Source organism: Gossypium arboreum, chromosome 10 (genome assembly GCF_025698485.1).
Source record: "Gossypium arboreum isolate Shixiya-1 chromosome 10, ASM2569848v2, whole genome shotgun sequence".
Classification (NCBI taxonomy): domain Eukaryota; kingdom Viridiplantae; phylum Streptophyta; class Magnoliopsida; order Malvales; family Malvaceae; genus Gossypium; species Gossypium arboreum.
Genome location: NC_069079.1, coordinates 113389673 through 113461761, shown reverse-complemented (window position 1 = coordinate 113461761; position 72089 = coordinate 113389673). Strand labels below are relative to the sequence as shown.

General features: G+C 32.6%; 2 protein-coding genes and 2 pseudogenes across 2 annotated transcripts; 2 read left to right on the top strand and 2 right to left on the bottom strand.

Moving 5' to 3' along the window:
• The first annotated feature begins 17264 nt into the window (after positions 1–17264).
• On the top strand, positions 17265–20062 carry LOC108488254 (protein argonaute 4A-like; annotated as a pseudogene).
• Positions 20063–35633: 15571 nt separating this feature from the next.
• On the top strand, positions 35634–37125 carry LOC108487503 (expansin-A8-like). Its single transcript, XM_053020140.1, has 3 exons — positions 35634–35967; positions 36169–36481; positions 36572–37125. The coding sequence occupies exons 1-3, from the start codon at positions 35823–35825 to the stop codon at positions 36873–36875; spliced, it is 762 nt and encodes a 253-aa protein (XP_052876100.1). The 5' UTR covers positions 35634–35822; the 3' UTR covers positions 36876–37125.
• On the bottom strand, positions 37104–40086 carry LOC108487502 (probable LRR receptor-like serine/threonine-protein kinase At4g31250). The gene is made up of 3 exons (XM_017791858.2): positions 39229–40086; positions 38098–38667; positions 37104–38018 (listed from the first exon to the last, which is right to left on the bottom strand). The coding sequence occupies exons 1-3, from the start codon at positions 39899–39901 to the stop codon at positions 37342–37344; spliced, it is 1920 nt and encodes a 639-aa protein (XP_017647347.1). The 5' UTR covers positions 39902–40086; the 3' UTR covers positions 37104–37341.
• A 20090-nt stretch (positions 40087–60176) lies between these two features.
• LOC108488253 (probable methyltransferase TCM_000331) lies at positions 60177–61513 on the bottom strand (annotated as a pseudogene).
• Between the last annotated feature and the right edge of the window lie 10576 nt (positions 61514–72089).

Here is a 72089-nt window from a genome sequence, read left to right as displayed (position 1 = left end):
AGAAAAAAAAGGGAAAATAAATATTTTTTAGTAAGTACCGCCTAACACTTAGGTGGCATGGGCAAAATTTTTTAAAAATTTGATTTTTTTTGTGCGATCAGCATGCCAAGTGGAATTGGTGTCGAGGAAAAAAAATTTAAAGGGTGCCACCGGTGTGTCAAGCGGCACCGGAATGTTAAAAAATTATTTTTTTAGGGGTTTCCAGTGTGTCAGGCGACACCAATATATTTAAAAAAAAAGATACCTGAAATAAGAAAAAAAAACTGAACAAAAATTATAGGTTGTTAGGGGTGAAAGCTCATGACGTCGTTTGGTGATATGAACAGTGAGATGGTGTGTTTAACCGCAGGGAACATCCTATCTTTGATTGACGATGTGAAATGAAGATCGAAGAAAGCGTAGTTCGAAATTTTGGTCATTGTTTTAGAATATTTGAAGCCAACTACTAGTAGATCTGAATCATAGAACTCAACGATGAGGAGGAAACCTCTTCTTTGGTGTCAAAATCGTCACAAAAGGCCACCACAAAAAGAGGCATCAATGGTTATTATTGAATACCATAATCAGGGTTTTCAATTGAGAAGAACAAGGAAAAGAAAAGAAACAAAATAAAAAACAAAAAAGAGAATGTGAAAAGAAGAAAGAAAAAAGAATAATAAAAAAAGAAAGTTATGTGAATTTTAATGGGAATTAGATGGGAATTGGAACAAAAAAATAGAAGTATTTGATTTCCATAACTCAAGATTTAAATTTAAAGGAAAAAATTTATTTGATGGGAATTTTAATAGAAATTAAGGGTCCGTTTGTTTACATGTAAAAGGTTTTACGGAAAATATTTTTTGCATTTTCCTGTGTTTGTTTCACAGAAATTAGTTTGGTCAACGGAAAATGACTTACAGGTCAAGGTAAAATAAGCCCCTTTTCTTGTAAGTCAAGGTAAAATAAGCCCCTTTTCTTGTAAAATGATTTACCCTTTTGAAAAGCGTAAGTTATTTTCTAGAAAAGAGCTCATCTATAGATAATTTTATTTTTATATAAAATTAACTTAAATCAAGCTTAATATTATTATATTAATAATAAATTTTATTTTATTTTTAAAAATATTTAAAATATTATATTTTTCAATATTATTAAACATACATATTTAATTATTTATATTTAGTCATATAATAAATTATTAATATAATAAATATAATTTATTATTTTAATAAATTATTTAAATATTTCAATTTTATTTTAATAATAAATTTTAAAAATAATAATTTTAAATAATATTATTCACATATTATTGAAAATATTCAATATTAATATTTATTACAATTATAAATATATTAATAATAAATATTTTGTAGTATAAATGTTAAAATATGTTATAAGTCTATGTATAGTTCACAGATTTTTAATTTAGTCTTTGTACTTTTATTTTCAAGAATTTAGTCCCTATACTTTTCAAATTTGAAAATTAAGTCCAATTGTTGACATCGTTAATTTTTTGTCAATTTTGTTTATGTCACATTTTTAAATAAAAAATACCCACTTAGTAGTCATGTAATTAAAATGACGTTATAATAAATCTGAATTTAACATAATATTTTTAATATATGTAAATACAATGTAAATATAAAATTATAGATAAAAATAAATTCAATTAAATAATAAAAAATAAGAAAATCACAAATGTATGTTTGTTTAATTGAAAACAACTTTTATGAAATATTTTTAATAAATCTACCAAACAACAGAAAATATTTTACACAAATTCATCTAAACACCAGAAAATATTTGTTTTTTCTAGAAAAATAAATCATTTTCCGAAATTATTTTCCGGAAGACATTTTCAATGAAACAAACAGAGCCTAAATGAGAATTTTAAAGTTGGTGACAATTTTAAAAAATAAAACTATTTAAATGAAAAAATATTTAATGGAAAATTAAATAAGAATTTTAAAGTTGGTGACAATTTTAAAAAAATTAAAGGAAAAAATATATAATGAGAATTTTAATGAAAATTAACTTTTAACAACTAACTTCCACTATATTTATTTTAAAGTTGGTGACAACTTTTAAATAAATATTTAATGGGAATTAAATGGGATTTATAAAGTTTCTGATAATTTTTAAAAATATATTTAAAGAAAAAATATTTGATGAGAATTAACTGAAAATTTTAAAATTTGATAACAACTTTTTCAAAAATTATTTAAAAGGAAAAGATATTTAATGGGAATCTTTTTTTTTTTTTTACTTTAAAAAGCCCACAGGTTGAAAATTGGAAAACTATATAATACTATTATATGCAATCAATGATTTCTCATAAATCTATCAAATATTAATTTAAAATATTAAATTTCCTTTCGTATCTCTATTTTTCATATTTGTTACTTTTTCATTTTCGACTTTTTCTCTTCTGTCCATCTATATTTCTCTCATTTCTTTTTTTTTTTTTCACTCTCACTCCATCTAAGATTATTTGTGTTTAGTTGTCATTTCTTAAGTTTTTCAATCCATTCATGGTGGCATTGTCAAGTCAAGAAGATAAGAACCACTTTTATTTCTATTTTTTTTTCAATTTTTTATCTATTTCAACGGTTTCTTTTTAGCTTTTTTTTTTCTATATCACCTTTATTTTTTTTTTCTAAAAATTTTCACCGATGTCGCCTAACACATTAGCAACACCAAAAAATAATTATTTTTTTAAAAAATTATCGAACTCGCTTGACACACTGGCAACACCTATTAAAATTTTTTTCTTTTTTTTCCACGGTGAATACTCATATTTTTCATGGGTATTTCAAAAAATTCATATTGGTGTCGCTTGACACAGTGACAGCACCTAAATTTTTTTTTAAAAGCCGATGATTAGGTCATCATTGGGGGTGGTGCCGTCGATGTGTCAGGCGACACCAATAGTCACTATAGAGGTCATATCATTTACATATATAATTTTTACCCTAGGTCATTTTTGTAATTAATGAATTAAATTGGGTTGTTTTGAAAAAAAATTCTTATTTATTTAATGAATTTGAAATAAAATTATAATTATATACTCGGTCGAATTTGAAAAAAAAAGTTGATTTTAAAAAATATTTAGGGTTTTGGACTAATTTCTAAGATATTTAGGGAAATAGGTCGATGTTGGAGAAAAAAATGAAAACGCGTCTTACAAGGCGCACTTTCTGACTTTTTGATACATCAGCTCATTTGGTTAGATGGTTAAATGTTAGTGATTTTATCTTTAAGTCTCAAGTTCAATTCCACTCCTACTCACATTTGTATTTTTATTTCATTTGTTTCAAACTTTACCTTTATTTTTAATTATTGTTTCTAACATATAAGCTCATTTGGTTAGATGGTTAATTAATAGTGATTTTATCCTTAAGTTTCAGGTTCTGTAACGCCCTGAAACTTGGAATGTCTGTTGTTAAATTTTGTCAATATTTAAATCTCTATATCAATGGTTAAGTGTCCTGTTTATGTGCTTGAGATTTGGAGTTTAAGTCGCACTTTTAGAAAATTTTGTTATTTCCTTTTATTCAACCTGCATATCTGAGCTTTCAACTTAAGAGTATTTATGGGTAAATTTATATCAAGAATAAACTTGCTGGTTCAATGGTTAAGTTGCTGTGTATCCTTGGGTTTTGTGTTTGAGTCTATGTGAAAGCGAAGCGAGGGGTATATTTTTACTACTCTGTACAAAAAAAATTAGTTGCTTTCCTTCTTTATTAATTAAATTTCCTAAATTTTCCTGTTTTTTATGTCTGTTTCTTTTTCCCTCTTTTCTTCTTCTTTATATTTTTCTTCTTATTTTCTTTTTGTTTCCTATCATATTCTTCCCCTATTTTTACTTCTTGTTTTGGACACTCTGTGGGTGTGCTTCGTTACTCTTTTCAACAGTAAGGCTGATCATATAAGTCTTAGTGTGAAATTATGTTAATTGTTGTCTTTCATTGTTTTTTGTCAAGAATTAGTTTTCTACTTGTTTGGCTCGATTTCTATGTTTAAGCGTTGATTTGGTTGTCTTTTTAGGCAAGAATTCTAAAGGTAACGTTCCTTCAACACGTTAAATCTGTATATTGCTATTTTGTACGAGGTGAGTGAGAAATGGCTCCAGATTTGTGCTTCTTCGTCGAAGTTTTTGAAATAACTCTATTTTGTTCGACTGTTTGAGCTTTCGGTTGAGAATTAACTATTGAATTGGTCTTTGGTTGTGCGTTATTAGGTTCCGAAGTCTTTCCTTGCTTCCACGTCGAAACTACTTTAGGTGTGTACTGAAAACTTGATTTTTTACGATTTTTAAACGTTGGAAAACATGGTTGTCGACGCTACACAGCTGTGTGACAGGCCGTGTAACTCACTGTTTGTGATTTAGAGTGGCACGGGCATGTGTCCAAGCCATGTAACTCACTGTTTTTGATTTAAGGTCACACATGCTAGAGATACGGGCATGTGTCCAAGTCGTGTAAAAGTTGTCTTGAGATTAGAGTCACACGGGCGTGCGCTTAGCCGTGTGTCAGACCGTGTAACTTACTGTTTTGAGCCACACAACCGTGTGTCAAGTTCTGTGACAGACCGTGTATGACATTAATAAAAGAGTCATTAATAAAAAAGATGACTTAAAAATTTAAGAAAAAAAACTTGAAAATAATATATTTATTAATTAAAAATAAAAAAAAAGCTTGAAACAACATTAAATAAAAAAATATAAATATGTTTTGTAACCCCCTAAACTCGACCTAGACTCTATGGTTTGAAACTCGAAGATCACATTGGCCATGTTGATGGTGCAAAAAAACATTTAGCTATTTTCTTTTGACAATCGTCATCTTTTAAAACCGGCATTATGATTTGCTTGAGAAATACTAAAGTAATATCTTTAAATTTCTTTAAAAAGAAATTATCAAAAATTGATTAGTTTGAAAGGTTTAAGATTTGAACCTTTGAAGAAAACATCGTACCTTGAAATGTCGCAGCAGAAAAATGACCAAATCATACTTGTTGATTTAAAAATCGTAATTTAATACATTACATAATTTACTGAATAAGTGAATAAATAGATGTAAGTTTTCTAAAAACGTATTCTTGAGTTTGAAATGATAATATTAGATTGATTTTGTCATTAAGTTAAAAATATAGTTTTTCTTAGCAAATTGATAAATCATTTTAAATAATAGTTTAAAAAAAGCCAACTCATGCAAAAACATTCAAAAATCCAAAATCCAAATAAGTGTTTCATGCCACAGTTCTCAATAATAAATAAACAGTCCCAAATTACTAAACTATAAAGTGTAAAAGTTTATACTTAAAATGTATTATAGTGCACTTCCGTAAGCTGAGCCCATGTCCTAACCTCGATTTGTAATGACCCAAATTTTACGGTTATCGGGAAAGTAAATTTTCGGTCTCCATTTCTAAAAAAATAGATTTATAAATATTTATTAAAAATATTTACGAAGTCAATTGAGTGGTTAATTAGACTTTAATTAAGTAAATTTAACTTAATTAAGAGTAATTAGTGGAAAGGATTAAATTAAATTAAGTGTGAAAGTTTAATTATAGAATAAAAAAAGTGAAGGGACTAAATAGGAAATAAGCCAAAAGGGGTGACAAATGTATGGTTAAAATAAGTTAAATGTGTACAAATATAAATGGTACACATGTATTATACGTGTGTATTTACTTATTATATAAGTAAAATAATAATAATTAAAGTATATTATATTAATATTATTTTATATTAATTAATTAAATAAATAAAAATTATGACAAGTGTAAGGTGATAAATTAATACATGTGTATTAATAAATATATACATGTATAAATAATAAATATTATAATAGTTTAATAATAAAATAAAGAAATAAATGAAATAAAAGAAATGAAAAAGAAAAACAAAGCAAACGAAACAGAGAAGAACAGGGGAGAAAGAAAGGAAAGAAAGGAAAGAAAGAAAGAAAGGGAGAAAAGGGAAAATCAAAGTTTTGAAGCTTTAAACTTTAATAGGTATGCCAATTTAGCCCTTTTTACTTAATTTTGATGTTTTAAAAGCTTTAGAACAAAGTTTTGATGAAATTAAGTTGATATTTTAAAAGTTATTAGATTTATAAATATTGTTCATGTTGAGTAAAATGATGAATTAAGGGCTAAATTGATAGAAATTCAAGTTAGAAATGAAATAAGGATTGAATTGTAAAGTGATTCATAAGTTTTATGCTTTAAGGACTAAATTGAAAGAATTTAGAAATTATGGTTTTATGATGAAAAATAGATAATTATGTCTAAGTTTGGTTAAAATTGAGTAGAAATAAAGTATGAATTAAGATAGAAAAGTAAGTGAATTTAGTTAGGATTAAATTGAAATTAAAAGTAGAAAATCAACATTTTGCACTAAGACTATTTTGGACAGCAGCAGTAGTCTAAGTTTGAAAAATCACCAAAAATTGTAGAAATTGAATTATAGGATGAATAAAATATAGAATTAAATTTTATTGAGTCTAGTTTCTTATAAAAGAAACGGTTTAAGCAATTGAATTGTAAATTATGAGATATAATGAATTTTGAGAGACAAGGTCAGAATGAATTCGGGTTCCCCTGTTCTGACTTTGGAAAATCACCAAAAATTGGAGAAATATAATTAGAGGGTTAAAGTTATATGTTTAGAATCCTTAATGAGTCTATTTTTAGGATAAATCAATGGGAATATTATCCGAGTTCTGTACTATGAGATAATTAATTTTTAGTGAAGAAGGGTCGAAACTGTCAGACAGCATAATAGGGGTGAATTTAAAGAATAAACTGTACTTAATGGCTAAACCAAAAATTCTGAAAATTTTACGATAAGAAGATTTGTGAGTCTAGTTTTAGGAAAAATTAACAGATCTTAATTTAAAATTCTGTAACTCAAGATATAAATTAGTAATGTATTAATGATTATGAATTGTATTAATTTCGTAGTCAATGTGGTACCGAAAATCTCGGCTAAGAAAGGACAAGACAAAGTCAACGGGAGTTAGCTCGAAAATTACGATTTGTATTTCTATAACCCGAACTTAATATTTAATTATTGAAATTATTATTTATTATGTATGGTAGGTGCATTGATTAAATTATTTGAAATAAAATGAATATTGATTGAAATTGAAGGGTGAATTTGAATTGAATTGAATTGAATTGAATGGAATGGAATTATGATTAATTGAAATGTGTATTGGTTGGATATTGAAATATAAGAAATTGTGATTGAATTGAAAGCGAATTTGAAATAGAAAAATAATTTGAATACCCTATTAACTAGTCGGACTGAGTCGGATATAGTTGGCATGCCATAGGATTTGGAAGCGTTAGAATCGAGTGTCATCCTGGTGTGTTTGGTTGGAATCCGTATATCCGCCAAAGTCCGAGTTTTGTTAATAGGGGTAAATATGAATATTAAGTAAAATTGGAATAAGAATTAAATTTCCTATTAACTTGTCGGGCTAGTCGGATATAATTGACATGCCATAGGATTGGAAGAGTACGGGATTTATCGACTTTACCGATCGGGCACTTTATGTGCCGTATTTTAGGCACTTATGTGCTAGTTATCGTTATTACTATCTCTATCACACCGATTCGGCACTTTGTGTGTCGAATATTGTTACTGTTACCGTTACCGATTTGGCACTGTGTATGTCGAATATTGTTACTATTACCGCTACCGATTCGGCACTTTGTGTGTCGAATATTGTTACTGTTACCGTTACCGATTCAGCACTTTGTGTGTTGAATACTGTTACTTTTACTGTTACTATTCCGGATTTGTTCCGATGAGGTACTCGTAATTTGTCTCGCTCTTTATCTTTATTCTTGTTCTGTTCGCTTTGGTCGATGAGGCACTATGCGCCATACTGGTATGTTGGTTGGATCCGTGTATCCGTCTAAGTCCGAGTCATGTTAATAGGGGTAAATAAAGGTATAAAATAACCGATTATTCTTGAATAATTGATTTATTCTTGGATAATTGATCATTCTTGGATATTAGATTGTTCTTGAATAATGAATATTCTTGAATAATTGATTATTCTTGAATAACGATTGTCATTGAATGAATGACGCTCTTGAATAACTTAATAGTTCTTGAATATCGATTTTCTTGAATAATTGATCATTCTTGGATAACCGATTAATTGATCGATATTGAATAACGGTTATTATTGAATAATTGATTGTTCTTGAATAATCGATTCTTGAATAAATAATTATTCGAGTGTTAATGAACATTCTTGATTGATTAATTGCTATTGAAAAATAATAAATGATTTGAAATTTAAAGTAGACCAAAACATTGGTTGGAAAGTGAATGTTTGAATTCTCATTGAGTTTGAATAGTTCAATATATATAAATTAATATGTTTTATAATTGTTTAAGTGTTCAGATTATAGAAATACCACGAGTGTATACTCAGTGTCGGTTTGTTTACGTCGCGAAGTTAAGTTAAGGCTAGACTGTTGAATCAACATTCTAGGCCGATCCCGAACTCAATGAGGTAAAGTATGTTGAGTATTGATAATGGCATGTACCTAGGATGTTTAATGAGAGTCATTTAAGTTGTAAAAGTATTGATGAAATAAGTAAATTATGGTTGGCAACGGTATATAGTATGAATTTTGAAATATAAAAAAAAAATTCGTATTGATTCTAAATTAGTTCCAAATTGAATTTACTGTCCATATTGGACCACGAGGGCCTATTAAAGGGACAACATCTTAAAACTAGGATGAGTGTGAATATTTATTTTAATTAATGACTGAAATTGGACTGTACTGACTAGTAATGTCTCGTATCCCTGTTCCAGTGACGGTATAGGGTTAGGGGACGTTACACGATTATTATCTGAAAAGTTAAGAAATGAAGGGGCTGAGCTTTTAAAGCTCAATGTAAATCTTACTTATACTGTAAGAGTGAATAAATCACATAATTTAGAAAGATAACATAAAGTACACAAACATCCAATTTCACATATATCGATATGCATGACAATGTAAATACAAAATTTTTCAGAAATCAATGCATAGTTTTCAGAAAACGTTCCTACTCATCTCTACTACACACTATAAAAAAGTTCTCCCATAACTTGTTCATCGAATAACACACCAATATTGTGGACAAGCCACCAGATAATGAAGACAAGCTGCCAAATATAGATAATTGTGGACAAGCCACCAAAATTGTAGAAATACTACCAAATAATATGGTTAAACCACCAGAATATACAGATTATTAAACTGCCAGAATCTTCCACCTTTCAACATAATCACAACCCCATGCATGTGATATGTCATACAAAAAACATATTTTTCAGTAGGCATGCTTTACATTCAAATCAGACTTTTATTATGGATCAGTACAGTGGGAATGCTTAACATGTGAATTAGATTATCATCAACAAAAACAATGACACGATTATTTTCATGCTTATCAAATAATGCCACATAGTCACAATACATGAGTGTCAGGAAATAAGCATGATATTTCATTTAATAGTAAAACATACAATTACATTCATAACAACACAGATTTGATAGTTCAGAATCATTTACTTGAAATCCTCCATTTTAACAGATTTATCAATCCTTTTGAATACATAGTGTATTTGCATATTTTCATTTTTCAGAATTCTTATAAGAGTATTTAACATTAATATATATTTTAATTAACAAACAATCTTACAATTTTTATACTAGATTGAACCTACAACTTGATTAATATTTTCTGACAACCCCGATTTCATTTCCAAACTCCAAGGAATGAGATTCGATCTTGAATCTTTAGATTTGATAAAATAAATACCATATCATAATAATGATAAATTCTGTAACACCCCCAACCTTAAACTGTCGCCGGAACAGAGTTACGGAGTATTACCAGACAAATTGAACAACTTACGAATAATTCATAATTAATTAACAAACTTAATATAATTTAATCATAAAGTCCCTTTAATGGACCCTCGAGGCCCAAAAATACATAATAGGGGTGAATCGGGATTGTTCGATGCTCTGGAATTTTTATTTTATTTTATTTTTTATTTGTGAACTCAATATAACCCCTTTATAAATATCTAACATTCCCTGCAAGTTTCAAACCGAGACCAATCCAAAACCAATATTTCAACCAATGCAATTTCATATTTAATCGTATTTAAATCATACTTATAACATTAATTTGATAATTTTATGAACAATCATATTACCATTAAAAAATAACTTATAATTTCATTCATTCCATTCTAAATTTAGCACCAATTATACCATGTATATCATGTAAATTTTCATACCATTTCATTAAATCTAAATTCAAACATTATATACCATTCTCTACAACCAAAATTACTTGACCTATATACATGAACTATACTACACCTAAGTACATGCCACTTTCACCAAAAGAAAGATTACATCACCAATTTTGTGCTAAAGTCGTGATTGCTTTGGATGTTGAATCGGTACCTTGACTTCTACTGATCTGCGTACGGAAACAACCGTACGCTAAGTATGCCTATTCTCAGTGGTATTATCATAATTCAAACTATATAGTTTTAATAAATTTTATCATCAACTTGTAATATAGTAAATCATAAGAACAAATTCTACATTCAACTTAATAGCTTATTTATAAAAATTTATCAACAATTATCAAATATCAACACTTTGCACTTTGATCAATTCATGAACTTTAGGTTCATGCTTTCAAATCTCATATCTCAAATTCAATTCACATATCAATTCATATTTTCTCTTTCTCATACTTTCAATTATTCAATCGATCTAATTCATTCGATTTTCTCATTTCATTTATTCAATTGATTTCAATATCAATAATTCGTTATTTTAGCAAATTCATGAACCTTAAGTTCATGCTTCAAATCTCACATTTCAATTTAATTCACAATTTAACTCATAATTTCTTTCTCATATTTTTAATAGTACAATCAATCAAATTTATTTAATTTTCTCATTTCAGTTATTCACCCTATTAACAAACCCGGACCTTAGTGGATACATAGATTCCAACCAAACATACCAGTATAGCACATTGTGCCTAAAAAGGTACTCAGTACCTGATCAATATATCAGAAGCAGTATACGACACATAAAGTGCCTAGAACGACACACAAGGTGCCTAAAACAACACATAAAGTGCCTGATCGGCAATGCTGATAAATTTTTGTACTCTTCCAATCCTATGGCATACCAAGTATATCCGACTCAGCCCAACTAGTTAATAGGGTATTCAAATCATTTTTCTATTTCAAATTCACTTTCAATTACAATTCACATATTCACACATATTCATAATTTAATTCACTTTTATTCAATTCATACTTTTAATTCATTTTCCAATCAAATTCAAATCACTAATTACTTTTCAATCAATATACATTTCAAATACTCACATATTTTCTTCATTCAATTCAATTTGATTCAATTCAAATCACTCTTAGTTTTCAATCAATATACTTTCAAATATTCACATAATTCATAATTCAATTACTTCATTCAAACCACTTTTAATTTTCAATTTGTTCACATTCAATTTCAATAGCCATAAACATTTTTGAATCAATTTCATTCAAATCAATATTATCATTTCGATTGCTTACCTAATTTTACTTACCATGCATTTTAATTAAAATATAACAATTAATAATAAATAGATTTGAATTATAATAATACAAACTGTGATTTGCTCAATTACTCCTCGATAACCTTTTGTTTTCCTTTCGATGCCGATAAATCGAGTTCTTTGGTAGCTACGAAAATTAAAATCATTTATACTATTAACACATCACTAATTTATATTGAATAATTGAATTTCTATTCAATTTCTACCTTATTTTCAATTTGATCCTAAGTAAGTTCACTTACTTTTCTAACTCAATTCATACTTTATTTCTACTCAATTTCTTATCATATTCAACATAAATATCCAATGTTCATGATAAAACCCAAATTTCAAATTTATTTCAATTTAGTCCTTCAAACACAAAACTTATAGCTTACTTTACAAATTAATCCTTTAATCAATTCTAAATAGGAATTCTATCAATTTAATCCCTAATTCAATCATTTGTTCAACATGAACTATACTCAAAAACCTAATAACTTTCAAAATCTCAACTTAGTTTCTACAAAACTTTGTTCTAAAACTTCTAAAACATCAAAATTAAAAAAAAATGACTTAATTGACTTACCTATTAAAGCTTAAAGCTCCCAAACCCTAGTTTTTCCTCCCTTTTTTTTTTCCTTTCCCCTTTTCTTCCTTTCTTTCCCGTTTGCTATTCTATTCTTCTTTTCTATCTTTGTTTCTTATTTCTTTTATGCTTTATTATTTTATTAACATAATATAATATTAATATCATATATTAAAATATCTTTTACTTTAATATTAAATAAATTAATAATTATATAAAAAGTGTACATATTTATATTTATTACAAATGTATGGTTTCATCACCATACATTTGTCATTATTCAATTTATTTATCACATAAAAATCTTATAATATAATTATTTAATTAATAAATATCTTTTAACTTAATAATAATAAGTAATAAATATCTATTTACTTAAATAAAAGTAATTAAATATTTATGTTACAATTGTATACATATTATTATTACATTTGTATATTTTAGCACCATCCGCTTGTCAAAATCATGCTTTATTTATCATATAAAAATCTAATTATTTTAAATTGATTTAATAAAATTTTATAACTAAATTAAATATTTATATAATCATTGTTTGAGTAAAAATCTTAGATTTTTACTCCATTTTGTCATCTCATCTTCCCAAATAGGCTTAATTGCCTATTGGGTCCTTGTTATTTCCTTTTAATCTATAATTAGAATTTTACCCCTTATTCAATTTATTCTTTTTTCCTAATTACTATTAATTAAGTTAAATTCACCTAATTAAAACTTAATTAAACTCACTACTAGACTCATAATTACTCCTAATAATTATTTACTAATTCAGTTTACTAAGATGGATTGAGGCCCGGTATTACACTTTTCTGATGCCCGTGAATTTTGGGTCATTACACATTCATGTGATTTTCATATTGAGTGAGAATACTTAATTAGTTTCCCAAATAATGCACTCTTCCAATATTAGGAATACGAATCCGAACGATTTAAGATCAAACACTTCACGTATGTACAGATAATCATTAATGTTAGAATCAGCCTAAAAATGGAAAAAGGAAAAGATTGGAATCAAAGAATTTACGAATCACTTACATAAAATCGAGAGAGTAGGAGGCTTAATGATTCCCATGGTGGTTTGATTCGAAAGGAGGATTCGCGACTAACAAAGTACAAATAAAATAAAAAGAATAGTGGATTAGTGAAAGGATGTTAATAAATCTTTTATAATCAAAATATAAATGTTTAAACGAATAAAAATTCAATTACAAAAAAAGAGGAGGAGGAGAGGAAGAGAAACAGAGAAAAAAATAAAGGAGAACAATGGTAGCGGCACGATGGTGGTGAAGGTCCAGTGTGGTGAAGCAGAAACTGTAAAAGCCCATTTTTGCCCGGCCCATTTCAATATTTAAAATAATAAACCCCCCAAAAAATAAAAATAAAATAAAGTCCAAGTCCAGTACAAAATTACAAACATATAATTTGGCCCAATCGGAATGGCCCATTACATGAAAAGATTTAAGGTCCGGTCCATCTATGAGCTTGACTCATATGGAAATATAATCTTTAAGGATATACAATATTAGATTTGATATGCAATCTTAGATGTGATATGCAATTTTAGATATGATACAATCTTAGATATGATATGATAGGATATGCAATCTTGAAGATATGATTTTGTAATCTTGGAGATTTAATTTATAGATATTCTTTAATCTTAACCGTTGATGTAATTGATCTGTACCGTTGGATTTGGGGAGGCTCAACTATAAATAGAGGCCTCTCCCTTCATTGTAAACACAGTTGAGTTTTGGGAAGCAATAAGAATTCTTGAGAGCATTCACTCAAATTTCTCTCCCTCTTGCGTTCTTACTCTTTGTGGTTTGTTCTTATTTTATTCTTCGTCTATCTTAGTTTTTCAACTTTTTTTTTTATTTTAATTTCTTCATTTTTCAAATATGTATATTTTTTCCTATCTTTTATACATTTGATTATGTATTTTATATATCATAATATTTAACCTTTTATATAGTTTATTTTCAAATATATATTTTCTATGCATGTATATATATTATATTATCATTTCATGTATTTTGAACAATTGTATTATATTTTTATAATTTGTAAATGTTCTATTTATTCATTTTTTAGTGTATGTCATTTATCTTATTTGTGCATAGTTTCATTTTTTTATATGCTATGTTTAATTATTTCTTTTATGGGCTATTTTATGATATATATTGTTGTATAATTTTGCATGTTTTATTCACTTATTATTGCAATATTCTATTCCATAATGATAATATGATTCCTCATGTATTAATCAAAAAACAAGATTCTAAAGTTTTCAAAAATAAAAAGGCAATGCTTGGTGTTTGGAAGCTTCGAGAAAAGTAGTGCCCTAACTTATTGGGTTGCAATTCTTCTCGTTGAGTTCGAATAGTCAAGTATCCTTCTAAGTTTTAAAATTTTCAAAATACGAGCAACTGTTTTGGCATTTCAAAGCGTTGTGTCCTAACTTACTGGATGTGACGTTTTGTCGTTTCGAGATAGGGATTTCCAAAAAGGCTAACTTAGTGCCAAATATCTTAAAAATATTGTGTCCTAACTTATTGGATGTAATCTTTTGATTTATTTAATATAAGTGAACCCTAATTTTCAAAAATCAAAAATATTAAAAGAATATTACATCTTAAAATTTTTAATTTCTGACCTTAAAGACATTTGATAATTAATTAGGTACCAATTTTTGGGCGTTACGAGGGTGCTAATCCTTCCTCGTACGTAACCGACTCCTGAACCTGTTCTTTTTATTTCGTAGACCAAAACTAATGATTTGAAAACAAAATGTTTTAAAGGTGATCCAATCACACCTAAAAAGATTGGTGGCGACTCCTATTTTCGTTTTTTAAAGTCGATTCCCATTTTCCAAAACTCGATTTAAAAATGGTTTCGACAGCTTGGCGACTCCATTGGGGAATAATAAGAGAGTCAAGCCGTGTAATTGATTATCTCTTGTCTTAATATCGGAAACTAAAAATTTTAAAATTTAATCCTCTTTGCATTACATGTGTTTATATTATTGCATGTGTTGCTATATTTTGATATGCATTGCATTTGCATGACCGTTGTGGTCACACCCTTAAGTGAGAGTGAGAAGCTACGCCTTCGTGAGGTTTTCGCCTCTGTGCAGGATAGTGGATCACTTTCGGGATACATCCGTACCTATGGTTTTGTGAGATTTTCATCTCCGTGTGGCCATAAGGAAATGTATTCCCCTGAACTAAACTCGATTCAAATGAGCCTATAATGGGTGAGGATCGATGAATCTGTTGGGTCGGGTACCTCAACTTTAGAACTAAACCACATATAGAAGGACCGTAAGAGCTTAACCTAGATAGAATTATACTGTAATTATTACCCTTGCAGGTTATCTTTAAGTTTATTGTTATCATGTGATACTAACTATTTCCTTTCTTTTGTTTGCATGATATTTTGCATTTATAAAGGTATTGATTCACGGTCAGTTTCTAAGTTAGGAAGTTTTATTATGGAGAACGGACTTCTTGATAGAGTGGAGGGCAACGCTAACGTCCATATATGGTCAGAGCAAACTCAGTTAGTAAAGGAAAATAGTCTAGCCATGGGATATGTGTTAGAACTGTCAGACTACATTCGTATCAGCGTCACACAGGATAATCAGCATGAGTTAAAGGAAATATGGGATCAATGGGGTAACAAAGCCAAGCAGTTGTTCTACAACAACCATGGGGACTTGCAGTACTGGCTGGACTTGGGAATAGACGAGAATTTGTTTTGGGCCATCATTCAGTATTGGAATCTTGTATATAGTTGCTTTACGTCTGGAAAAGCCAATATGGTACCCGTGGTGGGGGAATATTCGATTTTGTGGCGTTATCCTATGATTCAAGTTGATAAAGTTTACTCAAGGACTAACTGTATTCCAACTTTTGTGAGGAAGTTGATGAACGTCATGGGGAGAAGGAATGAGCTAAAATGGAAAGAGCAGGAGGGAAAAGGGGCAGTCTTGGAATTCCTGCCTCTTCTGCCACTGGTGCGTCTTAATGTTGTTTCCAATCACAGCAGAATCGGATACGAGGAAGATTGTTCGACACCCTATGGCAAGGCGTGCTGCAGGAACTAAAGGGCAGATGGTAATGTACTCACCAATCATTTCTAGGTGAACAAGAAGAGTACTGATGGACATTTCCACCATTACAACATTTCTCTTTCATATGAAGATGGTCGATGGTAAGAGTGTTGGAAGGAAAGTGATTGACAGAATGCATGGACCTACAAAGGTGAGTCAGATGGAAAGAATTGTGCCTATGATGGTAAAAGGCTTATTTATTATAGGACCAAACAACAAGCATGAGTTCACCATGATGCACTTATCAGAGACAATGGAAATGTAAGCCCCGATGGTCTGTCAAAATGGGCGCAAAAGAATGAGATTAAAGAAGACCATATCATTTAAAGACCTTTAAAGTAGAGATTAACTATGCTGAGAAGATACCTATGTAAGCATTTCAAAATGCTTTATGTGGATAGGAATCTAAAAGCTCTCAAGAAACACTAAAGGTGCTGGATATCATTTTAAGGCAGCATGTTAAGTAGGAATGCCTACTTGTTTGCCAATCTTTCTTTCAAGATAATTAGAGCAACTTCACAGATGTTGGAAGAGGTGTCCATAGATGTAGGGATTATCTCATGGTTGAAGCCATAGCTCAAATTCGGGATGGTAGTAGATCATTTACGAACCATGAAGGTACAAGTTGATACATTGAGCACGAAATACAAGCTACATTCAGATCATAGTCAAGAGTTAGCTTTGTTGAGTTAAAATTTTGGGCCATAGGACGAAGGCGTATTTGTAATCCATTCATATGTAAAGATATTCTTTTTTCTAAATAAAGTTTTCTAAATGAAATTGAGTTGAGATCGATACCTTTTTGCATTTATGCATTTGCATTACATCACATCGCATCATATGCATTTAAATCCATAAAAAGACCCTAATTAGGCAAAAATTATTTCAGTGAGTTAATCGGGGATATGGAACAAAGGTTGGAGGGATTGGAGAAAAGGCAAATACAGATGCAAGAGCAGTTGACCAAAATTCAACAAGATATACGTGATCAAATGTTGGAGCTCCAAAGAAATATAATTGGCCAGTTGAGACAGTTACTAGTCCAAGGGCTTGAAAAGAGGAAAAGCCCAGTGGTCAACACTGAAGATGATAATGAGGTCATCGTTTATTGGTCCAGGCTCAGCTAAACGCACATCTGCGAGAGATACCAGTTACTATCAAACCCCAACAGCATCAAGCCGGTATGTTGGCACCAGTAAATAATTCAGTAGGCTCAGGTCCTAATTCGGAGAGCAATTCAGCAAGTCTTGTCGTCATTAGAGAAGCAAGGAAGGCCAGTGTGGAGTGTCCGAAATAGTACAAAGCTCTTAAAAAGCAAGAGTGGAGCTTCTGATACAATACCTCGAGGACAATGACGAGAAAAGAAAATGAGGTGAAGCTGTTGACTGTAAGATAACCAAGAATGTCAACTACTAGCCATCAGGTTCTTCAAAAGTAAGAATCTGATCCGAGACCGAATCCTGAAAAGCTTCCCTTTACGTCAATTCCAGTGTCGTATAAGGAGCTATATCATAGATTATTTGACGCACATGTAGTGTCCCTGTTTTACATAGAACCGTTGCAGCCCCCATACCCCAAATGGTATGATTTGAACGCTCAATATGAGTATCATGTGGGACGCACATGACACTCAATTGAGAATTGCACTGCCTTTAAAAATATGATCGAAAAACTCATCAAAATAGGTGTTATAAGCTTTGATCATCTCTCTGGGGCAGAGAATTTATTACCTAATCATTTAGATGGGGAGGTGAATTCCATGATGGAAAGGGGCATGGGATCCAAGAATGCGCCAAGTTTCAGGGCTTTTGAGCAGGACTTGATGTTAGGGAAGTTGAATAACGTATCCGAAGAGGAAACCAAGGAATGAAACTTGTGAGCCCTTGCACATTTGGAAATGTTTTGAACAATGAAATGGTGGAAGTGATCCTTGTATTTTAAAGTTAATTTAGAGTAATGTTCAGAACACACTTGTTGTTTTAAAGCCTAGAAACAATAAGATTTCATTTGTGAAATAGGCTCATGTTTGGACATTGTTGTTTCAATAAAACATATTTTTCATGATTAATTGGAGCAATTGTTCCCTCATTTTTTCTTCATTCATAACATAAATAGTTATTCTTGAATTCATTTATTCCTTGTATATTCTTTTGTGCCTATCGAAGGTCCCTAGATATCAATGACAAAGGCAACAATACTACAGATTCAGAGTTCCTTTTGAGCGCTACATGTGTTTAGAGGAATCTCAGTACTCTGAAGATGACAGAGATTGTGATTTGTTTCTAAATTTGTTAAAATGGTAAAGCAAGAAGAGAAATAAATTCTACCCCATGAAGAAGGGGTAAAAGCTATAGCGTTAGAAGAAAGGAAAGGCTGTAAGTTGGAACCAAGCTAGCCTTAGTGGACAATAATGCTGGATACTCGGAGCTCCGCAGTTACTTCTTTATTTACTTCTTGATAAGAAAAACTCTGATTTTTTATGGGCTATGGAAGCAGATCAATCTGTCTGAGTATGACATCGTGACTCACTGTATGGCACTAACTAGGGTGAAGTATCAGTGCTTTACAATCCAGTTTCTAAAAATCAATGCAAAGCTTGGAGAACTAAATTCCATGTTAGTAATTGAGCAAACATCTTCAATTCCAGTTGTTTCAAAGGTTCCAACTATCATCCTTGGAATGGATATATTATTTGGCTCTCCTGAGCAGTCTGATATACCGTCAATAGCTGCGGTGGTTGGTTTCATGAAATGGCCATCAATTTCCAGTTATAGGGCATCAGGCCATACACGGTCTCTGAAGCTTGAAATGATAGATTCTCTCTTCAAACTGGTTTCTAACAAAGTGGATGAAGGTATCGTAAGGAAAGCTTTTTTAGACTTCTATACAAGTTTAGGGAAAAAGAAGCCTGATCAAATTATCATATTCAGGGATGGAGTTAGCAAGTCACAGTTCAATCAAGTATTGAACATTGAACTAATTGAGGCTTGCAAATTTCTTGATAAGAGTTGAAATCCCAAGTTTGTGGTCATTGTGGCACAGAAAAATCATCATACTAAGTTTTTTTTTTTAGCAGGGATTTTTTGACAATGTCTGGCCTGGAACCATTATAGACAACAAAGTCTGTCATCCTAGGAACAACGACTTCTATCTTTGGGCCCATACGGGAATGATTGGAACCGCGAGACCTACTCATTATCATGTTCTCTTAGGTCAGATCGGGTTTTCGGCTGATGATCTGCAGGAGCTAGTTTATGCTATGTCAAAGAAACGCCACAGACATATCTGTTGTGGCCCTTATTCGCTGAGCTCATTTGGTAACTTCACAGTTAGAGCAGTTTATAGAGTTTAAAGATACTTGAGAAACATCATCAAGCCATGGTGGAATGACAACTCCGGGTGTGATTTATGTACTTCAGCTTTCCAGAATGAAAGATAATGTCAGCAGCTACATTGAACTATTTTTATCTAGAGCTTCTGGATTTTAGCTACTATTCGCTTCTTTTGTTTGACAAACGTCAGCCCAGATTTTTACCGGGGCAAAAGAATTTCATGAGGGGGAACTTGTGCTACAAGAGATTCTTCCTATGCAAAAGATTTCAAAGGGAAATGGATACCAAATGGGAAAGACCATAGATTCTGAAAAAGCCTCCTCTAGTGGTGTAAAAGATTTACCCAATACAGTGAATTCAGACTCAATTAAGGAGTATTTTGTCTGAAAATAAAGGGAAGTCAAAGTGAAAACCCGCAAAGGGCACTTTGAGACTTCTATTTCAAAAAAAAAGAGAAAAGAAAAGAAAAATGGAAAATGGAAAATGGAAAAAGAGAAAAAATGGAGAGGCCAAGGTGAAAACCCGCAAAGGGCGCATTGAGACCAAAGGGGTTTTGAGCTAAAAACCCGAAAGGGCGGCTCAAATTTTGGCGGGCAGTAATGACCTTCCTATACCGGAGTCAATAAGTAATGAAGTATGTTGCATACCGGGGCATCAACAAAGTACTTTGGGTCTTCTAAATACATGTTAAACTCAAAACAGTCTCCACGGAATTTTTATATAGAAGCCCAAGCTGCGATATCTAAGGCATTTGATTTTTGTCTTGTTTACTATCTTTGGATTCTCTTTTTTCTCAAAGATAGATTCTTAGATTAATCTCATTTGTTCTTCTTTTGATAAATCATTCAAACTCTAATTTTCCTCAAGATCAATTTGTTATCCATTATTCATAAAGTATGTTGCATAGAAATAATAATGGATGAACTAAAATATCTTCACAAACGAAGTTTTGCATATTACTCTGGAAATTTCTAGATAATACAAAGAAGCTGAAACGTAACAATTGTTTAAGGAATTCCCATTGAGTGAGGATTGGAGGTACTCAAGAAATTTTCTTCTTCGGTCTAAATGGTGATTAGACGATGTTGATCCTAAGAAAGGATCATTTCATAAATATCTCCAGTAGGTCGTAACATGTGAGAATGATACAGTGGACCAAATCGATGGAGACGGTTCTAAGCATTTGAGCAAAATAGGGTTGGTACTTTGAGTGAAACAAAACGAAACTTGAATGAATCAAGATGTCCAAAATAAAAGTCATTTTCATTTTACATCATGACATGTCTAAATAGGAGCATTTGACTCATTTCAATCATGGCATCCTAATCATTAGGCATAGGCACATACACATTCTATAGGTTATGTCCTCTAGGGGACAACGAAGATCGAAGATTTCAACATGGCATCCCTGTGCTTATAGGGAACAAGTTGAAGATAGCAGATCTTATCTCTCTGTAATAGATGGGGAGCAGATCCAAGATAACAGATCTTATCTCTCTGAATTCGGCAAGGAGCAGATCGAAGACATAGCAGATCTGACCTTCATCGGGGCAGATCCAAGATGACAGATCTTATCTCTCTGTATTCGGCAGGGAGCAGATCGAAGACATAGCAGATCTGACCTTCATCGGGGCAGATCCAAGATGATAGATCTTATCTCTCTGTATTCGGTAGGGAGCAGATCGAAGACATAGCAGATCTGACCTTCATCAGGGCAGATCCAAGATGACAGATCTTATCTCTCTATATTCGGCAGGGAGCAGATTGAAGACATAGCAGATTTGACCTTCATTAGGGCAGATCCAAGATGACAGATTTTATCTCTCTGTATTCGGAAGGGAGCAGATCGAAGACATAGTAGATCTGACCTTCATCGGGGCAGATCCAAGATGACAGATCTTATCTCTCTGTATTCGGCAGGGAGCAGATCAAAGACATAGCAGATCTGACCTTCATCGGGGCAGATCCAAGATGACAGATCTTATCTCTCTGTATTCGGCAGGGAGCAGATTGAAGACATAGCAGATCCGACCTTCATCAAGCGAGATCCAAGATGATGATCTTATCTCTCTGTATTCGGCAAGGAGCAGATCGAAGACATAGCAGATCTGACCTTCATCGGGGCAAATCCAAGATGACAGATCTTATCTCTCTGTATTCGACGGGGAGCAGATTAAAGACATAGCAGATTTGACCTTCATTGAGACAGATCCAAGATGATTTGGCATCTCTGTATTCGATGGGGAGCAGATCAAAGAATTCAAGATTCAGCGAGCCCGGGCAAAATTGATCCTTTTATAGTCTTTGCTCTATTCCTGTTACACAGTAATGAGTAAAGAGGGGCAGCTGTAAAAGCCCTTTTTGCCCGGCCCATTTCAGTATTTAAAATAATAAACCCCCAAAAAAATAAAAATAAAACAAAGTCCAAGTCCAGTACAAAATTACAAACATATAATTTGGCCCAATCGGAATGGTCCATTACATGAAAAGATTTAAGGTCTATCTATGAGCTTGACTCATATGGAAATATAATCCTTAAGGATATGCAATCTTAGATTTGATATGCAATCTTAGATGTGATATGCAATCGTAGATATGATACAATCTTAGATATGATGTGATATGATATGCAATCTTGAAGATATGATTTTGTAATCTTGGAGATTTAATTTATAGATATCCTTTAATCTTAACCGTTGATGTAATTGATCTGTTCCGTTGGATTTGGGGAGGCTCAACTATAAATAGAGGCTTCTCCCTTCATTGTAAACACACTTGAGTTTTGGGAAGCAATAAGAATTCTTGAGAGCATTCACTCAAATTTCTCTCCCTCTTGCGTTCTTACTCTTTATGGTTTGTTCTTATTTTATTCTTCGTCTATCTTAGTTTTTCAAATTTTTTTATTTTAATTTCTTCATTTTTCAAATATGTATATTTTTTCCTATCTTTTATACATTTGATTATGTATTTTATATATCATAATATTTAACCTTTTATATAGTTTATTTTCAAATATATATTTTCTATGCAGTATATATATTATATTATCATTTCATGTATTTTGAACTATTGCATTATATTTTTATAATTTGTAAATGTTCTATTTATTCATTTTTTAGTGTATGTCATTTATCTTATTTGTGCATAGTTTTATTTTTTTATATGCTATGTTTAATTATTTCTTTTATGGGTTATTTTATGATATATATTGTTGTATAATTTTGCATGTTTTATTCACTTATTATTGCAATATTCTATTCCATAATGATAATATGATTCCTCATGCATTAATCACAAAACAAGATTCTAAAGTTTTCAAAAATAAAAAGGCAATGCTTGGTGTTTGGAAGCTTCGAGAAAAGTAGTGCCCTAACTTATTGGGTTGCAATTCTTCTCGTTGAGTTCGAATAGTCAAGTACCCTTCTAAGTTTTTAAAATTTTCAAAATACGAGCAACTATCTTAGAATTTCAAAGCGTTGTGTCCTAACTTACTGGATGTGACGTTTTGTCGTTTCGAGATAGGGATTTCCAAAAAGGCTAACTTAGTGCCAAATATCTTAAAAATATTGTGTCCTAACTTATTGGATGTAATATTTTGATTTATTTAATATAAATGAACCCTAATTTTCAAAAATCAAAAATATTAAAAGAAGATTACATCTTAAAATTTTTAATTTCCGACCTTAAAGACATTTGATAATTAATTAGGTACCAATTTTTGGGCGTTACGAGGGTGCTAATCCTTCCTCATACGTAACCGACTCCTGAACCCGTTCTTTTTATTTCGTAGACCAAAACTAATGATTTTAAAATAAAATGTTTTAAAGGTGATCCAATCACACCTAAAAAGATTGGTGGCGACTCCTGTTTTCGTTTCTTAAAGTCGATTCCCATTTTCCAAAGCTCGATTTAAAAATGGTTTCGACAGAAACCATTTAAGCAACTATTCATAGCTTCAAGTCAACAAAACAGATTCAACGACTAACTAGCATCTTTAACTTTCTTTCCTTTCTTAATATTCATGCATGTAGAAAGATTAGGAAACTTCTCATCTTGAGAAATCATCAAATATTTGTGCACAATCTTTAGCTCTTTTCCTTCATGTAGACCTCTCATTAATCTCCCTCTCTTGTAACTCCACTCGTAAGGACAATGAAGAAATAATAGGGAAGTAGAGAATCATCCCAGAGATTAACACTTCTCCCTTAAATAATACCCCTCATCTTTCACCAATCTCAATTCCAACAGCTAAGTGTACAAATCCACAATCATTATGTCTCCCACTAACATCTTTTTAGTTTATAACCAACCAGACCATAGTTGAAAACCAACTTTTCCAAAACCAGCCTGCTAATTTCCTCTTATTTCCTCTAGGTCCCACTTGTTTTTTTTTGTAGTTTTTCAATTAAATCCCTAAAACCACGATTCCCACTTACCAATATGCTTCGAGGTATGATAGGATGCCTCTATTTATAGTTGAGCTCCCCTAAATCCGACGATACAGATCATTTTACATCAATGGCTAAGATTAGTCCCTAACTACAAGATGAGAGTTTTAAAGGATTTAAACTCTATATATCTTTATCCCTTAGGATTTACATTAATTACCCTAGTAACTCTAGTTTTACTAGAGTGCTTCATTGGACCACCAAGGTTTTACGTAGATGAGCTTCTATTTACATTCCACAAATTAGGTGTCGCAAAGATTATATATGCAATTGATGTACAAGTATACACGGTCGTCAACAAGTAATAAAGTAGTGAGTTAGAGTATCGTCTCCATAGGGACTACATATGTAAAACAAATTATTGTGAAATTATAAATTAGTAAGTTGGTGGTGAAAAATAAAAAAAATGTGTGAATTAACTACTTAACTAAAATGAATGACTAAACATGTAAACGAAAATGAAAATGCAAATGAAAAGTGGAGCAGCAAATCTTGAGGTTTAACAACTATGACATGAATGAGCTAGAATAATTACACTCCTCAACTTAATTTATTCACAACGATGTTTAATAAATGATCTGGAAAATTTCATCGCAACTCAATTGTTTATTAACTTAGAATCTTTAGCCTTAAGCTTCTGCCGAAGTCTGATGTTTATCTATTAGTCAATATGCATACATGTCTACGTCATTTTTGCCTAAATATTATATTATAAAGCATCATTCCTTAGAAATTATGTGAAATAACAGTGATATTTCTATACTAAAACAATTTAATCACATTAATCCTAAAGTTATTCAAGATAATAAATACCTTTTGATATTATTATTAATTTGACCTAATTTCTCATTAAAAGATCAAACATGCACCATTCAAATATAATGTCCACTAATTACCATCCGGTTCTAATTAAATAAGTAATTCAAAAGCAGTCAAACATTTATTATGCATGAGCAACATGTCTATGATTTTATTTAGATGAATAATCAATTGATGCACAAAACATTAAAAACATGTTATGAACAATATAAATCAATAATGTGCAATCATTCTAGCATAAGCAAAGCTAAGTCCTCATTATTAAATCAAAAGTAATAGAATAAATTTCAATCATGTTTTTCAACTGAGAACAATAATAAAGATTAAAGGAAAGAAAAAACTCCAAGTTGAATTTGATGGTTCTCCATAACGCTGCTCGTGGTTGTTTCCTCCTTCTTTGCTCTGATGTAAATTTACTCCTCAGGTGGCCAGCCTTGAAAGCTTTAACACTCTAGAATTGCTTTACTCATCATTCTCTCAAATGTAGAGAGAATGCATAAATGAAAATAAGAGATGAGAGATGCTTGAATGAATAAGGGATGTTGATAGATGGATGATTAAGTGATTGAGGGATGAGGGACTATTTATAGAAGAGACGTATAAGAAAATCAGGTTTGGAAAACGCAGTGAAAAATAAATTTAGGGGAAAAACTATAGTTTTTTTAAAAAATTTTCAAAACAAGAACTTGGTTACGATATCTAAAGTGATAAACACTTAATCAAAATTGTTACCTTTTATTATTCATTTAGAATGAAAGCTTCAACCGAGTAGTCTTCTCTATTATCCTCAAGCTCACGTCTGCCGAGTGTGGGTTCGCTTCGAATCAGAAAATTTTTCACAAAAATTACCAGCGGGGTAGTTTTGTAGTTTTTCTAAACTTTTGGGCCAAGTTGTAAATAAGAAAAATATCTCTAGAAATTTTCTAAAATAATTTCTTCAGAGAATTTTTTCTCTACAATTTTCTCTTGAATTCAAGTGTGCAAATAATAACCTAAAGCTCTCTTTATATGGGGAGAGTTTAGAAAGTTCAACTATGATTAAACTTAACCACTTTAATATTAAATTAATATAATATTTATTTTAATTTAATATTAAATCTTATTAAATTAATAGAATATTTATTTACAAGATAAACATTAAATTAAATTTAATATTAAGATAATCACTTTAATATTAAATTATTGAAATACTATTAAGATAAGTATTAAATTAAATTTCATATTAAATATATTAAAGTAATATTATTTTTGAAATAATTAATCTGAAATCAAATTCTCTAGTAGAGTCCAACCAGAATGTCACCGTCACAGCCGCTGGCACATCAAGTTGGTCCGGTTTCTGTGGGTTCGATTCGAACCAGTGACGGCCCAATCGGTCCAGTCCAGCCATCAATTGGACCGTCGGCCTAGTTTCACATATTAGATCTGGTTTGACCAGTTTTTGGGTCTTGCTCTTGGTTTTGGGCTCTCGGGCTTGAGTTTGATCTCATGTCCAATTTTCAAGTTTAATTACCCATTGGGCCAATTGTCTGACTTGGAAATTAATTTCCAAAAATATCATATTAATTTAATTAGTTTGATTAATTTAATTTTAATTTATCAAAATTAATTTTCCTAAAAATCACTTAGGTTTTCCAAATTAATTTTTCAAGAAAACTCTTTAATCAAATTCTCTAGTTGAACAATTCTTACAACCGCCCAATTTAATTCCACATCGAATAAATTGACTCAATTAAATTATTTCTAAAATCGTAGAATTTTCTTCTGATTCAAATGTAGTCCGATCGAGTTTTTGTTGAGCTAACGAGGGGACCAATCAGATATATACAATAGGCTCTAGTAATTGCAATTATGTCTAGAAGTATCGTTTTGATATTCGCAATTACTTAATTATGGAGTCAGTCCTCAAGAAGTACTATGATTGAAAACTCCTTATTATATACTCTTTATGAATGCAATTCATCCAACTACTTTATCTAATGACCTCGTCATGTGTGTGCTACTGTCATATAATATCCTTGATTCCTTTTATTTAAATACGTTCATTCAATACAATCTTATTTTATCTCATTGTCACCATTGTGTCTTCTTAATGATTAATATGATCACTATCAACAAATGAGTGTGATAAATTGTTCATTCGAGAATAAGCAACCCGTGGCCACGTTCCATATTTTATCAATCCACACAATGTCAATGAGAGGATATCGTTAACTCTTTAATTGAACTATGAATTCCAATGTTGCTAGTAAAGCCATGCCATACAGAAGTCATGTACACTACATACCGACTATCGCATGTATCATCTTTAGAGTATAAGCCTCCACTTATATCAAAGTATATGAGTTACATACAAATAGTTAGTGACTAACTTAGGATTTAGGTAAATCACACCATGAATGTCACAAGTGAATTAATTCACAAACGAATTTAGAATTGATTTATCTTGGCTCCAGTCCAATGTATCATTCTGCCAGTGAATACATCTTAGTCTCTACTCGTGTAGTCAACTACTCCGATAGCCAAGACTAGTCATCTCTTCAATTGAAATTGTAGACGACATAATATCCTTCTCAGTATTTGAACCAAATGCTTCACTTTGATTCTTTTACGAGATTACGGACTCGTTAAATTATCTACTGAAGTAAGTCTTCTTTCTCGCAATGTAAACGTTTTTACAATGCTACTTATCATCAATGTGAACTTAGACAATTAATGAGCTACTATTTGTTTGTCACAATTTCGCTATGCATACAAAATATGAAAGATAGAAATACAAAAGTCATAATATGAAATATGAAATTTATTTATTCATTGTTCAAATACATAAAAAATAATTACATGTTTATTATAATATGAACACATTTCCAACAAGATGCCCCTAACGTCCCATGCTAAAAATGGCATGGGAATCCCTTCAAAATCTCCCTTATGTGGTTGGCCCTGAATAGTGGAAGTGAGAAGGTAGAATTTGCTATTTTTGGAAGATGTCATCATTGATTCTCTCCACTGGTGGTTGTCGTCCCTTGAAAGAAGAGGAGATGATTCCTTGATTCAAGGAATGAGTCTTTTGGACCATTTTACCCTTAGGCGGACGGTTGGCTTCTCCAAATGGGCTTTGTTGGGCCTCTGCATCTATTAAGCTTGTTTCTAATGGGTTGAATTTTCCTTTTTGAAGCCTAAGAAAGCTGGATTGAGATGACTTAAAAAGCTATAAATTTCATATCGAATCTTCAAAATATAAAAAGTATTAAATTTAGCATAAAATTAATTAAATGGACACACTTCCATAATAAAATTTAATATAACAAAAGTATAAATAAAAATTATAAATATAAATAAAAATTATAAAAAGTGTTATTAATTACTCGGATTCTACATAAATTAAATATGAAAAAGTGTTGAAAATAACTCTATATTTTAAAGTTTTCACTGGATCAGTTCAAGTCGATCAAATGAATTGTATTTTATTTTTTAACCTCCATAAAACATTTCATGTATATTGATCACGAGCTTTAATATGCGAATCATAAGAGTTTAACGTATTACTTATAACTTACAAACCTTATAACAATAATCCTAAGAGATGATTTCTTAAAAAACACTTGGCATTTCAGATTACGTATTGGAATGTTGATGTATGTATACTTTATAATTTTATTAGTTTGGGTGGAAGCTGGCACCTGGAAGGACCCAAGTGGGTGTGTTTAGTGGCTAAAGTGTGCAATAACGTATCCTCAAGAGGAGGACCATTTCCATTGTGAGAAAGTGAGTGGGGGACTAAGAGACAAGCCTTGTGAAAGGAACTGTCATTGGCCACACTAAAACATTTGGGTAAATTCCACATCACCCTTTTCTGGATCTTTGTTTGATTAATGTTGTCCCTAACAAATTTGCCTGGGGATTGGGGAACCTTGCGGTCACAATTATTAATCCTACTCATATAATTAACTTACCAGTATTTTATATTTTTAAGGCACCAAACGTATGACATATATACTTTATAAACTATAAAAAGTTGTAGGAGCTTACTTAATTTTTAAAAAAGTTACTAGAATGGGTGCTTCTATTTATATATAATAGTGTTTTTCTTTTTGAATTATAATAATAGGATAAAGTCTAAACAATTAACGTAATTAGCGCAATTCGAATATAAGTCACACTTGAAATATTAAATACTTTTGACCATCAGGCCGTTACATGGGGTTCTTATATATAATAATTCTTGAATTAAATATTCAAAAGCCGAAAATTTTAATTTTTACCAACAATACTAAAACATTATTTTAGTTGAAAATGTTATAACAACAATATATTTCATCAACAAACATATTTCAAAGAATTAATTCTTTTAGATAATTAGATTATAATCAGCTCATTCAAAGTTATTTTTTACTGAAGCTTAGTCAAAGTTAAATGTCGGATTTGCTAATGAGTTTCAACATGCATAATTATTATATATATGTGAGTTTTACTTAATTATATTTTAATTTTTGTTTATTTATAATTTAATTTGATTCTATAATTATTCGAATATATATTTATGATTGTACTATATTTATATTTATAAAGTCTAAAAAATAGACTGAGGTGATCAAAGAAAAAGAAAAGTAGAGCAATAGAAATGATTTTTCTTTCTTTATATAGATAACATTATTGTTCCAAAAAGAAGTAAAGGGAGACAAGAATATTTCAGTTTCAATTTTTCTTCTTCCATGCCTTCTTAAAATGAAGTAAATTGAGAGCAAAGAAGAAGAAAAGTTTTAATTGATAAAATATCATTTTACCTTTTTATTTTATTTTAATCGAATCAAATAAATTTGTTTTGAATGGTTAGCAAATCTTTTATTATTATTATTTTGGTGAGGTTATTATTATTTGCAAGTGAAAAATAAAAATCACATGTTATTATCTTAGTTCTGCTCTTTACTTTCCTCTATTGTTAAAGTTAAGTTCATATATGGTATGAACATTATTTATAGTTGTTTAAGTTTAGCTCAATTCAAAATATAAAGCTCAAATTTTGTCAAAATCATCTCATATTTATAAATGATTAATTTAAATCCATTTGAAATTATCCATATAATTTTTAATTTTATTTAGAGCTATATGTTATTTTTATTTAGTACTTAGTAATTTATATAGTATATATATTGTTTTATTAAACTTAAACATAAAAAAATATTATTTTAATATTTACATTTTAGTGTTACATATTTTAACTTTCATATAATATAAATTACATAATGTATAAAAACAAAAGAATAATATATTATAACAAAAGTTTGAGCTGTATTTTAAGTAAACCTAATTTTTTTCAAATTCAATTTTTGGACCTAATAATTTTGTCTTAATCCCTTAAATATCGAGCAAGCCTCCATGCTTGAATAAGTAGTTTGACCCTCAAACAAACTTATTTTTTTTTAATACAAATCCTAAACTACTAATAAACACCCTTCTCCTAAAACCCCTAAATTGGAAAATAATTGCTAGCTTGAAATCATGTCTAATGTTGTAACAATAGTGATATCAATTCATTAAAGACTGATAATAATCTTATTATTAAAACTTTATTTTACTTCTATGAATAATTTTGATTTTTATTATAAATTTATTTTATTTTATAATTTTTGTTATTATGTCTATTTTTTTCTTTTTATTAAATTTCATTATATACATAAAAAAAAGATTAGATAGTTTTAACGACAACCATGCACTTCGGAAAAAATTGAAATGGAAAAGATTAGTGAAAAGAAATAGCGGCAGAAAGTGGGATTCATTTCTGTTGCTGATTTGAATCAAGCAAATCAAAAGCTATTTTAAGGAAAAAAAAAAAGAAAAAAAGAGGAGGGAATTCTGCAATGAAACTGATGGCGTGAACCGCGGGGCTTGCATGTGCTTTCTTAACAATGGTAGGGACCCTTCATTTTACCTTTCACTTCTTTAACACGTTCAACTTTGATCATCCCACCAACTCTAATCACCATTTCTATGATGATGAAAACCCTGCTTTTTCGTTTTGTTTATAATCTTATAATATCATAATTCGCCTGCGCCTGCACTTCTTACTTACTAATTAATCATATTGAATTAGCAAAGTTGCATTAACAATGTAGTTATGATTATGGACAAATGTTTCATTAAGCATCAGGACCCACTCCAGGTAGGTAGGGGCATTGGTCTCCTAAAAAATTCTACCTTAATTCTTTTAATATTTGTAATTTTATAAATATAGTTATATTTCGAATCTTAAAAATATATTTTGGCCTTTAAAAATTCTAAAGACCTAAGTTATTAAAATGGTAGATTTTTAATTTTGTTATTGTAAAAATGTAGAGCTTAATTTTTCTCTCTCAAATTCTAACTTTGCCCGTGCCTGAAAATTGTTAATGATATGTTTGGTTGAGTGAAAAATAGAAGAATGAAATCAAGAGTAAAAAAGTAGAAGTAAATATAAATTTTGAGTAAACTATGTACGTTTTAAAAGTTTAATTTTCTTTCCCTCTTATTTTCAACTCCTTATATGTATTTCACTACACGAAACTTATACTTCACTTGAAGGTAGAGCTGCACTCAACTTTAGGGGTGAGCGTTTGATCGAATCAAATCGAATCGAATGAAAAAATTTTGAGTTAATCGAGTTGACGAATCATATTTTATCATCCTAATTTGATTTGAAATTTTCTCGAATCGAGTCAAGTGAGATGGAATTCGAATCGAATCGAATATATTTGCTAAAGTTAAATTTTAAAAAAAAAATTTGGATCCTTGTAACCATTGTCACCCATTGTAATAAAATTTGTCCACCTTAATTAAAATTTTTATTAACTTTCATCACCTTATAATTTATTTATTAATATTTTATATACGGGTTAGCTTCTTTGTTTGCTTAGTTGTTTCAAGTATCTTCTGATTCTTGTCACTATATATTTTCAATTAAAAATATATTAAATGTAAAATGTGATTTTTAATAAAAATTATTTTAAAGATAAAATATGAAATTGATACCAATATTGTAATACCCCATACATGCACGAGACCGGGATAGGATACGAGGCATTATCGAAATTTTCGAATAATTTCAATTAATTTATATTATTTAGTATTCATTTTCATGTTTCATGTAACATCCTTTTCATATATTCAATTCAAAATATCATATAAAATACGATACAATACTTAAATTTTCATATTTACATGCTCATTCAGGTATCCGAACCTACGACTAAATTGCGTAAATACCAAGATTTAGGGGCATATTGGTAATTTACCATTTTCCCAAATTTCACCCAATCTTAAATTGATAATTTCATTCAATTTATTAATTTAGATAATAAAACAATTTATTCCTTCAATTTAGTCATTTTTACATTTTTACAAAATTGCCCCTAAAGTTTTACTTTTATTCAATTTAGTCCATGAGCTTAAAACATGCAAATTAGCCATGCTAACTGAATATTCATTTATATTTTTCCTCCTCCTCCTCTCCATTCCACATCCTTAATGTATATAACATTCTTTTAAGTACGATTTCACAATTTACTTATTAATGCTCATATCAATTTATTCACACGAGTCATAGTCACTCAATTATTTATAATTCGAGCTACAGAGCTCAAAATTAAGATCCGTAAATTTTTCCTAAAACTACACTCACATATCATTCCACCATAAAATTTTAAGAATTTTTGGTTTAGCAAATTAGTACAGTTTATTCATTTAAGTTTCCCCTGTTTCACTATCCAACAGTTCTGACCTCTCTTCACTAAAAATTAATTATATCACAGTACAAAACTCGGATAATGTTTCCATTGATTTCTATTGAAAATAGACTCTTTAAGGATTCTAAGCATATAAATTTAAGACTCTAATTAATTTTCTCTAATTTTTGGTGATTTTCCAAAGTCAAAACAGGGGAACCCGAATTCATTCTAACATTATCTCACAAAATTTATTATATCTCATAATTTACAAATCCATTGCTTACACCGTTTCTTCTATGAAAAACTAGACTCAATAAGTTTTAATTTCATATTTTATTCATCTTATAATTCGATTTCTACAATTTATGGTGATTTTTCAAAGTTAGTCTACTTCTGCTGTCCAATATTGTTTTAGTTCAAGATGTTTATTACCATTTTTCCTTTAAATTTCAAAGGTCATACAATTCAGTCCTTCCTCAATTAGCCCATCTATTAAGCTAACTTTTCTCAATTAACATTTTATTCCATCATTCTAAACTATTACACAATCTTTAAAAATTAGAATTTTAACACTAAACCTTAATTCACAACTTTTTCACAATTAGGTCCTAAAATCAATTTCTATTGAAATTACTTGATAAAATCATCAAACAACAAAATCAAAGCTTCAAATTCATTTTATTTCATCATAAACAGCTAACACTTATCAATGATAGCTTTTAATTTTGTTCATAAAATCAAAAACTAATGAATTAAACACTTGGACCTAATTGTAAAAGTCACAAAAACATAAAAATCTCAAAGAAAAGGGTAAGAATTGAACTCACATATGTCAAAGTATGAAAAACCAGCAGCTTTCAGACCTCCCATGGCGTTTTTGCTGAAGAAAAATGATGATATCTCTAGATTTTTCAAATTTGTCTTGTTTTATATGTTTAATTTGCAAAATTTCCCATTTTGCCTTTGTTTCTCCTTGTCTTTTTTGCTGATTTTCTTGCCCAACCGTCCAGCCCATACAATTTGGGTCCAATTCCCTTTTAAATCTGTCCTTTTTAATCACTTAAACTATTTAATCACAATTTAATAAATTTTGCACTATTTTCAATTTAGTCCTTTTTAATTAATTGACTAACCAAACGTTAAAATTTTTTAACGAAACTTTAATACTAAATTAATAACACTCCATAAATATTTATAAATATTTATGGCTCGGTTTATAAATCCGAGGTCTCGATACCTCGTTTTCAACCAAATTTACCTGATTAATTCTTTTAAAATCGCAAAATTCACTAATTAAAAATAATTCTTTTAAGTTCGCTTGGCCTATAATTATTATTTGTTAAAATTTCTACACTTACTCGTCGATTTAGTGATCTCAATTCTTGCTTTCCGACACCACTTGAAAAATTTGGTCATTACAAATATAAAATTTTAATATGAATATTTAATGGCATAATTAATGATTCAGTTTTAATATAAATATTCAATATGACTAAACAATTCAATAATATAAATAATATAAAATGTGAAATTTAATTTAATAATATAAATAGTAGATATAAATAAAATTATTACTATTTATGTTTAGTGATTTTTTTCAGATAATTTTGATTTTTATTTGAGAGTAAAGGGTGAGAAGTAAAAATTTAGGGGGAAAATAAAAAGTTTTGGGGGATAAAGTTTTGAGGGAAAGTAAATAGGGGAGTAAAATTTTAGAGGAAAAATATTAAAAAAATTGGGGGGGTGGATTTGGGATAGATGGGAGGTGGGATTGAAAAGAAGTAAAAATTTTAAGAGGAAAGTGGGAGGGAGTAAAAATTATGGGGGAAAATAAAAAGTTTTGAGGGTTTTTGAGAATAAAATTTTGAGAAAAAGTAAATGGGAGAGTAAAATTTTAATGAGAAATGGATTTTGAGTAGACTTGGGAGTTGGGATGGAAAGGGAGTAAAAGTTTTGGGGGGAAAGTGGGAAGGAGTAAAAGTTTTAAGGGAAAAATAAAAATGTTTGGGAGTTTGGGGTAAAAATATAAAATATTATAGTTTGATATTCTAATTATTCGAATTATTCGAGTTATTCGAATTCGAAAACTCAACTCGATTCGAACTCGAAATTCGAAAAAAATTCGAGTTGACTCGATTAACTCGAATAACTCGATTCGTTTAACTCGAAATTTAAATTTTTTTCGATTTTTTCGAATCGAATCGAATTTTACTTATCCCTACTCAACTCAATCACCTCACTCTATGAGATAAACTATGAATCGTATGTCTTGCATTTCCGTCACCCTATGAGGTAGAGAAATCCTCCTCTCTCTCTCTCTCTCTAGCCTAAGCTAACTAAATTTCATCAATGTTGGGACTCTTGGCACATGGAAAGAAGGAAAAAATTATTTAAAAAAAAAAATATTTCTCCACTCTTCAATTCTTTGTTTTTTTTTTTCAAAATTTCTTTTCTACCAACAAGCAAGTCAAAAAGGACATTCACATGTGATGTCCTCTAGGCTAGACATGGTGTCCTTGTTATTGATTTTTCATTTACGCCAATCTGAATTGAATGATCATTTTTACAAGTTTTCTAAAACATAAAAGGGTATAAAACGACTGAGATTGATTCAAGTCTTAAACAAAATCTTTAGACCAGAAAAAAAGAAGGAAAAGAAGAAAAAAAAAAGAAAAAGAAAAAGACCAAAGTCCCCAATCAAAGGGAATAAAAAGATTTCTTGAAAGGATTGGCGGGATTTCAGGCAATTTAAGGACAAAAATCCATAAAACTAGACGTGGGTGTATGCAAGCTATAGAAGAAAACAAAAAGGAGATGATCTTAGCAAAGATAAACAAAGACAAGGAATAAAGGTCAAGGGGGAAGTGAACTGAAGTATTAATAAATGCATGTGCAAGTGGGACCATAGGCCTAGCGGTCGGTAGTCTATCCTTATGGAACTCGACTGGAACATTTGCATGTGCATATTTTGATCCTTTGCAGATCATCTGACCTGAAATTATGACAAATCTCTGTTCCTTTGTTGTGTTTTTCCCTATATAAACCCTTTCTCCCCCAATCCCTATGTCACAACCATCAAGGCAGCCAACCTTTTAATTACCCCTTTTTTCTCTTTGTTTCTTTTCTTCCTCTCTTCCTCACAACTCACTTCAACTAATACTATGGCGATAGCACCATTAACTGCAACTTCTCTTCTGCTGTTTGTCTTCAGTTTTTTCCTGCAAGGCACCTTTGGTGACTATGGGGGAGGATGGCAAGGTGGCCATGCCACATTCTATGGTGGGGGTGATGCATCTGGCACAATGGGTAAGTTTGAGGACATTTTTAACAAAAGGAATTTATGGAAGAAGAAAAAGGGAGGGGGGGGGGGGGAACAAACTTATAAAGTGTGGGGTAATGAAAAAGTTCAAAATTGTTTCAAGCACTTTTGAGTACCTTAATTAGTAGCTTTAAATGGTCTTTTTTACTTTTAAACTTAGTTTCTTATATCCGTTGGTGCTATTTCAGGAGGTGCTTGTGGATATGGTAACCTGTATAGCCAAGGCTATGGGACTAACACTGCAGCACTTAGCACTGCCTTGTTCAACAATGGTTTGAGCTGCGGTTCTTGTTATGAAATGAGGTGTGACAATGACCCCAAATGGTGCCTGCCCGGGTCCGTTACCGTCACTGCAACCAACTTCTGCCCCCCTAACTTAGCATTGTCCAACGACAATGGAGGTTGGTGCAATCCCCCTCTCCAGCATTTCGACTTGGCTGAGCCTGCTTTCTTGCAGATTGCTCAATACCGTGCTGGAATCGTTCCCATTTCATTCAGAAGGTAATATTTACAACACCCTCGAGTAATTATATGTACTACATTAATGATTTAAGCTCATCTTAGTAACAAAATATATTTTGGTCTAAACAGAGTCCCCTGCATGAAGAAAGGAGGAATCAGGTTTACTATCAATGGTCACTCTTACTTCAACTTGGTCCTCATCTCAAATGTTGGTGGTGCTGGAGATGTCCATGCAGTCTCAATTAAAGGCTCTAAAACAGGATGGCAATCAATGTCCAGAAATTGGGGCCAAAACTGGCAGAGCAACTCCTACCTCAACGGCCAAAGTTTGTCGTTCCAAGTCACCACAAGTGACGGCCGGACTGTGACAAGCTACAATGTGGCTCCAGCAAACTGGCAGTTCGGACAAACATTCGAAGGTGGCCAGTTCTAGAGTTTAAGGCAAAGGGTCCCGAATTGGAAGATGTGTATGTAATAGCCAGTGTTTGAGACAGGGGAAGGTATAAGAGGGAGAAGAGTAGGAGAGGCTCAGTCCCATTGTGGCTGTATATTGCTGAGGTGTTTTATTGGCACCCGCTAGGCCTTATATGATGCAGTTTTTAGTAAGCAGAGATGGATGGGTGTTCCATCGCTTTGGGTTTTGTTTTAACATAGCCATGAATGAATGTCAATCGAATTAAATATTCCTTCACTTTATTCTCAACTTAACAGGTTAAAAGAATATGACATCCTAAATGTATAATAAATGCATCATATGAATTTTCCCCATAACACATATAATAAACATTATCACTCACATGCTATGTCTGCAAATTCTTGGAAATGTTAAGCACCAAATCACAGTTAAAACAAGTGTTATGATCCACTCCAAACATTCCTAACGATTTGGTTTCACGTTTTCAAGCCTGAACCGAGAACGAAAACTCATCATCGGTGACTGCTCTAGATGAGTACACATCCCCTTCACTGCCATACGAAGAATAGTCTTCAACATTATCACTATCCCTCTCTTTCAACTCTTCAATCCTCTCCAAAGCCTCTCTCAATTCCCATCTCTTCTCTATATCCCATTCGCAGCAACACATCCCGATCTTCAACAGCTTCAGCATCTCGCCTTCCCCGTTCTTGGTCCCTTTCATGTCTTTGTCGAACACTTCTCCGGTCCATTCTTCTCGCACAACCGAGTTCACCCAAGTTGCCAAATCTGCATTGCCACCTTTACCTTGTCTCAAATAGTTGGCTGGGAACTTACCTGTTAGCATTTCGAGGATGAGTATTCCGAGGCTCCAGATGTCGGTCTTTCGTGTAGTTCGGTCGTATTGGGAGAATTCAGGGGACTTGTATGCCACCATGAATTGTTGGGCGTGTTCTTTGTTCATGACGGGGAGCAAGGCGTAGTCAGATAGGAGGGGGTCGAATGTGTGGTTTAAAAGGACGTTGGAGGATTTGAGATGGCCGTGGGGGAGTGTAAGGTTGGAGAGTTCATTGTAAAGGTAAGCCAAACCCTTTGCTACTCCTTTGATGATCTTCAATCTAGTTGGCCAATCAAGCCCTGGCTCTCCTGGAGCACGCCTTGCTGTGCAAATATGCTAGCCTAACGTTAATTGAGACAAAAAAGGGGGAAAAATGTACTAAGAAATGCGGGAAAAGCGTACCATGAAGATGACTAGCCAGGCTTCCATTGGGAGCAAAATCAGACACCAAAAGCTTCTCTTCTTTTCTGTAATAGAAAGCCACAAGGGAAAGCAGGTTAGGGTGTGACAACCTTCCAAGTCTAACCATGTGCTCTCGGAACTCTTCCTTCCCCACATTATTCATTTGCTTAAACCTCTTCACCACCAAGGCTTCCCCACTCGAGATCACAGCTTTGTACGACGACCCAAAGCTCCCACTCCCCAGCACCTCTGCCGATGCCCTTAGCAACTCCTGCAACTGGAACTTCTCCCTGTCATTTCTCACGAAATAAAGTTTCGCTTTCTCACCTAACTTTCTGTAATGCTGCGATGATTGATCTTCTTTCTTCCCCATTATTACGTTCCCTGCTGGTTTTTTCTTTTCTGCCTTTTTGAACCGGGATGCCATGGCTGGATCTTTGAGGATATAGGAAACTGCGGCGATGAGTGCTAAGACAACCAACGAGCCGGCTACCACGATGATTATTATGATGGTCCGTTTCTTTCTTGAGGAACTGCATTTGGGCAGGGGTTCCCCGCATAGGTTGTTCCCTGCCATCCATGCCAAAATCTTACATAATATAACACACATATTTAACTGTATATCTTTGTAATATTAATCATGTTATTAGTGGATAAGCAGAGAGTTAACAAGGATTTAATTTATATCTGACTTAAAATTTCAAATAAATATATGTATCTAACTCATAAAAGGCTGGGTCTTGAACTAGAAGTGTTATTTTTGTGTGTGTATGTTCAACGAACTAGAAGTGTTTTGACTTGGTCTTGATCCCAAATTCAAATAAAATAATAAAACATTTTCTTTTAAAATTATATAGATATGGTCCATGGCCAGTGGTATCTCCAGAACAGTTAAGTATTACATCGAAGTTGACGTATAAAACTTGGGAATCTTCTTCTTTTTCTTGTTTAGAACCTTGTTCCTTTTATCAATAGCGTAAGCAAAATTTGCGAATGTACTTGAAATGGAAAGCTTATTATGTTCGCATATGAGTGAAAACCAGAACTTTGAATCAATAAAACTAGAGACTTTTTTATATTGAAAATTGAACTCATGAAAATCATATATGTTAATAATAATATAATTGATACCTTCGAAGAGGCTTGCATTCATCTTCCTCAAACTATACGGTATCGGACCCTCGAGCTTGTTATAAGCTAGATTAACAAAACTGCCATCCTGTTTAAAATCCTGTTGAAAATCCGGTATCCGTCCTTCAAAATGGTTCTGCTCGAGGCTCAATTGAAACAAACTCGGCAATGTAGCCAATGATTTCGGGATTGAACCAGAGAAGTTATTCCATGCCAGAAAAACCCTCTGCAAGGCCAGCATGCCTGTGAATCCATCGTCACGTATCTCACCCGAGTAATGATTGTATGCCAAATACAAGGCTCGTAAAGAAGTGAGCTTCTTAACATCTGGGAATGGACCACCAAAGCTGTTGTTCATAAAGCTTACGGTACGTAAAAGCTGCAACCCCGTTAGTGCGTCGACGTCGATTACGCCTGTCAGACCCATGTTTTCTAGCTTCAGACCGAAGACTGAGCCTTTGAAGCAGCGCACACCGGTCCAGTTTGGATTGTCGCATGGACCTGGACCCGAGCCGTTCCAATCGTCTAGTTGAGAGCCGTAATTGGCTAACGAGTCCTTAAACCTGAGCAAGATTTCGGCCTCGGTTTCACTCCATGATGGTGCAACAAAGCATGCTAATATGAACAGCAATAGAAACCAATAGTAACATGGTTTTAGTTTATTATGGACCATTGTTTGAAATGTGAAGGGCTTCAGCTTTGGATTGGGTGAGGTGAGGGAGGGCTTGGACGAAGATGATATGATGAAGATGAAGATGCAAAACGACAAAAGGACATTGTGATTGGGATTGACAAAGTCCCTGTTAAAGCTGAGCTGTGATGCCTGGCCGGCAGCTTAAGGGTGTGATTAATTATTATTCGATATTAATTGAGGCTGAAACGTCACAGTCATTCCCTTCATGGAAGTGTTCTAATTTCTTGGTTGACGTCTGGCTGTCAACCTGAGTTTGGGAACAACGTTTGTTCTTGGTTTCTTAAAGGGATTGTTCGGGAATATCTCTAGTAAGGATGGTCTTGGTCCTTACTCCATTGCTATCTTATAAGTACATAAACAGTTATAGGATATTCACGGTAGCGGTGATGTTAATAAAATTTATATAGTTTTTAATTGCTTCTTATTAAAATTGTAATAACGTTTTTTATATAAAAGATATCTTTATATTTGGCTAATTATTTTGAGGATTCATGGGTGCCTCTCTTAACAATGTTATTTTTAAAGTTTGAATTTGAATTCTTCTATTAAAAATATAATGTATTTCACCACTGCACTCAACACTTATCCATAATATAGCAATAATTTTTTTCTAAATTCAATGATTATAAATAATATTATTTATTAAACATTTAGTATTAAAGGAAAAATATTTTTGATTAGTATTATATTATTATAATATAGCTAAATAAATTATTTTTAATTCATGATTTTCTCTTTTAAAAGTTGATGTTTGGATTGATTATACAAAATTTTACTTTTTATGTATTATTTCTAATCATCAAAAATTAAATCATATATTATGATATAATATGAATTTAATAAAATAATATTGAATTTAAAAAATACAAAATCAATTTACACGCTATATAATTTTGTAGGTTAACAATATGTATGGGTGTAAAAATCATACATCATTAAAAGTAAATTTTTTTTTTGAAAATTGTATATTCATATTTAATAAAAGGCTTAATGTAATAAATAACTCTTGAATTTGATAATTATTGTTAAGGTCGTACCTATAATTTATTTTGGACTAATTTGATCCCTAACTTGTAAACCATCGGATACTTTGGCATTTATGCAGTTAGTTTTTCAAAATATGTGGAGGACGTGGACGAATAAACAATGACATGAGTCAACAATTCTAACTATTAAAAATTTATTTAATTTTATAAATTGTTATTTTAAAATATGCTTCAAACATATTAATTTAATTAAAAATTTAAGCGTAAACTATAAGCTCAATCACTTATGTATGCTTTAATTTACGTTTAGTCATTGAACTTCAAAATTTCTTTTATGCTCGTTAATGTTATTTATTTGTTATCTTCATTCAACAATCAGATCTTGTTACGAGTATAACGACAAGCTAATATAGTCGCTAACTTTGATAGTTCCCCTTTTCTTCTTTCTTTTTCTTCATTTTTTAAAAATTTTTATTTCATTTTTCTCTCCCATCTTCGCCACCATCTTCATATTCATCTTCTTCCACGTAGCCCTAGCCATCATTGATGGTCTCTTTGTAATTCACCATCACCAAGATAATGATCGAAACTTATATGACATTGTTGATACAAGGAATCAATCAGGAGGAGGTAAAGAGGAGAGAGTGGTGGTTGTTTAGAGGCCGATTCACTTGTGACAAGTGGAGAGTGGGAGGAAAGAATTAAGAAAGGAAGAGAGAAGGAGAAGGGAAAGGTGAAGGTTGAAAAAGGTTAGAGAATGGTAAGTTATTAGGTGGAATGCTTAGGGAAGAAGGAGATCCCTAATATCTCGTGTGCTAGGGTATATATAAGGGAGGTCCCCTTGTCATGGAGTGCCATCTCACTGACAATACGGATGGTAATTTGCTCGTATGGTTGACTAGGTGGCAAGTCTGCTACATGTCAGTTGTCATCAAGATTAGTACTTGTGGTCCTACTCTAACATTCTCCTTACTGAGGTCATACGAGGTTGTTATGCCTTGATGGTCCTTTTTTGGTCCCTTATATGGAGGATAAAAGTGGGTGGCTTATTGGAGGCCAAAAGTGGAAGTGAGTTGTATGGTCATCACTAGGGGTGGGTGCTCACTAAGCCATTCGTGCTACCATGTGTCCAAGTTAGGGGTAGGGATATGAGAATTGCCCCTCTAGTCAAGAGGTACATAGGTTACAAAGTGCCGTTTCTTGAAACCATTTAGGCAAAACCCCAATGAATAGTTATTATAGCAAATAAAGTAGTGGGTGGATGGAAATACCAACAATTATCAATTATGCGTGCTAAGGAAGCTTCGAAAAAGGAGGGGATGCACTGAAGGTTCTAGAACGACTACATTAATTAAAAGGTTGTACAATTGTTCATGGAGAGATAAGGGCTAATGATGGGTTGTGTCATTTAACAAGACACGTGTCTGAGTGGCATTGATTGTAGAGTGTCAAAGTGTTTGGTTTGCAAAATGCACCATTTTTTAGAAGGGCCTATATATAATCTCCTCCTTCAGTGGGTGGAGGTTATTTACTTTATCTGTCATTCTTAGGTTTTCTTAAGCTTTTCTTTTTCAAAGCTTTGAATCCCTCTAAAAGTTTCTAAGTTTTCTCTCACTGTTTCTTCCTCATTTCTTTTTTTTGTTCTCCTGTTTGGTGCCATCCTATCTTTTTCATCTTCTCTACTCAGATTTGAGGGTTTTTAGGGTAAGGATTTGATTTCTCAAACATTTTCATTTTATTTTGCAACTACTCATTTGTTTTAATGGCAAGAGAAATTCATAGTAGGGAGGCTAACACCTTTAATAGGGCTTAGAGGAGGAAAAAGAATCCTTCAAGGTTTGTAAGGGAGGTCGTGGAAAGTGGTACTTTTGAATGCACCACAATCGAGATGGAGGTAGAACTGTTGTTTCATTGTTGTGGGTTGTTAGTAGACCTGTCACATCCCAAAAACCGAGTTAGAAGAAATTGGGTTAGTGAAATCAAAAGTGGTCACGCCTATTTTGAATTAAGGTTGTGAAAATTATGTAAAGTAATTTGTTCTGGTTCAGTAGTTAAAAATTGTGATTGTGAATGAGAAGTCCTATGTTCAAATGCTTTTCCTTTAATTTTTGTTTCAACCTTTGACTTTGAAGACCCAACTTATATGTTATTTTCGCTCAACTGATGTTAAGAATGAGCCTGCTGGTTTAATGGTAAGGCTTTAGGTTACACAGAGGTCTTGTGTTTGAATCCCGTGTGTGCAAAGTGAAAAATTATTTTTATTTAAAACTCTGGGGAAAAAAACTGATGTGTATAGTTAATAGGGGTTAGTGGGTAGGTTTTTTTTTTAAATATAACAATTAATCCCTAAAAACACTCCTTTTTTTTACCGTCTATCACCTCCACTCCTTTTTTTCACGTTTCTTTTCTTCTTTTCCTTTTATATTTATATTTATATTTATATGTTGATAATGAGTATAAGGATAATAATTCTAAATTATTACTATAAATATGAATAAAGTATTTTAACCTATAAAGAAATAAATTAAAATATCCTGAATTATTTTAAATATCATAAAAATATAATAAAATCAAGTAAAATATTATAAAACATCATAAAATACTCTAAAACCATGCAATTGTTATAAAATAAAGAGAGATAGAGAGTTTAAAGAACAAAGAAAATATGGGAAGCAATAGAGAATGTATTTTATTGATCAATAGGATGATTACAATGCTTCATCAGAGTCTCTATTTATAGGCATAAGAAGTATAAAATAAGTAGAGATCTAATTCTAGTAACTATAAGAATTTAAAGTATACCAAAACTTTATCTTGATCATGATGGACATCCACTTAATAAGATATTTATAACACTCCCCCTTGGATGTCCATTGATAGATAATGTGCCTCGTTAAAACCTTATTAGGAAAAACCCTATGGGATAAAAACCTAATGAAGGAAAAAGAGTACACAATCTTCTATTACAAGCTGTCTCATTAAAAACCATACTAGGAAAACCCAATGGGACAAAACCTTAGTCAAAGGAAAAGAGTACAACTTGTTTTAGACTCACCCTAGTGGCAACATTACATTACATCTTTGAGTTGTCACGTTCCAATCTTGTGTAGTAGTCTTTCAAATGTTGAAGTTGGCAACTAAAATGATCTGCTAAATTATCACTAGAATGAATTTTTTGATCATTTATATCACTTATTTTCTCAAAATCATGGGTGAAGAATAATTTTGGTGAAATATGTTTCGTTCTATCACCTTTGATGTAACCACTCTTCAATTGAGCTATACATGCTACATTATCTTCATATAAGATAGTTGGCATATTTTCCTATAAAGGAAAATTACATATCTTCTGGATATGTTGGGTCAATAACCTTAGTCAAATACACTCTCAACTTGCTTTATGCATTGCAATTATTTCTACATGATTTGAAGAAATGGCATGTAATGTTTGGTTTGTTGAACGCCATGATATGGCAGTACCTCCATATGTAAATAAATATTCTGTTTGAGATTAACCTTTATATGGATCTGATAAGTATCCAGCATCAACATAGCCGACTAATAGGGATTTTGAATCATTTGAATAAAATAACCCCATATCAATAGCCCCTCTGAGATATCTATGTGTTGGAGAAGAATTAAATCTTGCTAACAAGTTTATAGCGAAAGCTATGTCAAGTCTTATATTGTTTGGAAGATACATCAATGCCCATATGGCACTTAGATATGGTACTTCAAGACTAAGAAACTCTTCATCATTCTCGCAAGGACGAAATTGATCTTTATTTACATCTAATGATCGTACAGCCATCCAAGTACTCAATGGGTGTGCTTTATCCATGTAAAATTTCTTTAATATCTTTTTTGTATAAGTTGATTGATGAACATGAATTTTATCTTTTAAATGCTCGATTTGTAGGCCAAGACAAAACTTTGTTTTTCTAAGATCTTTCATATCTAATTCTTTCTTTAAACAATTTATTGTATTTTGAAGCTCTTTAGGAGTTCCAATAATATTTAAATCATCAACATAAATAACAATTATCATAAAATCTGATCCAAACTTTTTTATAAAGACATATGGACAAATTGTATCATTTTTGTAACTTTTTTATAAAGACATACGTCCAGATTGTTTTAATCCATATAAACTTTTCTTTAATCTTATCGAGCAATTTTCTCGAAAAACTCTACATCCTTTTGGGATTTTAAATCCTTCAGGGATTTTCATATAAATTTCACTATCAAGTGTACCATATAAATAAGCTATAATAGTATCCATTAGATGCATGTTAAGTTTTTCACGTACTACCAGACTAATAATATATCTAAATGTGATTGCGTCCACCACAGGAGAATATATCTCTTCATAATCAATATCGGGCCTTTACAAAAATCCTTATGCTACAAGTCGTGCTTTATATCTTACGACTTCATTTTTTTTCATTTCATTTTTGCACAAATACCTATTTATATCCTACCAGCTTTACACCTTTAGGTATTTGGACTACAGGTCCAAAAATTTCACGTTTAGAAAGTGAATTCAATTCTACTTGAATTGCATCTTTCCATTTTGACCAATCTTTTCTATTTTTACATTCCTCAATAAATTTAGGCTTGGGATCCTCATTTTCTTTTATTATTTCAATAGCGATATTATAAGTAAAATTGTTGTCAACAACTACATTTTTTTCAGTTTCATCTTTTTTTCGTATTGACGTAACTTATCGAAATCTCTTTATTTTCATCATTTTTATTTTCACTTTTAGATAATGAATCTCTTCTTGAGTTTTATAATTAGTTATGTCATGAGTCTCTTCAGGAACCCCGCCTCTACTATATGACCATCTTGAATGTTTGCTCCTTTTCTTTTATGAGGATTTTTATCTTTAGAATCGACCGGTCTTCTACACTTCAGGCATGAATTACTTTCTTTTACATTAACAGTTTGCCCTATTAGGACATCAATTCATATTGGATCATTTTCAGCTAGTATGTGAGATTTAATGAATCTGGCAGTTGATTTGTAAAATGAATTATCTGTTGAACTTCTAGTTCACATTACTTTTTACGAGGATCTTAGACATTGATAATTCATTTCAAGTACTTTATTAATCCAGCTTTTTATTCTCTTCCCCTAATGTTGGGAAAACAGACAACTCATGTCATAACTAAATCTTGAATTAATAGCTCAAAAATATTATAAGGAGACTCATATAAATATACATTCTCAATCTCTTATGATGACCCATCTTTGTGCGTTGTGGTGGAGCAGTTGTAAAATATACCGCACATCCAAAAATTGTAAGATGAGAAATATTTAACTCTTGACCAAAAATCAATTGTAATGGGGAATATTTTTAATTTATTGGCTTGATACGTACAACATGTAAACCAATACAATCTCATGCTGAAATAGAAAGTTTTGTTCTCATAAGTAATGGTTGAACTATTAGTTGGAGGCATTTGATAAATGATTCAGCTATATCGTTTTATGTGTGAATATGACCTATAGGATGTTCAACTTTTATCCCGATTGACATACAATAATTATTGAAAGCTTAGGACATAAACTCACCAACATAAGCAAGATGAATTGTTTTAATTGCATTATATGAAATTAATCATTTAAATAAGCAATCTCGCAAACGACAGTTTGTGAGTTGATAACGATGTGATTATTTTGTAGATGCATCTACCAAAATCATATAATGTCAAAATCATCCACATGGTGGACGAATGGGCCCATATTCATTTCAGAAATCCAAAACATTAAATCTCAACTTTAACTAGTGAGTTTGTAATAATCAATTATCATTGAGAATAAGCAACACATGAGAATTCTTTAAATTAAATAATCTTTTGATTGTTTAAAAAATGTCTATATGAATTCTCAATTAATTTTCGCATTATATATAATCTAGGATGGTTTAATTGGTCACGCCAAATAGTAAATGTAATTGTATAAGTAAACTTTTGGTTTACTTAATCATGTTTTCAATTGTACTAATAATGTAAATATAAAACTTAACAACTAATAATTTTATCGTCATTCTTTTTATTTTGTAATCACATATAAGCAATATTATGACATTTACTTTTGGAAATGTCTACATCAATGTGAAGTCCATAATGTTATTAACTTAATAAAGAAATATAATTTGCAAATGATTATTTGCAATATTCACTTCAGGGAATATGCCAAAATCTTCAAATATTTTGACCACAATTTTTTTGTTTTTCATTATTATTCTTTTTCTAGTGGTTAGAAGTACCACTATTATAATCACCTTGATAACGGTTATTTGTACATCTCCAACCACATCCTCAATTACAACAATAATCATAATCTTTATATTTTCATTTTTCATAATTGTTATATACTGCTACATTCACTTCAAGGAATGAAGCAAAACTAGTGGGAAGAATTTCATAATTTTTCATTAGTAACTTATTATTTTGCTTAGCCACTAGAAGGTACGAGATTGTTCAAAATACTTGTGTAACGCCCAAAATAAATTTATTTCTGCTTCTGTAAAATCTCGCATAAGTGTGTATCTGTTTTAGTAGTTAAGTGTTCTGGGTGTGTGTGTGAGGTCTTGGGTTCAAGTCTCATCTTTGCCAAATTTTGTTATTTTTAGATCCAAGCCTTATTATTGTTCGGTGGGCTTATATTAACTTTTTTGACAATTCATATCAGAATGAGCTTGCTAGTTCAAGTGGTAAGGAGTTAGCTTGCCTTAAGGTCTTAGTTAGAATCTTGGCACAAGCATTGGTATTATTTTTTTTAACTCGGTTCTGTGGTAAGAGTTTTGGTGGAATTAAAAGTCTGTAGTAGTTAAGATTGAGGGGTTAGTGGGGAGGAATTTGGGGGAATATGATATTATCTGATTTTAATCTATTTTTTTTTCAAAATTTCATCTCTCCTCCAAAAATTCCCAAAGTTCTGACGTGAATTTTTCTTCCTTTTGCTCTCTGCTGTTTTCTTCTTCCTTTTCCTTGTCATTGATTTTTATTTTTTCTTTCTATCTATTATCGAATTTCTGCGCCTCGTTACTTCGGTGCTTTTCGTGCGATATTGGAGAAGATCAAGGGGCTGGAGGCTGCTAATCGACACTCTGGTAGGGTGAAATCATCGTTATTCATTTGAAGGTAAGGATTTTGGTAAATTAAAGGGTTACTTATTTTGTTGTGGTTCGGTTTAGTCGTACTTTTTAAACGACTAATTTGATCAATTTGTTGGACAATTATAGGTTTTGGTGGTCTTGGGATTGCATTTGCTGAGAAAACGTACTAGTTGTGTACCCGAAATATGAAAAATTAATGTACCCGAAATATGAAAATTGAGTTTCGAAAAAAGCTAAAAAAGGGCACTGTTGATGCCACATGAGAGTGTGGTCGACCGTGTAGGTGGCCATGTGCGAAACACAGCCGTGTGGTCGATGAGGGCATGGCTGTGCGCAACATATGACTGTGTGGTGGCGTGAGCATGGCTGTGTGAGCCACACGGGCTAGGCTAAGTTGGGCGTGTGGGCCTACACAGGCATGTCACACAGGCATGCGAATTTTAGGCCAGGCTATGTGGGCTACATGGGTAAGGCCAATCTGGGCGTGTGGGCCACACAGGCATGTGAATTTTGGGCCAGGCTATGTGGGCTACACTGGTAAGGCCAATCTGGGCGTGTGGGCCACACGGGCATGTGGGCCCATAATTCTAAAAATTCTCCTAGGGTCGCACGAGTCAATTCGATCGATTGTGGGCCTACTATAGGGTCAGTAATGGCTAATTAAACCATGATTTGCATGCTATGATATTCTGATTGACTAATCTATGTAGGATACTAAATGTATGCCTGAATATAATGACGTATGTATATCTGTTATTTGTATTAAGCATATTGAGCATGTGTAATCTACTATATCTGTATTTGATTTTCTATATCTGTTATTGGGGTAGGTTTTGTATATGAGGAGGAAGTATTCCATCTGGCGTCGATCACCTATATTTTGACATTTCGACTGCATATACTCTGTTATGTGTCTTAATGGCACAATGTGGTGTGTACGGATGGGTGAGTATTTTTAACCCCACATGGTGTGATGGGATAGACAGAGTTGGTGTGCAGAGGATGGGGGTAGGATTCTGTATATCTGAATTTGAAGTCATTATCCGAATCAATCAAATCGAACTCAGATTCAGATTTGATGTATATATAACTCTGCATGTTTGCATTCTTAATTCTGTTGTGTTACACATTGAGTTTTCGTAAACTTACATCTGTTGTTTGTTTTGTCTGGTAATCTATAGACTTAGGCGGATCGGTGTGACAGAGCCTTTCAGTGACCACGAGTTCATAAACTGGTTGTGTTTATGGTTTTATTTTAAAGATTATTTCTAGATTTTTGTAACAATTGGACTCTCTACGGACTTTGTGGCTAGTTCTCTTTTGGATTTGGACTTTTCTTTTAATATTTAATTTGGAACTGTTATCTGAAAACTATGATTTCTACTAAAAAAAAGGTTTTTATAAAAATACGAACTAGTTTCTTGAAATTTAATATTTTCGTAAGCTCCCGCTATTAAACACGATTTAAGACTTATTAAGTAATTGAATAAACGTTTTGATGATGGAAAAAGGAAATTAGGAGGTTTAAAACCGAAATGGTTTTTACGTGTGGAGATTGATATCAAAATCCATTCTTTGTGACATCTCCGGATACGGCCCTAACGTCTAGGCTGGATTTGGGTTGTCACAACTGTCATTTTCACAATATTGCTACTGCAAGAGCACATTAGATATTTCAATCATATAGTGTAATGTATTCCTACGAGGAATATATATAATACAAATACATGAGTATCTCATGTTATTTCTATATATGGCTTTTGTAGCACCCCAAACCCGGCCCAGAAGTTATGGCCGGATCCGGCATGCCACATCAAAAACGTAAAAAAAAATTTCCTTTCTAAGTCCAGAAAATCGTACTTGATGTTCAAAAGATTAATTCATTAAGGGTTAAAGTGAATGGAAGCTATGCACCAGGTAGAAAACCGGAAAAGAGGTGGTGAGTCCATCGGACTGCTTAAGTACCAAGCTCCCTTCGGATCCAATCCTAGACATGCATACCGCCATTGCCACACCTTAATGTCATGGATATTTCTAGGAAAACCGATTTGATTAAGTCATTTTTAGGAAAAGTTATTAATTTTGGAAAATACTTTCATTGCGGAAGCTTTGCTTGTTGTCGTGTTATTTTGAAATCAATTGTTGTTTTTGAAAACGCGCCCTAAAGCTATCCAATTTTAACAGTTAAAATAAGTAATACCTATCTTAGTAATACATATTAAAACCATAAAAAATAATTAAGCGGCCTTATTACATTTAAAAGCCCAAAAACTTCAAATGTAAATAAAAGGATGTCCAGTTCACCGAAGAAAATCAAACTTTCGAGCGGGTGGCCACTCAAATTCCTCACAACTCCAAGCCCACTATGGTTGGGGATTTCTGCGTGGATAAAATAAAAGGGTGAGTTTGGGGAAACTCAGTGTGTAAGGAAAACCCTTCAAAGCCCAAGTCAGCTCAAGCCTATTGGGCCTAAGCCTATTCGTAATAGTGGTACTGGGCGAGCCCTTTTCAGATTACAATAAACGGGCCTTAGCCCTTATTCAGATAACAGTATGGCCCATAGGCCCATTTCAAAATACATGCAACATTAGTAAACATATGCAAGCCCATTTAGGAGACTACTCAACCCACCAACCACTACACTCCACCCGTACCAGCCATATACTCCATGTGGGGATAGCTCAACCCACCCAGCCCAATACTCCACAGTTGCAGCATTGCTACTCAGTTAACAGTAAATTGAGGCAAAGCCTCCAAGACGTGGACAAGCCACTTTCAAGACTTCCTCCGTCAATATCCCAATCCCATGTATCGATAATAACAACATGGCATGCAAGAAATAACAACAATCAAACATGCATTTAGGTCAATTTAACCCTAGGGGTATTTCGGTAATTTTGCACCTAGGGGTATAACAAGAATTTTCCATACATAGGGTATTATAGTAATTTAGCTGCTTTTAGGGTTTTCATGCATATTCCTACTTTTCACGTACTAACGAGAATCAGGTACCGAGGGTTCTTACGAATTGGGCAGTTGGCCCATCATTCCAATTTTGGCCCATTAAGCCCAAAAATATCGAGGGCACGTAAATCATGCACTTTACGGTCCAAATTTTGCAGCTTACCAAAAACATTAATCGATTTATCTCACGAGCATTCGCACACTCGCAAATCTACAAAATATCGGTTTTCGCATTTCGCTTTTCGACTTTTGCCGATCCGGACTAAGAAAGAGGTGTTAGTTACTGAGACCTATTTGCGACGATATCTTGACGAGATCCACACACGAACCGCCTACAATTGGATTACTAACACGTTAATCTAACTATTCAAATACAAACTACGATTAACCCCTTACAATATTCGCCAACCACATCTACGATCATAGTAAGCTTATAAGAAATCAATAAGCAACTCATTAACAAATTTTTGTCAATGTTTACCACATAATCATAATTTCACTGTAAGCTGTCTTCCTGAGCAACAGTCACTAAATTATTTATAACTGGAGCTACGAAACTCCAAATCAAGTTCCGTTAATTTTCCCTGAAAATAGACTCATATATCTTCTATCTATAAAATTTTCAGAATTTTTGGTTTAGCCAATCAATACCAGATTTTTCTTAAAGTTTCCCATGTTTCACTGTTTGACTAATCTGACCACTCTTCATTACGAATCAAATTTATCATTGTAAAGAATTCAAAATATGTTCTTGTTTATTTCATTAGAAACTAGACTCAATAAGCTTTAATTACATAATTTATTCAGCTTCTAATTCATCTCCCACAATTTATGGTGATTTTCCAAAGTCACATTACTGCTGCTGTCCCAAGCAGATTTATTACCAAATCACTCTTTCACACCTAACTTGCATGCATGTTATTTAAACATGTATATCACCAATCAATCATCACATATCTATGATTTTACTTAAGTATAATCTCCATTTCATCATTTTAAAGCACAACATGTTAGCCGATTTTTCCCTTTAGCATCTAAGGCACATGCATGTTCATTTGTTTGGCTCAACTTCACCTATCTTCCATTTTTCATCAAAAGAACATGAAACAACAACCATTTCCTTCATTTTAATTCATGACTAAATGCTCACAACACACCCAAAAACCAAAATATGCTTCAAGAGTTAAGGTAGAATTAAGAAGAACTCATGAACATCAAGATAGAAGCAAACTACCATGAACTTATCTTCAATTTTCTTCCCCAAGTGATCGAACATTCAAGAGCTTTCTCCTCTCCTTTCTCTTCTCTAACTTTCGGCTATGATGAACAAAGATGGACAAAACTTTGTTCTTTTCACCCCTTTTTCTTTTAATAAAATTTCATATTTCATCCATTTAATTCTTTAATACAAAAGACATGAAATGCCCATCATGGAACATTTACCTAACCCATTATCATGAAACATTTACCTAACCCATTATCATGGAACATTTACCTAACCTATTATCATGAAACATTTACCTAACCCATTATCATGGAACATTTACCTAACCTATTATCAATTTGTATCAATTTGTACCATAAATTATGGATATCAAGTGTACATTTTGTCTACAACAACATGATGGTTGGCCACTTCATGTAAAATGGGAGGTTTATCATGCAAATCCTCCTATTTTGCACTCCTATTTATTTGGCCACTTCAATTTAGCCTATAGCATTTTCAAACATTTTCACATAGGTCCTATTTCATAATTTCACTCACAAATGACAAAATCAAAGCATGAAATTTTGTCAACATTCACAGAATTCCCGAAAATTGGGGCGTTACAGCTTTAATGTAAAACACATGAAGGTTTTATTCAACATATATCTTCTTCATCTAAAAAAAATATTATATTTTACAAAATTTTGCATCACAATAAGGTAAAATATTATCTCTTAAAAAAAATTTTTATTTTATTTTATAGTTTGATGCAATATTAGCTCTTCAGGAGTATATAATCATGTAACAGCCTGTTTTTAGTCAAATCGAAATAGTAGTTTCGGGATCACAAATTCGAGGTTAAAAAATTATTTTAAGTGTTTACATCATGATAGTATGTATGTGTGAAAGTTCCGTGAAGAAATTTTATCATTTGAATAGTTAATTTGATAAAAAGGACTAAATCATGTAAAGCATAAAACTTGAGTTCTAATAGCTAAAGGTATCTAATAGCTATAGTTTATTAAGGTAAAGGTCCTTATGTTGTAATTATACCATTATAATGGTGGGTGGACAAATATGGGCTTATAATAAGTGTTTTAAGTGATTAATATTAAAGGTTAAAATAGTATTTATAAAATAACTTAAGTTAAATAATAAAAACATTATGTTTTCATCTTTATTAAGCCATCACCACCGAATTAGGGATTGAAAAACACCATTTTAAAGCTTGAAATTTTGGCAACTTCAATTGGTTATTAAGGTATGATTTTTGACTCAGTTTTTGATAATTTCTATGTTTTTGTGATCATTAAAAATAGTATTAGCTAGCACAGGGACTATTTTGCAAAACTGTTAAAATTTGTGAGAGTTGCCATTGATGAGTATATGAGTATTTTGATGTTTAATGATAGATTATGGATATTTGTTGTTAGTTAAATAAGTTTTGTTAAGTGATTTTTAGTAAAAATGCAAATTAGGGGCTAATTTGTGAAATGTGAAATAAATGAAAATTATGGGCTACTAGGGGAATTATGGTAATTCGGCTAGCATGGGTATATTTGGAATTTTATTAATTTGTGATTTTTATGAAATAAGGACTAAATTGTGAAAAATGTGAAATGTGTGGGGCAGAAGTGTAAATGTGTTTTAAAGTGTGTTTTGGACTAAATTTATTGAATAAATGATTAAATAAGTTAATTCTAAATATATTAGATCAAGAAAGGAGAAATACAGAATTGGATCGGGGAAAAGATAAAGTTATCGACTAATCGACTCGATTTGTCGTTTTAACATCCGAGGTAAGTTCGTATGTTATAATTTCATTTCAAATGTATTTTATGTGCTTTGATATAGCATGAATTGTGATTATGTGATTACGGACAAGTTGAAAATGATTTGACGAAAATTCGACAGTTGGAATCCTGGTTGAACCTTAGGAATAGTTTAGGATGCTAGTGACATGTCATTAGGGATATCTTGAGTTGGCTTTGGGCCATGATTTAACACTTCGGGTGCGAGATAAATCGATTTGGCTTCGGGCCATGCATATCGGCTGATTTGGCTTCGGGCCATGATATTAGAATTTTGGATAAGTTACATTGATTTGGCTTCAGGCCATGGTATAGATACTTATCGTGTAAGACCCTAGAATATCCTACTTCTATTCCAAATGTTCAACGGGTAAATGAAAGATATGGTTGAGTATGAGGTTGGTACAAGATAGTACAGGTACGTATGGTAATGAATTGAGTTTTGAAACTAGGGAATTAATAAGTTCTTTAGTAAGTTATGTGAATGATCATTTGATAGCTTTGAGATTTTATAGAATTGTTGTATACTGTTTTCTATTATTTGAATGTTTAATGAATGGTGATAGTTGCTTATTGTTAACATACGAGCTTACTAAGCTATATAGCTTACTTTGTTACTTTTCCATGTTTTATAGTAATTTCAAAGCTAGCTCAGACTCGGGGATTATTGGAAACTACATCACACTATCCACTAACACTTTGGTACTTTTGAAACTATGTTTTGGGTCATATGGCATGTATAGGGACTTTGAGTCATTTTGGTTATATTTTGGTAATGATATTGGCCATATGATTTGGCATTGTAAATGTTTATGTTTTGGCATGTATATATATAGCCATGTGTGATGGCTTATTTTGGTTTGTTTGGTATGTTTGAATAATGTACATAAAAGTATAGTTATGTCTTGTGAATTGAGTTGGTCGATGGTTATGTGATGATTGATGATAATAGGTACTATGAATGGTAAATTGATAATTTGCGGATATAGGTATGCTTGTGAAATTAGGCTAAATAATGCATAATTGATAGTGGTCATTTTAGTGAATTTAAAAGTCAAGGATTGGTATGAAATTAGGTGGCTATATATGGTATTTATGTTTTGTTGTGATTGATGTTGGAAATGGTATAAATCATGCTTGGTTTGGAAGTAAATTATAGTCTATTGATGTTGGGTTTGGTGCCATTTGGGTTGTGTAGGTATATGTAAAATTGGGTGGCAAATTGGCTTGGTAAATAGCCTATTTTTGTCCACACGGGCAGAGATATGGGAGTGTGTCTCAGCCATGTGTGACACACGGTCTTGTTACACGACCGTGTGTCACTTGATGTTGAAATTAAAATCAAGTCAGTATGTTCCACACGGCCTCACACACGGGTGTGTGAGTTGGCCGTGTGGCATGAGTCAGTATACTCTACAGGTTTGGTACGGCCTAGCAAACGGCCTAGCACACGGACGTGTGTGGCTATTTTTAGGGCACACAGGCTAGCCACATGGGCATGTGTGTTGGCCGTGTGACCTAAGTCAGAGAGTTACATGGGGTCGGACATGGGCTGGAACACGGCCATGTGCTCCACTTTCGAATGTCTACACGGCCTGTGACACAGGTGAGTCTGGTGGCTGTGTGAGACACACGGCTTGGCCACACGGGTGTGTGTCCCTTGTTTTGAGAAAAAATTTCAAAGTTTCGTGAAAGTTTCTTGAACTATCGGTTTAGTCCCGAACCACTTCTAGAGCATGTTTTGGGCCTCGTAGGCTCGTATAAAGGACAAATTGATTGATATTGAATGATGATTGTTTGTAATGATTGAATGTATGTGAAAAGTATGATTAAATGTATTGTAAGTCCGGTAATGCTCTGTAACCCTATTCTGTTGTTGAAAACAGGTGAGGGGCGTTACAAATCATTTTATTATATAACCTTAATGAATGCGTAATTTATTTTATATTATATACCGTTTTGCAATTCTTTTTAACATGAATGATAAAAAATTATGATCTTCTAAAATTTTATTTATTCATATAAAATGAATATGTATAAAACATATATTAAACATAACAAATAATAAATTCATGTTACTAATAAATCATTGTGGTTAGATAATATATATTTTTATATATCATAACACAACAAAATACAAAATATTATAATGTGAAATTAAAATAACTTTACAACTATAAAGGTTTAAACATAAATATTTTCTATCTTCTACCTCTTATGACATAATTTCATTTCAAATTTTACAATTATATGAAATTATCACAGACAAAGGTGAATATCTCAAAGTTCATGACAAGTAAATATTTTTACTCGCATTTCGTAATAATCATATATCTTAATCAAAATCAAAATTAAACCAATCAATTCTATTAAAAAATTTATCTCCACATAAAAATCCAATAACTAAATGCGTGGTTTTATAAATTCATAGAGATACGGATAATGAATTATATAAATTGAGCTTTTAATAGAAATCAAATCAAATTTCAAAAAGTTGATTAGATTGACTTATGTTACCATGAATGAGAAGTAGTGATTATAAACATCTTTTGTAATGAAGAGAAAAGATCATCTCCAAGCAAATATCAAAAGTAAACTTTGAGAGTGAGTCTTATTTCTCGATTTCATATAGATTTCACTATCCTTAAGAACAAAAATAAAATAAGTTAATAAAAATAATGATAACATATAATGAAAGAATAATAAAATAATAATCAAATATGAAATATTAAATAAAAGAAACTTCCTGTAAAAACTTTGTATATTGTTGTCAAAGATATATTGGAAATCATGGAGGATAAATTTGATCATCGATAAAATGAATTATCACTTTGAGCAAGATCGTGCTGATAACGTGTTATAAATAAAAGAGATAGAGAGACTAAAGAACAAAGAAAATATGGGAAGAAATAGAGAATATATTTTATTGATCAATAGGATGATTACAATGCTTCATTAGAGTCTTTATTTATAGACATAAGAAGTATAAAAGAAGTAGAGATCTAATTCTAATAACTATTAGAATTTAAAATATATCAAAATTTTATCTTGATCATGATGGATATCCACTTAATAAGATATTCATAACAATAATATTATTTTATAATTATAATTATAATTATTAAATTTACTATAAATTATACAAAAATGAAATAAATTCATGACCGCGATGGCCGCGATGGCCGCAATAGCCTTTGTTAAGCCTGCGATCGCAATAAACATGACACGATTGAAAACGCAACCGCTAACTCTATGTAAATCCTTGGTTATACCTTTAATAGGAATTAATGATTGAGTAATCATAACATAACAAATTGATAATGTTAGTGATTTTATAATAATTTTTAAAGTTTAGTTACTAAAATGTAATTTAAAGATTACATAATTAATAAAACTTGTAATTTATCCAAATTTTAAATCATTTCCTTCTTTATTTAAAAAAAAAACCCTAGAACACTCTAATGTTTTTCCTCCCCATTATGATCATTCTGGGCCTTCGTTCGACCATATTTTTGCACCAAATTGAAGCACATCGACTGGGGAATTCAAAATTTTTTTTAGGAGTTCTAATTAAATTGTAATTTTTACGATAATAAAATATAAATTTATCATTTTAATAGTTTATATCTTTAAAATTTTAAAATTTTATCAAAGTATAATTTTACATTTACTAATTTAAAATTTTAAAAATTTTAAAAGGTCTAAATAAAAAAATTATTTTGAGGGTGGGACCCCTACCAACCCCTAGTTACGCCCTGCTCACCTACTCTTTTTTTCCTCAATTTGTTTTATAAAATCTTCTCCTTATTCCTTTATACATTTATTTAATTTGGCTAGATGCAAGTGAAAGTTGAGGTCTAGCTTGCTTTAAATAAAAAAGTAAAGACTAGATTAAATAAAGATATAAAGATTAAGGATTAAATTTGTTATTATATTTTATATACAAAATATTAAAATAAACATTTAAGACATAAATATAATGAAATGATTATTTTATTTATTTATTTAACATGCAAAATTAATTTATCTATTTTTTAAATTCAATATAAAGTAAAATGAATGCTACGATACTTTTACCATATATACAATATTAGTAACAACCTTTTGCATCTAGTGTATAACTATTTAAGCGTCAGATTATTTATTCATTTTGGTAAGTTTACTTTCGTTTGAATTGGGTTTAGACAAAGTAAACTGATTTCAGACTGCAAAATTAATGACTTTTGAATCAAGCCAAAATTATATAAATATTTTTTAAAATTTTAATATTAAATGATTAATGATAATTTTAGATTTTCAAATCGATCTAAAAAATCACCTACACAAAATGATAATCGTGACCTTATCCATCATAAAATCTAATTTAATAATTAGTGGCAAGATTTTTATATGCTATGCAAACCTGAGTCAAATCCCTAGCTAGTAAGGCTAAAAATAACTTAACCCTCCAATTTTTTTAAACTAAATCTTTATTTATTGATGGTCGCGTCCACCTTTGAGTTAATTGTTAATTGTGGTTTCTTTAATATTGTTTTGTTCATAATTTTATTTTGTTCTTATTTTCAATCTACATTATGTACATTATGGTGGTTTTATTTTATCCGCACTTTTATGATTGTCTACTTTTTTTTTTTTGGTTTTGTTTTTCTTGTATTTTTTTTGTTATTTTATTTTTAATTTTTAATCATGTTTTGGCTATATATATATATATATATATATGAGATTTGTCAATATAAAAGTATTACAAGATCAATTAAGAATCATTCTTGAAAAGTGTTATTAGGATAAATTATAGTGATTGTGATAAATTCAAGACAATGATGAGGAGAATAAGCTATCAAAGACTCGTCTTTTTATGCATTATTGATGCAGTGGGTCTCTTTGTCTTTTGACAATTTTTTGTAAATTTCAGTTTGATCAAGTTGATGCATCTCTAGTTTATTTTTGAATTATCTTAGTGTTGCAATTACCGTCAATTTATCTTCTTTTTTTTGTTTAGATTATTCTACAAATATAATATGTGAATATTAGTTTATACTGATTTGTTTATCAATTAATTAATTTCTCAAATATTTTTGTTTTATTATACAATTTTTGAATTTATTTTAGTTAATTTAACAGCATTAATTAATTAAATTATTAAAATATTATTAGTTGGTGTTGGAAAAAGCGATAAATTAAGAGGCCGAAACAGAGAGCATCGTTAACATGGTCTGAAAAAAAGAAAGAAAGAAAGAAAGAAAAGAAACAGCTGTAGGTAGCTAAAGTACAATTGTAGGGTTTAAAATAACAAGGAAGAAGAAGGGCAGCTTATGGGAATGTCCGGAAACAGATGTACTAAATTTGGATTCTTTGTTTCTGGAATGAATCCCCCCCTACGGCTCTGGTTTTTGGAAATGCTTTGCGATTTTAACAATTATATACAACATGCATTACCATTCATATCCCCATACTTTGCAATCTCCATGCTATTTGATTTATTAAATATTGAATTTAAATTATAAAAATTGTTTCATCTATTATTGTAAATTAATAATTGAATATGAATAAATTATTTGACAAATGTAAATGTTAGATTTTAAAAAAATCTATTTCATATTTTATCATTAATTTTAATTTGAGTATAAAAAATATGGTAAAAGCCAAAAGTGTTAAAAAATGTAATTTTTTTATTAAGATAGTGTTGCACTCTTAAAAAGAGGATGTAGATTCGAACATTAGAGACGACTTGGAGTAATGATGATAGTTTAGATTGCGTAATCAGATATCTGTAGATATTCAATTTAAATTTTACGGATTCAGATAATATTCGGATTTAGATGTTAAAATTACTATTCACTGCGAATAAGCCTTTAGATATTCAAATCTGCATTCCTACTATTACACAAAAACTAATAAAGAATGTATAAAAATATAATAAAAGTAATTTCTAAAATTAAATATAATGTTTTTATGAGAAAAAGAAAAGGAAAAAGATGGTATGAAACACAAAACTACACGCCCACAACATAAAATTTAATTGCTATAATTAAGAACCCTACTATCCAATGCCTTTATAAACCATCATTGGATTGTAATTCATATTCTCTTATCTATTTTCTAAATTCCTTTATTAACTACTTCTTAGTCAATTAACCTTCTTTTGAAGCATTGAGCACCTTAGAGGATCTGCTGCATTTGTTGCAAACCTTCCTCAATTATAGCATCTCCAAAATGACGGTAGAGAATAGGTTCCAAAATAGCTCTCATGGCATTTGCAATGTTTTTCCCCATTTTTATATAAAAGTTGAAACCCAAGTCTTTGTTATGGAGCTGCTCTGTGGAAAACTTGGAGCTCGTTAATTTCAAAAGATACTTCCCTCTTAACAAGCTCAGCCACTTCTTCTTTGCAAGGTGAAGATTGAATGAATCCACATCCGCTTCTTTTATAACTCCATACAATTTTTAACAAAGTTAATTTATTGCTTTTGGATTTAAATAAATTATAAAGAAACAAAATACAAAAATACAAAAATACATGTATATAACCTGTGCAACCAAGTCAAGAAGGGATTTAGCAAGAAGCTCCAAACGATAACCTTCATCATAGGGATTTGGATTTTTCCTAGCTATTAATGTTAGCACCATTCGGCCTTGGGGTACTATTTCTTTTGAGCGCATGCTTAGAAAATTTGTGAAAGTGTTTCTGAAATTGGTCCACATAAGCTTGTAAAACATTGGGAGGACTTGATCTTGCCATATATATGTTCCCCTTATTGTTCTCCAACCCACAGGGGACCTCCTCACAAAATCAAAAGTGAATGAGATTAAAAAGTTGTTAATCATTGAAAGAATATATATATATATATATATATATATATATATATGTAAGTGGACCATTCTGACCTTTGAGAACCAATGAAGTGCACAGGAAGAATGTACAAAGTGCAGGCTTTTGGAATGAAACATTCTATGGTAGAAAGAACCTGCAACTCCTCGTATAAAACACCTTTTCTGCATTATATCTTGTTTCTCTTTCTTCAGCCTTTCAAAGAAACCAGGAACTGACTTAAAGACAGCGTTAAAGTCATTTTCTGGGAGATCATTTAGAAGCACTTTAAACTTGGGTAACTTCAAATGTTCTTGTTGACGTATCCCATGGACGATGTCAATAATGTGTGATATGGTCATGAAGGTGTTAGGACCTGAAGAGCGACCCAAGTCTGCCACTTTCATATATGTTGGAACAGTATTGCTGAACTTAAGTGTGATGGATTCTTCAATTATTGGCCTTAACTTCAGCATTACTTGTTTCTGAAAAGAAGAATTTAGCAACTGAACATGATAGTTTTGTTTTTTTGGAAAAAGAAAAACACATATAACGGAGAATTAATTAATATTAATGAGAAAAAGAAAAAGAAAAGTGAAAGACGTAAAGAGATTTGAAAATCTGAATTATCGGCATAGCTACTTTCATGATCTGCTGCGTTCATGCAAACAACCATTGCTTCTGCCATTCTGCTTAATTACTTTGTTTACAAACTTTATGTAATGTAGGGTTTTCACAGGCTCTTTCCTTAGCACTCTGCGGATGCATCTGCCAAGTATGTTGAACTGTTACGTTTTTAATCATTGTTTCGTCTTCCATTTTTAATTAAGTTCACCATATGGTTTGGTGAGATAAAATTCATGATTTCTTCTAAAATACTTGTCCAGTAACTGTCCCCTCAAATGTCACTATCTGCTGACTAGCAAAATATTCTAGTTTTTTGGATCGTGTCGTGCCCATAAACTGATATTATCCTCTTTGAATATACTAAAGTTGCAAAAAGAACTTCTATATGTGGAGATTCTGAGTCTGAACATGAGTAAGTGGAGTGCACTTTAGCAAAAAATGAAAGCTGGTCTATGGCCTTCATTGCAGGTTTTCGAGGAAAAAATACCAGAAGTTAGGCGGTTGATGATTTACTCAAAGACATAAAGAAAATTGGTAGTTGCAGGCTTTTGGCCTTTTGGGGCTGCCCCTCACCTCACCATTTTACTGCTGCTTCACGCCTTCTCTTGCTGCCATCGGTCAGCTACCATTTCAAGCTGCAGCCACCACATTCACAATCAAATCAAAAGCAGTGAAGCAGAAAGTTAAAAGATGAAAAGATGAAACTGACAAAAAAGAAGAAAAAAGAAGTCTGAAAGTTAGGCGACAAAAAAGAAATGGGTAATATGAAAGAGAAAATCTAGGTTTTCTTATTTTATTTTTTGGTTATGAGCCTGGCTTAGTTGTGATTTATATAAACTAATAATTTGACCCCAATTTTATTTTAAATTAGTTTTTTCTTTAAATTATTATTTTTTAAAAATATTGCTTTATTAATATTATTAAACAGTGAACTGACTAGCCATCGAATTACTCCAACCAATTAATCTAAAATTCGATTATATGATTGATTCCATCGTCCATCCAATTCTAAAATCTTTAATTCCAACTTAAATTTAACTAATTATAAAACATTCCCAACTATAGTCCAAACATTCAAACTTAACTACTTAAACCAGGCTTTAGTTTCTGTTATTTATTTATTTATTTGGGTTGTCCTTTTTATTCAATTTTTTGGATTTGGGCTGGTTGGTTTAGAAATAGTTTTTTTTCCCTAAATTAGAGAATGAAATTTAAGGCAAAAACATAAAAATTATTTCTGTGGATTTTTTTTCAATTTAATCTATTCTTGATTCATGACTTAACCACAACCATTATTGAAAACAGTTTACAGTTTAGTTGATTTAATCCCTTTTATCGAACTGATATATCAATCAATTCTCGATCTAATTTATTTAAACAATCATGATTAGACATATAAAAAGGCAACAAAGTGATATATCAATCGATTCTCTATCTAATCCATTTAAACAACCATGGATAGCATATAAAAAGGCAACAAACTCTATCCACAAATAGAGATAGAATCTTAGATGACAAAACAACTTTCCCTTGAAACTACCAATTAATCTCCCCAGGAAAGAGCATTGTATCAATCGTATTAATTTTAATTAATAAAATGTGACATAAAAAATATCGAGATTGAGTGAATAGTTAAATTGAGGTATGAACTTAATTGTAAAAGGTGAAAAGTAGTAAGTTCAAATGTGTGGAAAGGAATGACTTAATAAAGGAAATGAAGGGAGATTCAAATGGATAATTAGCCAAGGCCTTAGGTGCAACTAGGCCTAAACTAAAGTGGAGGAGATTAATAATCTCCATTTATTTCCACTAATGGAGTTATAAAGGAATCCTTACCCGCTTTCTCTCCATTCGGCTAACCAAAAGAAAAAAAAAAGGGGGGGGGGGGGAGGGAAGAAAAATCAAAGCAGGGTTTGTTGAGGAAGAAGCTTAAAACCGAAAGCCCTTATGACTTCTTGAAGATTTTTATGCTTTGATTTAAAATTTGTAGTGTATGGTTATTTTAATTGTTTACAATTACCCATGTTTAGGTATGTGTAAATGAAGAAGAAGATAGATTTTTTCCTAAGATGTTATTTTGAGTAGTTTATATAAACTTATACGAATATTAGGACAATATTAAAAATTAAAGAATACAACAAGAAAACAAATTGAATTGTCATGGAATTACGTTATGATATAGTGATTTGAAATAAAGTTACGGATGAAGAACAAATAAAGCTTAAAAGAGAAAAAAATTGATAGATAGAACAATAAAAATCAAGGAACTAACATTTAAGTTCAACAATATCTAACCACAAAGAAATATGAAAATAACTCAAACAATGCAAAATGTCAAATGTGATATGTAGCACCCCCAAACCCGGCCTAGACGTTAAGGCCGAATCCGACGTGCCACATTGAAGTCAAAAACCCGTGTTCCCTTTTTAGTGTTTTAAAAGCCGACTTTTGTTAAACTAACCAAGTGAATGGAAGCTGGGCCCCAGGTAGGTATCCATAACAGAGGAGGTGAGCCATGAAGGCTGCTTAAGTACCAAGCTCTCCGATTGGATCCAATCCTAGACATGCCCACATCTACTGCCACACTTGGTTATAACAAGTTGAAATTTCTTTGAGTGATTATCTTTGGTAAATCGAATATTCATGACGTCGTGTTATTTTAAAAAAAATAAGTATTGTTTTGAAATCGCGCCCTAAGTCTAGCCCATTTGAATTATTACCCATCAATTTAAAGTTGTTTAAAATAATATAATCCCAGAAAATCAGAGAAGAAAATAAAGTTAAAATGGCCTTATTACAACCCAAAAATTAAACAGTAATTAAAAATAACTTAAGAAAACTAGTCTCTTTTTCAAACCCAAAAGTATTCACCATGGCCACTCTGAATCCCCTTCGGCTCCAAGTCACCCACATCAAGGCTCACCTGCAAGGTTAAAGAAGGGGTGAGTTTGAGGAAACTCAGTGTGTAAGGAAAACCCATTCAAAGCCCAAGTCAGCTCAAGCCCATTGGGCTTAAACCCATTCAGGTAACAGTGATACTGGGCCAGAGCCCTTTTCAGATTACAATAAACTGGGCCTTAGCCCCTTATTCAGATAACAGTATGGCCCATACGCCCATTTCAAAATACATGCAATATCAATAACATATACAAGCCCATTTGGGGAGACTACTCAACCTACCAACCACTACACTCCACCCGTACCAGCCATACACTCCATGTGGGGAATAGCTCAACCTACCCAAATAACACTCCACATTGCTGACCTTGGTGCTCGATTATCATAAATTGAGGCAAAGCCTCCAGTACGTGGACAAGCCACTTTCAGTACTTCCTCCGTCAATATCCCAGTCCCATGCATCAGATAATAACAACATGGCATGCAGCAAATAACAACAGTCAAACATGCATTTACGTCAATTTAACCCTAGGGGTATTTCGATAATTTATCTCCTAGGGGTAAAGCGTAAATTTTCACTTTTGAAGGTATTTCATAATTTATCTATTTTAGGGTTTTTCATGCATATTCCTACCTTTCACGTACTAACGTAATCACTACTGAGGGTTCTTACGAATTGGGCCGTTGGCCCATCATTCCAATTTTGGCCCATTAAGCCCAAAAATATCTAGAACACGTAAATTATGCACTTTGCAGTCCAAACATTGTAGCTTACCAAAAACATTAATCGATTTACCTCACGAACATTCGCACACTCGCAAATCTACAAAATACCGGTTTTGACATTTCGCTTTTCGCTTTTGCCGATCTAGACGAAGAAAGAGGGTGTTAGTTACACACACTTTGCGACGATATCTTGTGAGATCCACACACGAACGCCTACAATTGGATTACTAACACGTTAATCTAACTATTCAAATACGAACTACGATTAACCCCTTACAATATTCGACCAACCACACCTACAGATCTTAGTAAGCTTATAAGAAATCAATAAGCAACTCATTAACAAATTTTTGTCAATGTTTATCACATAATCATAATTTCACTGCAAGCTGTCTTCCTGAGAAATAGTCACTAAATCATTTATAACTGGAGCTATGAAACTCCAAATCAAGTGCCGTTAATTTTCCCTGAAAATAGACTCACATATCTTCTATACATAAAATTTTCAGAATTTTTGATTTAGCCAATCAATACCAGATTTTTCTCAAAGTTTCCCATGTTTCACTGTTTGACTAATTTGACCACTCTTCATTACGACTCAAATTTCTCATTGTACAGAATTCAAAATATGTTCTCGTTTATTTCATTTGAAACTAGACTCATTAAGCTTTAATTACATAATTTATTCAGCTTCTAATTCATCTCCCACAATTTATGGTAATTTTCCAAAGTCACATTACTGCTGCTGTCCCAAGCAGATTTATTACCAAATCACTCTTTCACACACCTATCTTGCATGCATGTTATTTAAACATGTATATCACCAATCAATCATCACATATCTATGATTTTTACTTAAGCATAATCTCCATTTCAGCATTTTAAAGCACAATATGTTAGCCGATTTTTCCCTTTAGCATCTAAGGCACATGCATGATCATTTATTTGGCTCAACTTCACCTATCTTCCATTTTTCATCAAAAGAACATGAAACAACAACCATTTCCTTCATTTTAATTCATGACCAAATGCTCACAACACACCCAAAAACCAAAATATGCTTCAAGAGTTAAGGTAGAATTAAGAAGAACTCATGAACATCAAGATAGAAGCAAACTACCATGAACTTATCTTCAATTTTCTTCCCCAAGTGATCGAACATTCAAGAGCTTTCTCCTCTCCTTTCTCTTCTCTAACTTTCGGCTATGATGAACAAAGATGGACAAAACTTTGTTCTTTTCACCCCTTTTTCTTTTAATAAAATTTCATATTTCATCCATTTAATTCTTTAATACAAAAGATATGAAATGCCCATCATGGAACATTTACCTAACCCATTATCATGGAATATTTACCTAACCCATTATCAATTTTTATCAATTTGTACAATAAATTATGGATATCAAGTGCACATATTGTCTTCAACAACATGATGGCCAGCCACTACATGTAAAATGGGAGGTTTGTCATGCAAATCCTCCTATTTTGCACTCTTATTTGTTTGGCCACTACAAATTAGCATATAGCATTTTCAAACATTTTCACATAGGTCCTATTTTATAATTTCACCCCCTTTTTCTTATGAAACAAAAATTAACTAAAATTGTCGGGTTCTATCTTAAGCTTGGGCCTTCTAGAGGCCCACTAACATAATTAAACCTATGCCAACATTCACAGAATTCTCGAAAATTGAGGCGTTACAACTCTACCCTCCTTAAAGAAATCAGTCCTCGAAATTTACTTGATCCAACTAGTTGAGGGTATTGTTGACGCATAGTCTCTTCTGATTCTCAAGTAGCTTCTTCCCTTCCATGATTACGCCACAGTATTTTTACCAATGGAACCAACTTCCTTCTTAGAACTTTAACCTCTCGATCTAAAATTTGTATAGGTTCTTCCTCAAAGGTCAAATCAGTCCTTACTTTAATCTCCTCCACTGGCACAACATGTGAGGGATCCGATCGATATCGTCTTAACATAGACACATGAAAGACGTCATGGATTCTCTAACTCGGTGGTAATCAGAATCGATACGCCATCGGCCCTACCCGCTTAAGAACTCGATAAGGCCCTATAAACCGCGGACTCAATTTGCCTTTCTTGCCGAATCTCAAGATCTTCTTCCAAGGTGGAACCTTTAAGAAAACTATATCCCCAACTGCGAACTCTATCTCTTTGCGCTTAGGTCTGCATACGACTTCTGTCTATCAGATGCCTCCTTTAATCGATCTCTTATCAACTTAACCTTACTTTCAGTATCTTCCACCAACTCCGGTCCAAGCACTTGTCGTTCACCCAATTCTTTCCAACACGTAGGCATAAGACATCTCTGCCCATAAAGTGCCTCATATGGAGCCATCTGAATACTTGCTTGGTAGCTGTTATTGTATGCAAACTCCGTTAATGGCAAGTAGTCCTCCCAACTCCCACGAAAATCGATGAAACAACCCCTTAACATATCCTCCAAAATCTAAATAACCCTCTCCGACTGTCCATCTGTCTGTGGGTGAAAGGCAGTACTGAAATCCAAACGTGTACCCAATGCCTCCTGCAACTTCTTCCAGAACCGAGATGTAAACCTAGAGTCTCGGTCAGAAATAATTGAAACTGGGACTCCATGAAGTAGCACAATCTCCGCCACATACAACTTGGCTGACTTTTGAAGTGAAAAGTCAGTACGAACAGGTATGAAATGGGCCGATTTGGTCAACCTATCCATAATCACCCACACCAAGTCTTTCTTCGATGGTGTCAAGCGCAGCCCACTCACAAAGTCCATGGTTACCCTCTCCCACTTCCAAAGTGGTATCTTCACTGGCTGCAATAGTCCAGAAGGTAATTAATACTCAGCTTTCACTTGCTGGCATGTCAGACATTTCCCCACAAACTCCGTTACTTCTCGTTGAAGTCCAGGCCACCAGTACAATTCTCGCAAGTCATGATACAACTTGTTCCCTCCAAGATGCATGGCACAAAGTCCTCCATGAACTTCCTTCAGTATTGTCTGCCTCAAATCAGAGTCCTTCGGAACACAAATTCTTCCTCGGAAACACAGAACTCCTTCGCCATTTAACCCAAACTCAGAAGTTTCCTCTTCCTTAACTTGTTGGAAACGAGTGACTAAAGACTTATCGTTCAACTGCTTTTCCTTAATCTGATCCACCCAGGTTGGCCTCACTTGCAACTCAGCCAACAGACTTCCATCATCATACAGACTCAGACGAGCAAACATTGCTCTCAGATCAGATATAACCCTTCGACTTAACGCATTAGCTACCACGTTAGCCTTACTTGGGTGGTACTCAATCTAGCAGTCGTAATCCTTAAGCAACTCTACCCATCTTCGTTGCCTAAGGTTTAACTCCTTCTGAGTTAACAGATACTTTAGGCTCTTATGGTCCGTGTATATGATACACTTTTCTCCATCTAAGTAATGTCTCCAGATTTTCAACGCGAAGATCATCGCTGCTAGCTCTAAGTCGTGCGTAGGGTAGTTCACTTCATGAGACTTAAGGCGCCATGAAGCATAGCGACCACCTTACCCTCTTGCATCAAGACACATCCTAACCCCACATGTGACGATCATTGTACACAGTGAAGTCCTTCCTGACTCGGTTGAATCAACATTGGTGCTTTAGTCAATACCTTTTCAAATGGTCAAAAGCTTTTTTGTCGACTCTCGGTCCCGCACAAATACTACCCTTTCCTTAATTTAAGTCAATGGTGCAAAGAATCGAGAAAATCCTTCTACAAACCTTCGGTAATAGCCTGCCAAACCCAGAAAACTCTGAATTTCCGATACTGATTTTGGTGGCTTCCATCCCAGAACTGTCTCAACTTTTCGAGGATCCACTCTAATTTCTTCAGCAGAAACCACATGACCTAGAAAAACCATTTCTCGCAACCAAAATTCACATTTACTAAACTTTGTATACAGTTCCTTCTCTCTCAGCACTTGCAGCACAATACGTAGATGCTCCTCATGTTTCTCCTCGGTTTCCGAGTATACCAGAATATCATCAATGAAAACTACCACAAATCGGTCCAAGTAAGGTTGGAATACTCGATTCATCAGATCCATGAAAGCGGCAGGTGCGTTTGTCAACCCAAATGGCATAACCAGGAACTCGTAATGACCATATCGAGTCTTGAATGCTGTCTTATGAATATCCACTTCCTTTACCCTTAACTGATGGTATCTAGATCGAAGGTCAATCTTGAAAAATACAGAAGCTCCTCTAAGCTGGTCGAACAGATTGTCAATCCTTGGTAGTGGATACTTATTTTTAATCGTCAATTTGTTCAACTGGCGATAATCGATGCACATCCGCATCGTACCATCCTTCTTTTTCACGAATAGCACTGGTGCTCCCCATGGAGACACGCTTGGCCTAATGAAGCCCCTATCCAATAACTCTTGAATTTGAGCCTTTAACTCCACTAACTCCTTCGGTGCCATCCTATACGGTACGATGGACACGGGCGCCGTTCCAGGCAACAAGTCTATTTCAAACTCAACTTCTCGGTTCGGAGGCAATCTTGGAAGCTCCTCCGGAAAAACATCTTGGAACTCCTTTACGGTCTTAACCTTGTCCACTGTCAGTCCCTCCTCTTCTGACTGACTTACAAATGCCAAATATACCTCACAACCTTTCCGAATCCACTTTTCGGCAATTAACCTCCTCATTCTTTGTGGTCCTTAATACCATTCATTTAGCAGCACAATCCAGAGTCGCTTTATGCTTAACAAGCGAGTCCATTCCCAAAATGAGATCAAACTCTCCGAACGGTAACTCCATCAGATCTTCAGGGAAAATCTTACCTTGAGTTTCTAAGGGTACATCCCTGTACAGTTTGTCTACCCTAACCGAGTGACCCAAAGGACTTAGTACTGATACCCCACTCACAATCTCCTCAGAGTGCACACCCAACGACCCAGATATGGCACATGCAACATAGGAATGAGTAGATCCAACATATACCAAGGCAGTATACGGCATGCTAGAAATAAAAAATGTACTAGTTATGACGCCAGGTGCGTCACCCTCCTCGCGGCGACGAGCAACATATACCAAAGCTGGCTGACGAGCCTCAGTGTTAATAGTACCCTTGCCAGGTGCCCCACGTCCATGGCCATTGCCACCGTGACCTGGGCCATGACCTCTCGACGGCGATAGTCTACCTCGCGCTGTTTGCACGGGTTGCACAGCCCTTTGTTCAACCACTTGAGCCTGAGCTGACCTCTTAGGACAATCCCTGATCTTATGTTCCTTTGATCTACAATGAAGACAAGCCCCAGAACGTTTCCAACATTCCCCCAGATGCATTCTAACACAATCTCCACAAGCTTGTGGTCTAACAGTGTTCACCGGAACCGCTCGAACTAGTTCCTCCATCCTAGCTCTCTTAACATTCCGGTTTGCAGCACCAGTTGGTCCAGCATCTCTCCTGAACCGGTTTCGATCCCTGTCGTGGTTCCTTCATTCAGCTTGCTTCACCTTTTCGGCTATCTTAGTCTTTTCTACCAGTACAGCAAAATCGTGCTCTCTCTGCAGAGCTATGAGCACCCTTAGCTCATCCCTGAGGCCATCCTCAAAGCGAACACTGCACTCGTATTCGATAGAGACAATACCATTAGCATACCGGCTCAATCGCAGAAACTCTGCCTTATATTCAGCAACAGTCTTACCACCACAGGTCAGTTCGAAATTCCTTCCTTCACATCCACATAGCTAGCTCCGACATACTTCGCCTTGAAGGACTGCTTAAACAACTCCCAAGTTACCCTCTCAGCTGGGGTACCCTTTCTCACAGTGATCCACCACTGATACGCCTCGTCCCGTAGTAAGGATACTGCTCCTTTTAACTTTTGCTCCACTGAGCAGTCCAAGTCATCCATAATCTGCTCCGTGGCTTCCAGCCAGTACTCAGCCACATTTGGGGCTACTCCAGATACACCCTTAAAAACTTCCGCTCCGTTGGCCTAGAGTCACTCAGAAATGGACCCTCTATTCATGGGCCCGATATTATCTCTAGCCACCCTTTCCAAAACTCTTAACATGGCCTGGGACAGAGCGTCATCCCCTGCGGCCCGATCATATGGCCCATTCTCATTCACCGGTGGTGGTCGTGCTACTCCAACGGGTATGTGTTCAGAAGACGAAGATCCAACTTGAGTACTACCTCGGCCTCGACCATGGCCTCTTCCCCGAGTAGTTCTCATACTCATATCGATTTATCTGATTACGAATTTTATGCATTTAGTTTACTGTTTCCACTGTTTATTACAGAATATCTTATGAACAGATAAGGTTTCAGAGTTGTTCTCGTGTAACCACAGTTTAGCTACTGCCTCCGGTTTCCTAGGGCTTAGTTTACCCTACGGTCCTCGGTTTAGTAGCCTTTACGCTATATTATCTATAGTACTATCTCTAAGGTTTAGTACTAACTACTGATGCGATTCAAGATATAAAATGTAATAGTACTTACGACCTTGTTGCCGAGGATTCAGTGCCACCTCATCGGTTTCAGATAAACTCAAAAGATTTAGACTTTTGAAATCCATTTTCCAAACATTTGTGTTAAAAAAAACAAGTTCGGAGATTATCTCCTTTAAACAGAAAATTTATTTTCAAAAGTCAGGTTTTTCCAAAAATACCCTTTTTTTTGGCATAAAGTTTTGAAAACCCTTTTTGGACCCGATCCACAGCCGAGTTGTTGCAACCTAGGCTCTGATTCCACTAAATGTAGCACCTCCAAACCCGGCCCAGACGTTAAGGCCGAATCCGACGTGCCACATTGAAGTCAAAAACCCGTGTTCCCTTTTTGGTGTTTTAAAACCCGACTTTTGTTAAACTAACCAAGTGAATGGAAGCTGGGCACCAGGTAGGTATCCATAACAGAGGAGGTGAGCCATGAAGGCTGCTTAAGTACCAAGCTCTCCAATTGGATCCAATCCTAGACATGCTCACATCCACTGCCACACTTGGTTATAACAAGTTGAAATTTCTTTG

What these genes read in the sequence shown, in the direction of transcription:
- LOC108487503 (XM_053020140.1), top strand. Translation starts at nt 35,823, where the DNA reads ATGGCGATAGCACCATTAACTGCAACTTCTCTTCTGCTGTTTGTCTTC. An exon ending in TGATGCATCTGGCACAATGG is followed by an intron (nt 35,968 to 36,168) that starts GTAAGTTTGAGG and finishes GTGCTATTTCAG; the next exon opens with GAGGTGCTTGTGGATATGGT. An exon ending in GTTCCCATTTCATTCAGAAG is followed by an intron (nt 36,482 to 36,571) that starts GTAATATTTACA and finishes TGGTCTAAACAG; the next exon opens with AGTCCCCTGCATGAAGAAAG.
- LOC108487502 (XM_017791858.2), bottom strand. Translation starts at nt 39,901, where the DNA reads ATGGTCCATAATAAACTAAAACCATGTTACTATTGGTTTCTATTGCTG. An exon ending in GAATGCAAGCCTCTTCGAAG is followed by an intron (nt 38,668 to 39,228) that starts GTATCAATTATA and finishes CATGGATGGCAG; the next exon opens with GGAACAACCTATGCGGGGAA. An exon ending in CCTGGCTAGTCATCTTCATG is followed by an intron (nt 38,019 to 38,097) that starts GTACGCTTTTCC and finishes ATATTTGCACAG; the next exon opens with CAAGGCGTGCTCCAGGAGAG.